Below are 59285 nucleotides of genomic sequence, written 5' to 3'. Positions count from 1 at the left end.
CCTAAAATAAACTATCAAAAGCCATTTAGGATATACTTTTCATTAACTATTAGGAGACCAAACGAGGAACATGAAATATATTACACCTCAAGGCTCGAGTCACACTATGACTTTTTTTAGGGGGGGGGGGGCGGTAATTACTCACTCCCCCCCCAAAAAAAAATTTTCAGTAAAATTTTTTTTAAGAACATTCAATTTGGGGGGGGGTAAATACCCCCCCCAAAAAATTTTTTTTTAAAGAACATTTATTTTGGGGGGGTAATTACCCCCTCCAAAATGGTTTGGGGGGGGGGTAAATACCCCCCCCCAAAATCGTTGGGGGTGCCTACGGCACCCCCAAGGTAGGGGTAATTTTTTTTTGGGGGGGGTATTGTTCACAAAATTTTGGGGGTGCCTACGGCACCCCCAAAATCGTTTGGGGGTGCCAAATGGCCCATTACCCCCCCCCTTGGACGTTCATACAATTGAAAATAAGGATAAAAACTGATAATCTATTGGTTTAAAAGTTTGGAAACTGATTATTGGTATCCAATGTCCCTAAAGTACATTCAGACACCCTTTTTAAACAAACAAACTATTAAAAGTTCGACCCTTCATTTCCAATTATAGTTTTAAAAAGGAAAAGTTTTATTTTAAAGCGGAGGGGCTACTTTATTCAGGGGCTATTTCTATTTTGTATAAACCTTCCCTAGTCCTAAGCTTAACTGAAAAGGAGAACCATATATGTCCAGCGGTTAGTGAGATCTTAAGGTACACACATACATAACAAACAGATGAACATTCTTACTTTTATAAAATGATTATATTAACAAGAAGTTTTGGGCTTATATGGCCACTATCAACTCATTTTTGTTTATATTCATATTAAGACGACATTTATGTTCGTTTCAATTTACTAATTCCTCAAGTATCTCTGAAAATAGGTTTAATATTTTTAGATGTATTTTAAAGTGTTTAAAAACTATACAATCGTATATATCTTCAACTTTCGATAATAGTTAATTTTTTCTCAATAAAATGCTTCTAAATTTGAAGTGTTTATTACATTTTTTCTTCAGAATTATGACGTTAAATTTTTATATTTAAACAATAAGACTTTTAATCTTTAGAGTTTATCTTAAATATTTTATACACATTTAACAAATTTGTAACCCTATTAGTTATTTGTTATCTACAATGGGTTATTTTCATGTATTTATAAAAATATCAACTACATTATTAATTGTACATAAAATTACAGAATATAACATTGAGACTCAATATTCTTAGCAAATATAATCTGTTATTGTTAGTTTATTTTTATTAATTTTAGCTTTCTTGTAATAACAAAAAAAAAGATAACAAATTAAAAGAAATTTCTTTAAATTCAATAACAAGTTTTTCTTTGTTTTTCCTAATTGCACATACTCCAAAATTTATATCCAAGTATATCAAAACAATAATTAACTAAAAATAATCTTTCTACCAATAAATATACATTTAAAATCATAAAATTTCGCAATTTTTATATTATTAGCCAATATCTATCAGCATTCTGTTAAGTTCTTGCTTTAGATCTAAATGTTTTTCCTTCTGTACTTGTAATAAATCCATCAAAACATCAATCTTGGATTTCAGGGTAAAGTTGCTCTTTCTCATTAACTAAAACATGAAATAGATATGTCAGGGAGGGAGGGGGACATTGGGCTATTTATTACACTAGTTCTCAAAGTTTTACCATGACGTTTTCTTGTTTGTTGGCTTAACGACTTAGGGGAATTTTATTGAATTTTGATTGTTGGTTCATTAAGTTGATTGTCTTAAAGTTTTCACCACTAATCTACAGAAGGGGTAATTTTGTGAATACTCGTTGGGATGTACATCAATTTATTAGCCATTGTCTTATCCCATTAAATGCCTGTCATTATTTATTCTTTGTAATAATCTTATTTGTATACAAAAGGTGCGACAGTAGTATGTATGTAATTCTTTATAGAAAGATTATCGTCTGGAACGATAAATCCATAATTTTTAGAAAATATAGTATTGATAATGAAAATTAGTTAACCAAAGAATCAACCCCGATGAAAAAGAAATCTAACTCTCAACGAAAATGTTCTGTATACTTTGCAATAAAAGAATTTTTTAAATGGAATATTTTGTATTGGTATGTAGAGGCCCCCTTACAATCGATTGGAAACACTTTTAATTTATAAGGAAGTAGCTATACCTGAATATTTTCAGTATGTGCTTCCAGCCTCTTGTTAAGCTCCTCCTTATGGCCCTCGTAATCCTCCGCAAACTTGGCGGCTATTTCCGCCTCGTCAGCAGCTGTGTCTGTGTTGACAAAGAAGAGAGTGATGCCCGTGTCCTCCTCACACATCTCCATCATTTCTTCGGCATTTCTAGAATAAAGTATTAGTATTATGTTAACTTGATTATCCTTATAATAAAGGTAAAGGATGTCTGCCAGTACCGTAAGATCTCGATAACCACCAAACTGATATGGTTTTACTTTACAATGTACTGTAGCTCCGTATAGGTTCTTGGAAGGTTATTGGCTATTTTTGGGGTGGGTACCACTACCCTCCCAAGAGAAATCGCATAAAAAAATACTCTTTGGTAAACAGCTGATCTTAACATAGATTGAAAAGAAAACATTTTACATGCCTCTAGTTCAATATAAAAATAATGAGATGTCAGTTTTTATGTCTTTGTTTAGCGAAGGTTCTAATATGCTTGACTGGTTTGGAATCGATCTCCTCTAGAAAAGAAGCCGATTAAGATAAAACAAATTTATGTAAGCTTGAATTTGACAAAACATTTGACATTACAATTTGAACAATATAAGCAATACTAATAGTATGCAATGCAAAAATATGAAATTTTAAACAAAATATTTATATTGCGGCCTGATACTACAAGAGAAAATATCATAATAATACTATTGACCAATCAGTAACTATCCGTCTGGATGAGAATTAAGATGACAAATAATATAGAAATATTTACCTTAAAACATCATCCAGAGTCAGATTTTCATCTTCTTCATCCACTTCTTCTTCCTCCGGAGTTTCCTCTCCATCAACAGAACCATCCTTGGGAATATTAGAGACGTTTTTATTCAGACTTTCTTCAACATTAAAGACGGCTCTGCGAATAAATAAAATTCGTGGTCTTACTTTCAAAGGAGATAATTACTTCTTGCTTGATTTGTAAATCTTTAATTAAGTTCCTAAGCATTAAAAGGCTATGCAGGTAGAGATATCTTATTTTTGTTTCAATATTTAAATTTACCCTGCAGCAATAAAAGTAAGGGTGAATATGAACCCATCCTTTAACATCAAAATTTATGTTCGGGGTTTTTAAAAAACTGCCAACATCTTAACTTTTATATTCATTTTGATGGGGTTGAACCCCCCACATCACCACTATGAAATTAAATTCAATGTGGTGGGGGTGAACCATCCATTATCCTCTCCGCTCTCTCTATATCTAAGTCTTCTAAATGATTTAATTAATCATATAGTTCTAAAAAAATAGAAAACTGTTCTACCTTATATTTATTATCTACTAAATCTTCTCCCTCCTCCATATACACATCATCTAAATGTAAAAGTAAAATTTCAGGAAAAGTTGGGGAACATAGGCTGTTTAGAATATGCTATGAAATATAATAACAATTTTCTTAATAAAAGGACAGATTTAGGTTGTTCTGGATTTAGAAAACTAGGACTTGGCAATCGCAATAAGCTGAAGATTTTTACATAACTGCATTCAAAACTGGCCGCACTGAAAGCCTGAAGACGCAGCTAACTTTAGATTACAATTAGATTCAAATCACAATATAAGATTTAAATACATAATTAAAAACACAAAATTATAAGATGCATGATAACATAAACTTATCTCAAATTATTTGTATGTAAAAGTTCACCTAAGTCTGCATCTAATTTTTCAAGCTCCTCTAATTCTGCCATTTCTTTTCTGAATGCCGCGTTCATCTCTCTCACTTCTTTTCGTAGACGTTTCCTATAAATAAAACCAATACAATTATTAATCTTTTTTCTTGCCCTTGCATAAAGTTAACAGGATGTTTGTCTGTGTGTGTGTGTGTGTGTGTAGCTATAGATCCCGCTGAACCATTATGGTCCTCCTTTTCAGTAAAGCTTGTAATATGTCTAGGGAAGTTTCATAGGTGCTTTTGGGGAGAGTAACACAACCCTTTCACGATAAATCGCCCCTAGAAACAAATGTACCCCAAAAATATTTGTTATATTTTTTTCCAAAACTTCACTCGATACATGCAATTACTATAGTGTACTGCTCAATTTAATCCTAGACTTTTACGGTCTAATTAACGTTTAATAGTTTTTTACTTTTGTTTTGGGGTCATAAGGATTTGTACATCTTGAATATCATGATAAATCAGGCAGTTTGGAATATTAAGTCATCACAATTTCTTTGATATTTATTCTTTTCTTATTCCTTTCGTGAGCTGCATGTAAGATACGTGCCTTTAAAAGATGAAGAAAGACCTTTAAATTATGCAGCATTCAACTTTGTTTTCTTAACATATATGATTTTACTTTCCCCTTTCATATTAGTTAGGAAATATTACAGCAAAAGGTTGATGGTCAAGAAAGAAAAAAAGCAATGTATTATTATTATCTTGATTGTTATAATTTACTGTATAGTGCAAAAATTGTTTTGATTCATTAGCAAAAAAATAATATATTTGCTATATGTTTCAGTTTTATCCCTTCTAATACTGCATACAGACATAAACAATTATAGAGTAGTTTTTTAATAGTTTTTAAAGAGTAGAGTATTTGATATTTTCCTTGTTGCCATAAATATTTTTGCTGCGATTATCCCTCGCTTGTGTGAAAACATAAATATATATCTTTCTTCATTCACACCATGAATACATTCAATTCAAAATACAGACACACAAAAGTAAACTTTAAATTCACATTTTTATGAATTAGCAAAAAATTAATTTAAAAATAGACTATTTTAGAATATATCTCTTAAATTTCAGACGGAGATAAATTACTACTACTTCTATTGAATCATATAACTTAAAAATATTTGAAAATACATTACATTTTACTTCGGGAAAAATGTTTGATAAAACTCATTAAGGTTTTACTAAAGCTGCTTACTTAGTTTTTGAATAAACTTAGCGATTCTTTACAATTTCATTAGACTAGCTTCTTACAAAAAGCTTTACTATAAAGAAGAACCATATGGGTTCAGGGATTATAGAGGTCTTAAGGTACACATATAGACGGACAGCCTGTTACTTTTATATTTTTCTGTCTGTATAATTAAAGACTATTCTAGTATAGCATCTGTAGAAAGAAAAACAAAGGAATCTAAAACAGAATAAATTTATAGAGTATAGAAAAGAATTTTAGAATTGAGAAATGAATTTTCTATAAACCAACTCTATGTTTACAACTTACAGATTTATTGCTATTTGAAAACTCTAAGATTTATTAAATTTTGTGTGTTTGTTTGTAAGTAAGTATGATGGGAATTCTGTGTGATTGATTGAGTGTGTGGTGATTTTGTGTGTTTGTTTGTGTGTGTGGATTTCATTTTATTGCTTTCAACTTGGAAAGGAATAAAAATAAGAAAAGACAAGTACATAACTGTCAGTAAGTAGCGCAGCAAGCAGATACATAGAAACAACTAAATAACAACACTTTCTTTTTCCCAAAATTTTCTAGCTAGCAAAGATAATTTCACACTTATGAATTAGGGGAAATAGTAATTTATATTGCATTGTCTTTTTCCTAAATTCCTGATAATCTGCAATTTATCTTAGGTTGGTTAATATGAGAAATACATTTTCAAATATTACATGAATTGCTTTCTAATATTTCTGATATTAATGAATAGATATAAGATGCCTTTGTTCCAGCCTGTTCATACCTTGGTATTTTAGAGGAAGTTATACCAACCCCAAGAAGAGAAATAGCTCTTTTAAATATTATATCCCATACAAAAGGAAAATGTCGACTAAACCTCTAAGAGTAAAACCAAATATTGCATTCTCAAAAACAATCCTTCAATTTATGAACGAAAAAATTATATATGAATATAATGCAAAACTGTAGTTTATCTGCCATCCAATTTCAGTTCTTTGGGGTATTTTTTCTTTACGCCTTATGCATTTCCCATTCCTATAGTTTTGTAGGGGCACTACTTTATTATGTTATATAAATCAAAGTTAAAATAAACAGAAAATGTCAAATACACATTGTTTGCAAGAGAAAAGATAGGGAAAGCTGTAAACAAAATCTTTATATCTTTATTTTATAATCTTAAAAGTTTAAGCCACAAGCAGAAGTTAATATCAATATGATATTATAAAAAGGTTACATGTTTTTTTTCTTCTCTTTCTCTTGTGTAACTTCGTGATGAATATAAAGCAATTTAACACAAATAAAGTTTCATAACATAATATGCTATCAAGGCAAAAAAAACCTTAAAAATTTTATGGAAATGTAATACTTACATATTAAAAAGAATCAACAATTGGTTGATATGAAAGCGAACCATATGTCTTTACGATATATCATTGATTATAGTACCTAGCTTCTATCTCTTGTGCTATTGATTCTTTTAAATTTTCCAGGCGCTCGTTCAAGAATTTTCGCTCCCTCTCAATAAATTCTTTCTTGTCTTTGGTGTGACGAATTTTTGTCTAAATGAAAAAAAATTAGATAGAAACTATTTTTTTCCAATTTTAAAATTTTTAAAAAAATTATTGTAAAGATATTTCTAGTCTCTTCAAAAAAGCTGGAAAATAAAGCACTGTCTGTTGGACTTGTCAAATAAGATTAACATGTTTAATTGAACTGTGTTGATCACTCTATGTTAATAGTTTTATTAGGAGAAATGTCTGGGCTAAAATCATTACCATGCAAACCAAAGAATTCCAGACAAAGGTCGAAAAATCAAAGAGTTGATTTTCTGTTGAGTTTTACTTATAGTAATACCCCGACTGTTTGGACCGTAAAGGAGATATTAACCATCGGGGTTGTTGGACCTAACGAGGAGGTAAGGTGAAATGAAATTTAAAATGAATTTTATTTGAAATAAAAAAAGGAAGTAGAAATATTTAAGATTAACTGACTAAATAAGGTATAGGATCAGTTTTTTATTTACCTGGAGCTGATTAATTTCTCTGTTTTTAAGCCAATCTTCTTCACTTTCATTCTGTTTAGTAGCACTAGAATCATCAACACCATTCAACTCTGGAGCATGCTTCTTCAACTCATCAATATCTTCTAGTTGTCGTTGCATCTCCTAAGTTAAAGAAGCATATTATAGTTGTTGGGGCATTTAGGGTTGGGCCGGATATCCGGCGTGGCCGGATATCCGGCCATTTTCAATATCCGGCCGGATACCGGATATTGAAACTATCTGGCCGGATATCCGGCAATATAATCTTTTATATTTTACAACAAAAATCTCTGTTTTTTTTAATCTTAAATGGCTGTAATTTTCTTATTATTGAAGATAGAAGAACAATTTTTTCTGAATATGTTTATCTTTATGGAAATTTTATATTAGAAATCTCAAAACATAAATTTTTGCGGTGGCAGCAGTACTTGGAAGCTGCCAGCCGCAACCCGACGGTTTGCAGGTAAACGGCAACGGATTTTATGAAATTGTAATATGTCATGAAGATATATAAAAAAGCCTAAGTTTAAAATTTGAAATCTTCAAGTAAAAATTTACGGTCACAGGAACGGTTTAGAGATTTCTGGAGACCTGGAGGTTCAGGACTTGCAGGATTATACCTGGAGCCTGAAATCAACTTGAACACCTATATTACATATGAGGATGTACGACTATAGGATATTTTAGTATTAGATAACATGAAATGCTTTGTTTAAGTAAAAAAATATTTTTACTTTTTACCTGAATGACCTTACCAGATTTGCTGGCATCCTGTTCCCGCCAGGAAGGAGGTATTAAAAAAATTTCAACTCTCAGTTATGTGTCATACCCATATTTCGAAAGTCACTTAGTTATATCCCTCTACCTTTTATACACAGAAAATGGGATAGAAAAAAACAGAGGGGGGGGGGCAGGCATTCAACGCCACATCCCCGCCCATCCTCCAACCGTTAGGGGTTGATATTACAGATTGAGGGAAGTAATAGTTCATTAGATTTATTTGCTAAGAAGAAAGATCATTAAATACTTACTTAATTTTTAAGTTTTAATCTTAATTTTATCCTATTATACAAAGTAGTAAGCTTTTTTGTCTGTAGCGAAGGATCTCGCTAACCGCTGAACTGATATGTTCTCCTTTAGAGTGAAGCTTCTTATAGGTCCCAGCGTGGTTTTAGGCTGTTTCATTTTTATAAAAAAAAGTCGTTGTAAGGATTTAAATTATTTTTCTGCACTTTCATGTCCCTTCTAATATCCCTAGATACTAGGGACGCAGCCGCTAGTATAATATAGAACACTAGTTTATGAAGAATTTTTTTTTGCGGGTATAGTCCTCTTTGTGGCAACGACCCTTAAGGAGCGATTGTTCGTATTTTCACAGTAGCTTTCCTCCTATTTCTAGCCCCTTGCGGGGGACTCTAACCTTGCGGGGCCAATTGCCTAACCCTGCGGGGCAATCACCTAACCAAATATAACCTAACCTAACCTAAAATAACCTATTAAAAGCAATTTTTAAAATACAACGAATCGCCCCTTAAGGTGCGTTGCCACAAAAGGGACTATATCCTTTTTTGATACTTTAATATGTAGTAATTTGGCCGGTTATCCGGCCGGATATCCGGTAATTTGGCCGATTAACCGACGTTGGCCGGATATCCGGCATTTGAAATCAGCCGGATATCCGGTATCCGGTATCCGGCCAAAAAATATCCGGCCCAACCCTAATTTAAACCCAGCTTGTAACAACAAAGAAATTAATTTAGAAACAAATCACAAAACCTACTCGTATTTTCAGCTGCCGTTGGGAGGCAATACATAGTGGAATTGACGGCCTCTCCATTTGCCCCCAAAATAATATTATAGCTTTACTTCGCATGTTGGTTATACCTTATTACTGATTTAAACCAAATAATAAATGGTAATTATAACAACTATATTCTTGTATACGAAAAAACAAGACAAAATTTGAAGAGACTTGATTCAGTGAATTAAACTGGAAGCTTTTCTATAATTAGGGTCGGTCCGTCCGTACGTCCGTCCGTCCGTAACGGATATCTTTTTTCGTTAATTTAGGCATGTTAGAATTGTCCTATCGATTTCAAACTTTGCATGGTGATTCCTTTAGTAGTTAGGTATGATTTAGAAAGCGTAGCAACTCTATAATCATTACCAGAATGTCCATACATCCATTTTAAACATGTCGATTTTTTTTACTTTTTTAACAACAAATTTTCATGTGATCTAATCATCCGATTGATCTAATTTTTAATATATTAATTCCTGGGACAACAAAGTATAATGTTATAAGCGAAGCAACTCCATAATCAAGTCCTAAAAATGTAAGTATGTTCGTAAACATTATCCTGTATCCAGCAGTTTTTCAACAAATTTACTTACACTTTTGGTTCGACTCTTATACATTTATATTTTGATTATTCAGTTCTGACACTATACAAATGTTAATGTCCGTTTGTCCTACCGTTCAGTGCTTCTCTTTTATGGATGTTGTCAACCTTGTTTAAAATAAACTTAAATAACTACGGAACTTGGTCATTGTTAAAACAAAATTAAAGACATTATGCCATTGTCCAGTTGAAATTTACTAATTACGAATTAACTGGACTAATGAAAATCTCATTATTCATCATACTTCTCTATCTGAAAAATATCAAAACATATCATCTGTTTAAGATCATTTTCTGAGAAATGTAATACAATATTATTTATTTAGATGACCAAAAGACTAGATACTAATTCCAAAGTTCATTATGTACTGTCTAATTTAAAAATTCATAAGCACGATTCTTAGATAAAAAAGTATATTGCAGAATGTACAATAAAAATTAAAAGTAATAAATACCTTATTGTTATTTATTCTTTAACAAATCAGACAATATGTACAATTAAGCTAATATAGAATTAAATTCAATAGGCAAAGAGAACAAAGCGTTTTTCTGGCAAGTATTATATATTTTAGGTATTTGAAGGCTTGTCCTAAAGTTTTCTATCTAAATGGTACTTATCAACTTAGTTCGCAAGGGCATGTGTGATTATAAAAGTTAAACCTAGGTGTGCCTTCGCAAAATTGTATGTAGTGTTCTTTGTTTTGGAAGAAATAAAAGTAAATAATATTATCTAATATCTTTTTTTTTCGAAATATGATAAACTGTTTTCAAAATTTTTAGGTAATACTAAGGTGGTTTAAGTTTACAAGTTGGGTTTTTATCTGTATTTTTTTATTTGATACTTTTTTCTGTTTTATTCTATATCAAAATATAACACACGCTTTTATAAAAAAAAAATGTGATAGCAAAGTAGAAAGTGGAACAAATTGATTGAATTGAGAATAAAATAATAAGCATTAATTATAATTTTAAAGTGGACATCCGTGGAAAGGTGTAGTCTAAGTTTAAAGTACCCTCCTACCCCTACTCATATGAAGAAACGGCATTGGTCCCAAATTACACATTTATACAAAGTATTGTTTGGATATTATCCCTTATGTGAATTTGAATCAGTAGATAAATTTTCTTCAAGTAATTTGATATTTTGTGTAAGTTTGACTTTAGCAAAACGTTCAACAAAATTTTACAATATTAGTTTTGTCATTGTAAAGTTTTATTGTATATAAAAACCTTAACTACAATGTAAAATAATTAATACTATTTGTTGAGAGAGTAAATCAAGCACCCTCTACCTCATTTAAAATTAATAGCATTAGGCAAATAGCATAGAATTGCGACAAATAGTTAGTTAGGTATGATAAAAAATCTGAGGTTACAAAAAGAATCTTTGACAAACCCTTTTTCTGATGTAGAGATGCAAGAAACTGCATTCTATAGGTAAACTTTCAAGATTTGAAGGGTCCGGTGAACAAGTAGCCAACCAATTCTTGTAACACAGATCAATATTCATAATTAGTTTAATCTGGTTTTGAAAAAAAACCAAATATTTGCCACCTAATCGTATCTAAAAAACTGTAAACATTCCTCTTGAGATTTTGGGAAACTATTTGGGGACATAGTAATCTACCTGGCCTATCATCTATAGTTAGATATCAATGCAGTAAAGTTACTTTATTATGCGAGTGTGTCAAGGGGGTTTCTAACTATTTTATAAAGTTATATGTTTAAGGGTTATCAAATCTCTGAGGATAAAGCAAGAAACGATTTTGATATATCTTCAATTTTTTTGTAAATCTGACCTCTTTATTTATGATTTTACCTATATTTAACTAAATTTTATAATTATTCAGCTTTCCTTCTATCCTCGTATATGCACTATTTAATAATTATTATCTATCTATGTTTAAAAGTAACAGGATTCCATTTGTCTGTGTGTCTGTCTTTCTCGTAGCCGCTAGTCTACTACAGAAAATTAGATGTATAAAACAAACCTTATATTTATTTTCCCATTCCTCGGCTATCCTTCTGGCCTCTTCTGCTTCTTCTTTTAATTCTTCTATCTCATTTATCTAAAAACAAAATAATATGCTAAATTGAACAGACGAGGTAAAATTGCGATAAAAAAAAAATATTTTTGTTTGGAGAAAAAAAGTTGTCTTTTTGTCAACATCGATCAAGTAAAATTAAAGATAGGTTATCTTTATTTTCTGGTGGCGACTAATATTCAAGCAAGCCAATAACAATAATTCTACCAAATAATGCCTAGATTAACGTTAAGAGCTACAGAAGGAGGGACCAGAAAAGTAAAAAAAAGTATTCCTACCGCTTCTTCTGGTAGTTCTGGAGGTATAGGTGTCTCTGAGAGTCCATTTGTCTCCGCTGCTCCCTCAGACGCAGATTCGGAGATGGTTCGGATCACACTTCGTCTCTTCTCTTTCACAGAATTTTTCCTAAAAATGTGAAATTGTTCAATTTTAAATATATTTGCTTTGTTTTTGTAAAATTCGATAAGGCAAATTTACTAAATAGATGATCCAATTTGGTCCAGTGGATAACTAGAAATTAAGCATAATTTGGACAGATGGCAGACCAGACGTAGATACTTTTTATCATTATCTTATGTTATTAATCATTAATGGTTTTTTTTCAAATTGTAATTTTTTCTTTGTACATTCAAATATTTTTTTGCAACCTTTAAACAACTGTCCCTCCCGCCCCCCCCCCCCCCCCCTCCTATAAATTGATAATACTAATAGTCATTACCTCTCAGTGATACCCTCCGAACTAGAAATGCCATTAGTGTGTTGATATTTTGATAATTCAGATCTCAGCTGTTCGATTTCTGATTGCAACTTCTTGTTATTTTTGTCTAACAGCTGTTTGGATCTTACTTCCAGTTCTAACAGCTGTTTGGTTGATTCTAAATAAATATTACATCTTGTTAAATAAATGATTATATTATGACGCTAACATTGTTCAAATAAAGATAAATTACATTATTTCTAGAGGTTGGAAAAGTTACAGAATCAAATAAGATAGTTATAATATACCATAATTTGGGTTTGTTTGAATTTAACAAAGCGTTTGATAATAATTAGTTGACCAGAAATATATTTTAAAAATAAGGGAACTTTTATATGTCTAACTAACCCAGGGAAGAAGAAGACGTTGGATTGTTTATTACACTAGTCCCTATACAATAACGTTTTCTTATTGTTTTTCTTAAATCTTTTTTATTGGCAACACAGTATAATTCGTAAAAATACATGGACACAGTGGTCCTCAAGGCATAAGAAGTTTGACAAAAACCACCAGAAAAACGGACTAAATGGCCATCAAATATACCCATTGGGGGGCCAGGAACTGTTTTTTATAAAATTATAGCTGTTCCTTCTTGGGATTTATTCCATTTTAAAGATAAGGGACCGAAATTAAGGTTGTGGTCACTATTATTGTTGCTTTGGTTTCAAACCCTTATAAATTTGGCTGTATGAAAGACTCATAAAAGCTAAACCTACCATTGGAAAGCTTATTTTAGGACAATTTCAGACATAGCTTTACATTTACAGACATTGTAGCTATCATACTTTTTGTTCTACATGGAAAATTGTAACCAAAGGTAGAATTTTTTTGGACAAATTTAGTCTCAGAAAGGCTTTCACTAGGGTATTTTGAGAAAAATTTTCAGGATTTTACATAGGTTTAGTGATTCTTATGATAATAAATGCTAAAACCACACTATCATACAATTAATTTGGCATATTTGCATTATCTTCTGCCCAAGAATTTTTATGATAATTTGAAGTTAGTGTATTTTTTTGTTTGTGTAGAAGACTCACAAATACTAAACCTACCATTGTAAAGCTTATTAAACACTCTAGTTGGATATAGCCTTGACTTTTTAAAAGAATTGTTTTAAAGAGGCGTGCATAGGATTTATACTCAGGGTAATAAACTTGAACAATACTGTTTTCATACCTACCAAATTTTTGGGACAAGGTAGGTTACAAAGTAGTAATAGTTTTGACATGTCCCATTCTTTTTTCAGCATTACAATAGAGGGGGGAAGTGGTTCTCTACTCCCCCAAAAAATGGAGGAAGGGTGGAGGTGACCTACTAAGGGAAAGGGTACCATTTTGTTGGCTGAAAATTTGCAAAATTTTAAGGCTAAATTTTTGGAGCTTACTTAATACTCCTCCCTCTTTCCACTCTAGGTGTTTTGAAGGTGTTATATAACCTCTCCCCCATTTTAACAGGGAATTTTCACATTTGGGGGGGGGGGGCCCGGGGGGCAGGAGAAAAAAGTGTATGAAGCATGCTGAATTTATTTTATTTCCCTTAGGGGTAAAACTTTTTAGGAGTAACATCTGATATATTTTAAACAAAATATACCAGAAAGGTCAAGGACATCCAAGCTTTTTTATTTTGGTGGGGGGGAGGAAATTTTTAAGACAGGGATAATTTCAATGGGGGGGGAGGGTAAAATGACATGCTAAGCCCCTAAAAAAATTTTACCCTTAGGGTAAAATTTGCTTGGGAGGGTAAATACCACCCCCAAAATCTATTACAAAGGGGTATTTACTCCCTGCCATTATCTTTTTGGGGGGTAAATACCCTCCCCAAAAAATTACCCCAGGGTTAAATATTTTGGGGGGTTAATTTAATTATTTAAAAAATTACCAACCTAATAATGAAGTTTTGATATATTTTAACTGGTGAATATGACTCTCCTTTATCTATTTCATGGAAGCTTCACAATTAGTTTTATTTTTTCTTACTAATTAAGACAATATTACTTCTTTTTTTTTGAGGGGGAAGGGGGTAAACAAGAATATTGAATTATATGAGGCCCTGGAGACCTGGAGGATCAGGACCTGCAGGATCATAACTGGAATCTAAAATTGACTTGAACACCTATATTTAATATATTTAATCCAAATCTCAATTATGTGTCATACCCATATTTAAAAATTCACTCAGTTACCTATAATTCTCTATCTTTCACACAGAAAATGAGGTAGAAAAAAACTGGAGGAGGGATGTGACCCCCCCTCCAACCATTAAGGGTTTTTTTCTTCCTTGACATTGACTGGATCATGAAAACCTGTGAAAGATAGGATAGCAAGGAAACAATATATTTGGGAGATCTGGACTTTGCTGAAGACATTGCTTTGATAACAAGCAATAGAAGTCAAATGCAAAAAAGACTAACATGATAGAAAGATAAAACTGAAGGTCCTGATTTTTAAATCTTAGCTGAACTGTAGAAACTATAAGATGTGGTTTTTTCTCAGGGATGCCCAGTGGGGGAGGGGAGGGGTGATTACCCCCTTGCCACCTCCCCCCCAAAAAAATGAGAATATAAAATATGAAGTAATGTTGTCTTAAATAGTAAGAAAAAATAAAGCTTCCATAAAATAGATCAAACATTTCAGAAAAATTCAAAGCCTCTTTTTCTAGACCCTCCCCAAAACTAGTTAAAACCCTTACTAGGACCTATGAGAGGCTACACTTTAAAGGATAATCATATTGGTTCACCAGTTAGCAAGATTATTAAAAATACAGTAAGACCCACGAAAAAGTACCTTTAGGGTTTACAGCCTTTATTTCTAAATGTATCATCAAAAGTAGCATATGTCCTTGTTCTCTATACATTTTCACACAAGAATATACAAAAATTTTAATTTTACTTACATTATCAACAGAGAATTTTAGAGCTAAAGTTTTAAAAAAGTGACTGAGCAAAAAGTAACTTTCTACATGAAATTACTTTTTTAGCAAAATTAAGGTAGAAATACTGTTATTTATTACTAGCAGGAACTTCATACAAAAGTGTAATATAGAATTTAGGTTTTAAGTTTAAAGCTTTTTTTTACACATATTATTGGAGACTTTTTAGGTGAATGATATATAGCAAGAAAATTGTTTTTGTTTCATAATTCTAACTTCAATAACAAAAGGGATATAAAGGAAAGAAAATTTCAACAAAAGGATTTTTATTCCAAAAAACATAATTAACTAGTCTATAAATGATTGACATGTCAAAAAGTGGGCGGAGTAGCTGTCATAATTAATTCTTTTGATTGATAAGGGTAAGTACATAGCCTGAAATTTGAAAATAATCATTTCATTGAGCAGTATTTTTTTATATTAAATATTGATATTTTTTATGAAATAAAAAATAAATAAGAAGTAAACTTGTTATTCTTTGTATATTATTCTTTAGTTAGCAGAAATACATTATACATCCATCAAAAAATTATGAAAAACAAAAAACTTTTTTTTCAAGAGCTTTTTAGAAACATTGGCCTTATAAATACATGGTTGAAATTAAATATTTTTGTTTAACTGGTGTAAAATTGTATAGATAATAAGAACATATGTTAATTTTGATGATACATAAAGAAATAAAGGATATAAACCCCAAAAGATACTTTTTCGTGGGTCTTACTGTATAGTAAAACTTCATTATTAGGTTGGTACTTTCTTACATAATTAATTTAAGCCCCCAAAATAGTTAACCACTGGGTTAATTTTTAGGGGAGGGTATTTACCCCCAATTCAGATTATTGTAGGGGGTAGGGAGTAACCCACATTGAAATTATCCCTCTCTTAAAAAATCCCCCCCACCTTCCCAAATAAAAAAGCTTGGATTATACCCCTAAAAAGTTTTACCCCTGGGGGAAATGAAATAAAATTAAGCACGATTCATACACTTTTCCCCCCTCCACCTCTCAAATGTGAAAAATTCCTTGTTAAAATGGGGGAGGAGGTTATATAACACCTTTAAAACACCTAGAGTGGAAAGAGGGAGGAGTATCAAATAAGTACCAAAATTTAGCATTAAAATTTTGCAAAATTTTCATCTAACAAAATGGTACCCCCTTTCTTAGGAGGTCACCTCCACCTTCCTCCAATTTTTTGGGGAGTCGGGACCTACCCCCCTCTCTTGTGTAATGCTGAGATAGAATAGGACATGTCAAAACTATTACTACTTTGTAACCTACTTTGTCCCAAAAATTTTTTGGGTAGGGTATTTACCCCCCAAACAGATAATGGTAGGGGGTAGGGAGTAAATACCCCTTTTGAATAGATTTTATGGGTGGTATTTACCCTCCCTAGCAAATTTTACCCTAAGGGTAGGGGCTTAGCATGTCATTTTACCCTTCCCCCTCCCCCATTGAAATTATCCCTCTCTTAGGTTTCGAACCCGATACAACCTTGCATTAAAAATATCGACCCTTACCTCACACTTAATAAATGTGATATCACTTGAAAAGTTTTTAGGGGGTTTTACTTAAAAGATGTCGCATTAGGAGGTTTGTCGTTTAGGAGGTTTGTCGCTTAGGACATTTGTTGTTTAGGAGGTTTGTCGGATTAGGATGTTTGTCGCATTAGGACGTTTGTCGTAGTAGGACGTTTGTCGGTGTACCAAAAATTCAACCCCACCCCAAATAAAAAAAACTTGGATATCCTTGACCTTTCTGGTTTGTTTTGTTTGAAATATGTCAGATGTTACCCCTAAAAAGTTTTACCCCTAGGGGAAATGAAATAAATTCAGCATGCTTCATACACTTTTTTCTCCTGCCCCCCCCCCCCCCACCAAATGTGAAAATTCCCTGTTAAAATGGGGGAGAGGTTATATAACACCTTCAAAACACCTAGAGTGGAAAGAGGGAGGAGTTTTAAGTAAGCACCGAAAATTTAGCTTTAAAATTTTGCAAATTTTCAGCTAACAAAATGGTACCCTTTCCCTTAGTAGGTCACCTCCACCCTTCCTCCATTTTTTGGGGGGAGTAGGGAACCCCCCCCCCCCCCACTAGTGTAATGCTGAAAAAAGAATGGGACATGTCAAAACTATTACTACTTTGTAACCTACCTTGTCCCAAAAATTTGGTAGGTATGAAAACAGTATTGTTCAAGTTTATTACCCTGAGTATAAATCCTATGCACGCCTCTTTAAAACAATTCTTCAAATTATCATAAAAATTCTTGGGCAGAAGATAGAAAAAATTCAAATATGCCAAATTAATTGTATGATAGTGTAGTTTTAGCATTTATTATCATAAGAATCACTATACCTATGTAAAATCCTGAAATTTTTTCTCAAAAGCCTTTCTGAGTTAAATTTGTCCAAAAAAAATTCTACCTTTGGTTACAATTTTCCATGTAGAACAAAAAGTATGATAGCTACAAAAAATGTAAAGCTAAACCTACAGAGCTACATTGTAACCAATATAACCCCCAAACACAAACTTTCCTCACCGCCGCAATTTCTTATTATTTCTAAGCGAAGCTTTTCAATAATTAGGGTAGGTCCGTCCCACCGTTTGTACGCCCGAAACATTTTAACATGTTAGAATTTTTCTATCGATTTCAAACTTTGCATGGTGATTCCTGTAACGTTAAGTACAATCTAGGAGGTGTAGCAATACTATAATCGTTACTAGAATGTTCATACGACCGTTTAAAACATGTTGATTTTTACTTTTTGAACAACTATTTTTTATGTGATATAGTTATTCTGTAAATCTGATTTTTGGAATACTGATTATCAGAGCAACAAAGTATAATACTATAAGCAAAGCATCTCTATAATCATGTCCTTAAAATGAAGGTATGACCTTAAACAGTATCCTGTATTAAGCAGTTTTTCAACATTTATTTTATGATTTGTTAGTTCTAAGAATCTGCAAGTGTTAATGTTCGTTTGTAGTTTGTACTACCGTTTCAGAGCTTCGCTTTATGGAAGTTGTCATCATAGACGTCCAAGGGTGGGGGTAATGGGGCGATTACCCCCCCCCAAACGATTTTGGGGGTGCCATAGACACCCCCAAAATTTTTTTCATTTTACCCCCCCCCCCCCATTTAAAATTTACCCCTACCCTGGGGGTGCCGTAGGCACCCCCAACCATTTAGGAGGGGGTATTTACCCCCCCAAACAATTTTGGGGGGGTAAATACCCCCCCCCAAAATAAAAAATCTCTAATAAAAAAAAAATTTGCGCACTTCGCGCGCATTTTTAATACTATATATTTAATAAAATTTAAATTATCCCCCCCAAAAATTTTACCCCGGGGGTAAATTTTGGGGGGGGTAAACTAAATTTACCCCTGCCAACAGATTTCAGGGGGGGTAATTACCTCCCCCAAAGCAAATTTTACCCCCGGGGTAAAAATTTTTGGGGGGGGGTAAAAAAAATTTGCGGCGCGCTTCCCGCGCCATTTTACCCCCCCCAAAAACGAATTACCCCCTCTTCAAAAATTTTTAACCCCCCAAAATATAAAGCTTGGACGCCCCTGGTTGTCATCTTTATTTTTTACTTTCAATTAACTTTTGTGTTTAAATGTCAGATCTAATAAAATATATTTAAACATTTCTTACATGACACATTATAAATAAATTATTTTAGGTCAAATTTTGAATAAATTTATAGTACTTTTAAGTAGCGCAGCAACTCTATAATGTTAGTCCGAATATAATAAAGACAAATAAACCTTTTCCCCAGGGATCTAGGGGGATAAGACAATGTCTGACTAATTGATGTACATCCGCAATGTAAATACACAAAATTCTGTAGATTACAATTAGTGGTTGAAACGTATGGACACTCAATTTAATAAACAAACCAATCAAAATTCATTAAGTGTCCCAAAAGTTGTTAAGCCAACGAATAAGAAAACTTTATTATAAAACTTTTGGGCTTGTGTATTAAAAAGTCCATTGTCCCCTCTCTTTCTCTGCCTTTTTCCCCAGTACATCAAAAAATATATATCAATAAACCTATTTTATGTACATAGTTAATTACTATTTTTTATGACGTTTTACTATAATTGAATTTAATTAAATGTGTTATTACCAGTTTATAGTTTCCATCATTTTAACTATTCCAAAAGTAAAACATATGTTTAGAGTGTTATTGCCGCGCTACTAATTAATATAGTTGTTCTTTATGGTGTATATTTTAAATACACTTGATTTGATTCCAGTATATTTTATTTAAGCACACACTTAAGTAAATGAAAAAAAAAGATAAAAAGATAATTCTAAGTGAAAATTTCCCCTCAACCAACTTCCCCTTTTTCTTCCCTTCTTATCCACTTCCCTTTCAGTTACACAAAAAAAAACAAGTTTTACTCCAACTTTACTCCAACGAAATATTTATTTTTTGGCAATTTCAAATGGAATTGATTGGCTAAGATTTTCCATACACTTATCTTTAATAGAAAAGTTTTCATTGTTCTATAACTTAGCTTACTTGTTTCAACTCTAAAAGCTTACTTGAATGAACTCTAAAAGCTTCGCGGCAAAAAATATTAAATGTTTTTGTATTTTAATTTCTAGAGAATATAAAATAATTAAAACTTTATATATAATATATGTATAAAAAGCATGAAGCTTTTAATACATAGTGCATATAAAAAATGACGTCATTGACCTACCATTAATCAATTGCAATTCATACTGGCCTGCCATTGGTAATTTAGTCTGTGTATTGGCCTATCATTGGTCATTTGTATTGTGTGACGTCATTTTTTTGATAGGTATTATTTGCGGCTTCAAAAATGTTTTTATTGACAGCTTTAAAAGCAGAACAGTACAGACAATCACATAAGAACAAGTATGACATCATCCATAAGGTGAAGCTCCGAAATGATGGGACAAACTAACATTAACATTTTATAAGTCTTTCATACAACCAAATTTATAAGGGTTTGAAACCAAAGCAATAATAATAGTGACCACGACCTTAATTTTTAAAGAAATTCGGTCTATTATCTTTAAAATGGAATAAATCCCAAGAAGAAACAGCTATAATTTTATAAAAAAAAAAAACAGTTCCTGGCCCCCCAATGGGTGGGTATATTTGATGGCCATTTAGTCCCTTTTTTCTGGTGGTTTTTGTCAAACTTCTTTTGCCTTGAGGACCACTGTGTGGAATAGACATAGTTTTTTTTTTGTAAATCTTTAATTCGATTGTTGTTGTTTAACTTAATGGATGTTAAAGGTCTAAAAATCATTTGCTAATGATTTAATAATCCTTTCGTGAAAGCAAACTAAAATGATTCTTTACCTAAATCATCTTTAAGCTTGATAACATCCTCATTATCTTCATTATCATCCAAAATATTCTCATCAAATGAAAACACTCCTTCCTTTTTCTCCTCCTTTGTTAGTTGGCGTTTGAAGCTTCTGATACCTAAAAACAAACTGCCTAAAATAGTAAAATTAGTAACATTTATGAAAATAAGATTGCCCAACTTGTAGGATAATAAAAAAAATTTAAAAAAATTAAAAATCTAAATAAAAGAAAAAAATAATGATATATCATTGAAATCAAACATTTCAATTTTGAAAGTTATCTCTAAAAATCAAACATAATACCCATGGTTCAGCTATCTCTTTTAAAATTTTATTTATACATTAAAATAATTGCAATTTACATAGTATTCATATCAATATCACACGATGGGTACATTATAGAACGAACCTATGTTTACTATCTTTTAAAAATTACATTTACTGAACAAACATTTTACCTCTCAGATTAGGTTTACTACGATCATTACACTTGACGTGTCTTAGCTTTGCTCCTCGTTGAATCTCTTTCAATATGTCCGCATTTTTACTATCCTTCTCACTCTCATACACAAACTAAAATGTTAAATTTAAATACCATCCATTTTATAAAACGGTATTGATAAGTAACTTGTAAATGAAAGAGTCATTCTCTTGATTTCAAACTTCAGAAAAAAGAGTTATAGTAAAACCTTTAGTTTCAAAAAGAAATATTAAATCAAATGGGTTTGTCAAAGGCGCAGCTACTCTGTAATACAACATTTTGTGCAGCCTTTTGTTTATGCCTTGACGAAGGTATTTTTTGTTATCATCAAACAACGTTTTGTATAAGAAATTTAGACTTTATCATTATTAAATATGTCTTTCTTTAAAGGTTACATTTATCTTTAAAGGTCCAATTCTTGAATTTAATACAGCCTTGAAAGAAAAAAAAACTTGAAATCACTAAATAATAATTTAGCGTATATATTTGAAACGAAAAGTACGAAAGTCTACCTATGTCTTTTATTTAAATTTTCTGTTTTTATAAAATGAAGAAAACTCATTAGTAAAATGTTGTTTAAAAATTGACGTTTGACATTTAAAATTCATTCAACTGCTCATTTAACATTTTGACGTCACAAATCTACACACTCTTCCCCCTATTTTGCCTTCCCAAAATGTTTATCTTTTTCTCTTTTCCCTTTTTTCTACCTTTCTCTACTTATGATATGGCGACAACGGGGAATTCCTTCACGGCTTGTTGAAGGAAAAACAGATATTGTTTTTATGCAATTTTTAGCAATTTTTTTGCCAAAGGCTCATTAGCAATTTTTCCTGAATCTTTTTACGGGAGATTGTTTTCAAAAATGTTTGTAAATGAATATCCTATTAGTGGCTTGTTTTGCATATCTGAAGTATGCATTTTAGCAGATAAAAAAAGACAGTTTAAGTATCTTGAAATTTCCACTTGCAAAAAGTACAAATCTAACTTGAAATAAAAATATGAATTTTACACATTATTTTCAGCATTTAATTTGACCATGGCTAACCTGAATTTGGTTTGCAATAATGGCCTCTTAAACAACTTTAATGACCCATTGCATTGGGTTTACTGACAAAAAATATTTGTTTTGTGGCTTGGCCACTATTCCCCAAAAGGAAAATTGTTGAATGTACACTTATCTTTTACCCATTTTAGATAAACTACTAGCAAATTATACTTACCACTCCTTTCACTTTAGTTTTTGTTAAGATAGGTTTAGATCTGTCATTTGTTTGGGTTTTGTTCAACTTTCCAGTAAATCCATATCTGAACGCCTCTACTTCCTGAAAAATAATTCATGTTTTAATTAGTAGCAGTATTTCTTACATAGAGAAATAGAAAATTCGCATTTTTTAAATTTTTAATATAGAATATTTTCTTACAATTAATTTAAGGAACTGGTTCTAAAAATAATATTATCAATATGTCATGCTTTTGGATAGAAGAATTTTAAAATATTATCAACTTGATGTATTTTGGCTATGAAATGTTCGGATCATGGAAAGAAAACGAAATAGAGGGTTTCGTCGTATTTTCATAGTAGCTTTTAGGTTAGGTTAGGCAAATTTTAATGATTGCCCCGCAGGGGTAGGAAATATACCCCGCCAGCAGGGTTCTAGCCCCCCACAGGGGCTAGAATTTGTAGAAAATACGACGAAACCCGTTTCTTCGTTTTCTTTTTTGATCCAAATGTTCTGTTGTATAGAAAATCAAATATCCACATTTATACATTTTCTATTGTAAAAAATTGAAAGATTACATTGTAAAAATAGAATATGTTCAACAAGGCACAATGTGCTAAAAGACAAAATAGGTTGAAGTTAAAACTATCGCTTAAAGAATGGTACTTTTAACATATAAATTAGAAGTTATTAAAAGAAAAACTTTATAAAATTCCATCGACTTTTTTATTTTGAATCATATTGTGATGGAATGGTGTATTCCTTGACATTATCCAATGTTGTTTCTGTAATATATGTCAGGATAAGACAGCTAGATGAAAACATATCCGCTTACAGTTTAATACCAATTTCCATTTTAAACAGTGTACAAAAAATGTTTTGTCATTCCAGTTATGCCTAAGAAAATCTTAGAAACTTAATAATAATAATCATGAACTTGGTTGCATAACAGTCACCATAAAATGACATTAAAATCATTATGAAATAGAAAATCAAAGGCTGTTTGCAGAAGGGACAAAACGGTTTTTAAATCCTTTAATCCATCTGCCTTTAATTTTCACTAACCCACTAAATGTTTGAAACCCAAAAATGAATTTATCGTTCATTATCATTAAAAAAGGTTCTTATAAACGTCACGCGTTCTTATTTCAAAATTATCTTTTAGATTTAGAATTGTACTTTGATGAAAACTAAAACCTTAAAACCCCACTTTTGATTGATGTCTAGAAAATCTTATCTTTTTTCTTTTCAATTAAGAAGTGATGTAATTGATCTGAGCGTGCTTTTTCCGTATCCAGGATATCAAATAAACACAACTTGTGTCATAATACTCGCCCAAACGTGTCTTTAAAAACGTCTAAAGTCTGGACTTACATGTCTAAAAGTATTTAAATCAAACACTTAGTGACGTTTTATATCAAGGAAAAAATGGCATTTTGATTTTACTGATTTTTAATCAATTCTGTTCAAATTGGCCACTTTTTGCATGTAGAGGTGATAAAAGAATATATGTGACTATGATAATCACTGAACCTCTCTTAGATTATGCATTCTTTTTTAGTCTTTTTATGAAATACATAAATATCAAAAAGAAAAATAGAAAAGAGGTTTTTAATTATAGAAGACTAAAATAAAACTACATAGCGACACTAAAACTGATTCATAGGCATTGCAGTTTCAAAAATAAACTGACATTTACCAACAGAAAAAGATTGTTTAGCTTTTTTAAAGTTCACAAAAATTTCAACACTAATGAAAGTTTATTTTTATCATTCTTTTCTAGACATTACTTCAAACTTTTTCTGAAGGCTACAAACAAATAGCAATGTGAATGAGATCATACATTCGAAGCATAATAATTAATTTAGAAAACAGGCACTAATTATAAAATAGTTTTTCATCATTTTAACAAAAGAAATTGGAAAATGTATTAAAACCAATAATTTTTTAACACTTGTCCACATATGTTGGGCTACTCTATAACTAAATTTCATCGCTAGTCCTGTTATACATGTACTAGGTTATACAATACATAGATAGAAGACTGTTCTTTTTTACAATTTTGTTGATTAACTACCCAACATCTGTCCATCCGTCAATTCTTGATAATTTAATGCTTTTATTTCTGTATTTCTTTTATTAGTGAATATTGCAATCCTTGTCTTGTAAGTGATTTTTTTTGCTTTGAAAATTTGTTTTTATTGTTTCGAGAGAAAATATAAAAATGATTTAATAACAATACCTGCATCAACTCATTCCAGTCTGGTCGTTTTGTTGGCCGCTTTTTCAACTGTTCTAGCCTATCAGATTTACTCTTGTTTAAACCACCTGATGAAAAAATTATTAGGAACAGTTTACGCATTCAAATCAAATTTTGGCTATACTCAAAAAACGCCTATCTCAGAAAACGCCTATCTCAAAAAACGCCCATCTCAGAAAACGCCTATCTCAAAAAACGCCCATCTCAGAAAACGCCTATCTCAAAAAACGCCTTTTTCATAAAATGCCTACTACATTTTTAAAAATCATCTTGTAGTGAAACATATCAGTCTAAGAAGGTATTGTGAATATTGTACAATATGTACATTATAAATCTTCTTATTGAAATATCTATCCCTGAAGTATAATGTTACTCTAGTACATTCCTTAGGCACTTTTTATTTTTTCAAGCATTTTGAGCAACAACATACTAAAGGTTTGCTTTATGAAAGTTGGTCATAACTGAATAACAAAAACTTTTATATAGTTAATTCATATTTTAAGTTTCTTTAATTCACATATCTACTGGAAACAACCCAGTTTACTTCTCAGTAATTACATTAAGATGAACAACTATGAGCTCTATTAAAACATACTTCTTATTTATTTTCTTTATTGTTTGACCTAAAATCTTGAATTAACAGAATATCAGGTTGAAATGTTGTAAATATGACTAAACCTAGTAAATTTGTTAAGAGATATTCATATAAAGATGTTGTCGAATTTTGGATGGGTGAATTTCAAAATAGGGTTGTGAAATTTGGGTAGGGTGTAAGAAATGGATAAATAGTTTGGAAACCAAAAGATTTTGTTCTAGTTTTTATTATGCTTAAAAGAAATTTTAGATTCATGTTATATAACTATTAACATACACAAATAATATACAAAATATTTATTGAGTATGATATGCTTTAAACTTATCAGAATTATATAGCTGTTCCTTAAAATAAAAGATTTGTTTAGAATAATTATTATAAATTATAATGCAATTTAACATTTTTTTATTTAACAATTTAACTTTCCATATTTAGGGGAAAAATAGGGTGAGGTTATTTTAATGTCTTATCCCTATATTCCTTCATATTTTTAACAGATTAAAAAATTATGTACTTTTGAATGAGCTTCCATAATTAAACCCTTAGTTTACCATTTTATCCATCTTTGTACATAGTTTATTTACTGGTTGATTTGGTAACTGTTTATTTGTGCTTTAAGTATGAGATCATGAATGACAAGTATTGTATTATTCTATTGAATACTTTTTATAGATTAGGCTTTATTTTTTGAAAATGTAGTGGGCATTTAATGAAAAAGGCGTTTTTTGAGATAGGCGTTTTCTGAGATGGGCGTTTTTTGAGATAGGCGTTTTCTGAGATGGGCGTTTTTTGAGATAGGCGTTTTTGAGATAGGCGTTTTCTGAGATAGGCGTTTTTTGAGATGACCCCAAATTTTCTTTTATAAATGTAAAGAGTGATTTGAAAACTTAAAATAAATCATCAATTTATGGATTTAAAAAATCTAGCCATAATACTATTTGATGGCAATGAAAGTAAAGAAAATTTGGCATCCTTAACCTTGAAGGCATTTTCCTTAATTTTCTGCTGATATGCAATATTATGCATACTAGTAGTGCAATTTTGTTTGTGTGGCGTGGGTTGGGGTGTGGGGGCGTGACTGTTTTTGTGTGTGGGCGTGTGTGTGTGTGTTGGCGTGTGTGTGCTGCTAAAAATATTCAATGCATCCTAATAAATTATATTGATATACATATTTTGAGTAGAAGGAAAGCCACTCTATAACAGATCTTTTAAAATAAAAAAGTTTGTCTCAAGATAATATTTTCATTTTTTTAGTTCCCAACAGGCCAACCCAACAAGGTTTTTTTAGGTTTTGGAACTTTTTTGTTCTACTTTATGATTAAACAGAATATCTAAATGAATCTATAGTTTTATATTGATTAATTGAGATATAAACATAAAATAAGATATTTTAAAGTGAAAATTAAAAGTAGCTCTTAACTTTTTGTACATCACAAAACTTGATAGCTGCTATTAATTTTGTTGATCTTGTTTGAATAAGATTAGGAATTTGGTAAAGAGAGATAGAGAGAATTAGAGGGTAAATGTTTGGACAATTTATTTTAACAGAGTAAAATGACATTTGAAAGAATTAAATTTATTTTTAGCGTACAGAACGTACATTCATAGTGTTCTCTGAGTTTTTAGCATAAATATTATATTCGAATTCCAATGTGTTTGTGCCTATACAAAGCGGACATTAGATTGACTGACAGGGTACACAGTGCACATGATTGAACACTTAGCAACGACAATTTCAACATTTAGGTAAGAAAATAAATACCCTTAAATGTGTAATGTGTCTCACGGAGCGTATTCACGAGATTTTATGAGTTAAGGGCATTGACGTCAGTACTTAGCCTTATATCTCCCCCCCCCCCCTACCTTCTCCAACTTATCCTTTTACTGTTAGTAATAGGGCATTTTAGTTTACTACTATACCATATAACTCAAATTGTTAATTTTTACAGGGTGGACACTAGTGTAGTAGAAAGGAATTGTGTCCCGTACAAAATAATTACACATATTCTTTTAAAAACAGTACAAATAACAAATGTATTATGTTGTTACAGGGATCTAATGGAAATTAATGTAAATCCCCAATGATGATACACAAAATTACCCCTTATATAGCTTGCAATTAGCAGTTGAAACGTTTGGACACTCAACAAATGAACCAACCAATCAAAATTCAATAAAAGTCCCCAAGGGTAAAAACCAACGAATTAGAAAACGTTTTGATATAACTTTGGGGACCAGTGTAATAAATAGATCAATGTCCCCTCCCTCCCTGATGATGTTAACAGTTTAAGATCTTGCAAAATATAATACCTGGGGGTAGAGGTGGTGGGGGAGGAGCCACTGGTGGGGGCGGGGGTGGAGGAGGGGCAGGAACAGCTGATGGCTTTTCGTCTTCCTCCTCCTCCTCATCTGAAGACCAGTCAACCTACCCAGCACAATAATTCATATTATTTCAGTGAAATATTTTTAAAACCTTTTTTAAATAAAAAGCATTTGAAATTTTAAGAGTCTATAAAATTTGTTTAACTATTTCCATTTTGAAATACCTAGCGGAGGTATAAAAGGAATAGTTTATAACGGTTATTGGAATCTATCCAATGATTATTTGATAAATTAGTAAAGTATTAAAATGTTGGAATTATTAAGTTTAAGATAACAGTAATTTGTAGGTTTTTTGTTTATAATTGGAGACATTAAACTAATTTTGATAATAACTGTTTCGACTATACCTAATCTTTGGTTTTTAATTCTTTTCATTACAGTTATGACATTGATTATTTTTTTAAAAATTCAAGTCATTAGCATCTAGAGTAGGGAAAGCAGTAAATTATCTGAAACCTATTTGAAAACTCATATATAAAAATAAGATAGACTAATCCTATCCTAGATAATAAGTAAAGCATTTCTAAAACGGAAATCTCAATCAGTTTAGTGGTTAGTGAGATCTTAACAGACAAACCAAAAACTTACTGCTTTATATAATAGGGTTTTATTAATACGACAGAGACTATAAATTTAGTAGCAAGGTTATAACATGAAGTTTTGAATTTAAAATTGTAAAAGCTGTGTTGAAAATCATATTTCTGAACTTTAATTAAAAATACATTCATGTTCATTATACATCTAAACATACACATACATGTATGAGTATAAATTTCTAATATACTAATTAATTTGCTAAAAGTTGTTGCCTACTATGTATAGTGGTTTATGCTCTGAAAACTATGTTGGTGTGTGTGTGTGTGTGTGTGTGTGTACATACTAATATACATACACAACTACTTACATCAAAGGTGAAAAGTTTGTATAAAAATAATTTGATAATGTGATGTAGTGAACTAGTGTGGAGGTTAATGAAAGTTTGACTTGGCTCTCACTGTGCTCCGGCTAATACAATTGAATGTATGCACCATGCAATAGTTAAAAATTTCAATTACAAAATTTAATTCATATCAATGCAGCATATACCAACAACGAAATTAATTCGGAAAAAAAATCACAGAACCTCTACATAATTTCAGCTGTCATTTGGGGTCAATACATTGTAGAATTGACGACCTCGACATCTGCCCCCCAAAATATTTTTTTGTTTTATTTTGCTTGTTGGTTATTCCTTATTCCTGATATCAATGCTTAAAACTCATTTTTCTTTAAAGATTAGACATTGCAAAAGTAAAATCAATTAATGCAAAAAAATATTTGCAAACTTATAAAAAAAAACATTTTTAAGTACATATTTATGTTGTCATTTATTCTTAGTTGCAATACGAAATATTTAATTTATTCTTGGTTACAATACGAAATATTTCATTCATTCTTGGTTACAATACGAAATATTAAAGGCAATTTTATTCAAATTTCAACAACAAAAAAACAGTTGTGTATTTTACATAGCAGCATTAGGTACAACTTTTAACGTCTTAAATTATGACGCGGTTTAAGTCGAGATCCGATCCTAGCACCACCAAAACTTTTGATAAATCATTACACACCATTTAAAGTTGTTTTATTCATGTTAAATATCTTTTTATATAAACCTAAAAATGATAAACAATCGGCTTAAATCTCATCAATATCATTAAGCGCAAAATAATAATTTTAAAAATTATGAATAAAATACAACATTATTTTTTTTATGTTATTTACACATTATTAATAGATGATAATATGATTCATGCTAATACGATTCTGTACAATGAAAAATACTAAATAAGCAAAGAATTTTACAATTTTTATTCTTTCGAACAAACATAGTGCAAAATTTCTTGCTCTTATGCATCTAAAAATACTACTATCGCTACAATACAATATTTGGCAAAAATATAGGGTTTTAAAAATTTAGGATCTACTTATACGAGATTGTTTCTGTATGATATAGTATATGTACATACCGCGCCTTTAGGTGCATGCGTATAATACGTCCCCTGCTCATAACAAAATATATTAAATTCTTCAAATAAATATTGTCAAGGAAATTAATTTTCAATTTTAGTTAAATCACGAAACCTTTCAAGTGCTTAGCTTTGCCGAAATCACTTTTTTTTGTAGTAACTATGACTGAAGAATGAAGATGTACATGGTTATTAGACTTAAACCATCCCAATTCTTATCATAACCTTCTCTAAAAAGTGAAATGTATACAATCCATTAATTTCTTAGATCCTTTACTTCAATCAAACAAACTACTTCATAGAATAAATTTATTTATATTAAGGCATTCTTATAGTTAATTATAGAGAGGCTAAGCTTATAAAAACTAATTTTACCTTGCTTCTGTCAATCTTAATTAGGTTTCCAGAGATTGTGATTTCTGCCTTGCCTTCTGTCTCCTAAGATATATTAATTGCTTTTAATTCAATTCTATCCACTTAAGATTGCAGGTAAATAAAATTAAATTGGATAAAAATGGATTGATTTTTGTACAAAAAAAAGGAAGGCAGGATGTAAATGAATATACATAAACCTCGGCTGCCAAGAGACTGTAAAATAGTATGAATGTATGGATCAGGCCCGTGCATATCATTTTGAAGTGAAGGGGAGCAAACCGAAAAAATCCCCTAATAATAGGTGATTATAAAAGGTTACATAGATTGTTTAATTACATGGATCCTTAATCAAACTGCTAGTGCGTGACAACACCCCATTAAAGCATCTCCAGCACGTCCTCGGTATGGATAATCACAAGCATAAAAGTAAATGTAAACTTGTTTGAAAAGACTCAATGTACTAGAAACGCCTACTTCTAGTAGATACATGTAAAGAATCATATAAAATTGTATACACCGTCACACACACACACCCATACACTGAAACAGACAGGATACAAAAATCTTGCAGATATCAGAAATCATAATTCATATTAATTATATTATGTTCTATTATAATATACATAGATTTTTATCCTCATAAATTGCTGTCGGTTTTTGAGTGTCTAATCTATTTTTTTTTATACTATAATTTAAAGACCTTGATTCAGCAGTTAAGTTTAACCTGAATATTTGAATAATTTGTTGTAAACTCGAAATATAAGGGAAGTGGGTAAAAAGAAAGGAAGCGGATTAGAATAAATTTTTCGCTTGTTTTCTAATATCTTGGACCACTGGTACCAAGTGTGATCAAAAATGATTCTAAAATCTATTGACAATTAAGTATACCTCATTATAGATTAAATAATATGTAAAATTGTATCATTGTTATAATTATTCTTTACCCAAAGTTTCTAGAAAACCTGAAACCCACGGGGTTAAACTTATCATTCTTTCTGTTTGTATATCATAATAATAACAACTTTTTAGACATAAATAATACATGTTTTGTAGACAGCAGGCGAGTCCAGTTTTTTTTTTTTTTTGGAAGGTGTGCTTCGGGATTTTAAAAATCGGATATATTGAAAAACTAAAAATGTATTAAAATTATATTTCAAGACTTTTTTTCTTTTCCTAGCCTGACTTAACTTATAGATCTAATGTTTTTTAACTAATTAAAATTATGCTTTCTAATGAATAAATTGAATCATAGTAGTGCTTCATGTTTAAAATTTGACAACTATGTTGCATTTTGAAGCTGAATTCCTTTGTGGTGAGCCATTTTTTAGGGGGTTCTTTCGGGCCTAGGGGACATTACACCCTATAAATTTACGACGGTTGGAGGGGAGTTACCCTTCTATATATGCCCCTGCATGAAAGCTAAAACTTGATGTATGTTTGTTTAGAGAAAAGTGTAACCAAAGTCTGTAGAGTTAAGAAAGAGAGTAATCAGTGGCGTGCGAAGCACTTTGTCTAGGGGGGGGCATTTTGAAGATTTTGTAAAATTTTGCCCCCCCCTAAATCAAAGTGCCCCGGGGGGGCACTTTGCTTTAGGGGGGGGCATTTTGATTATTTATACTAATTTTAAATAAGGGCGTTTTAAGGGGTGGGATTATTTGATTATGGGCCTTCTAGTCCTTATCCCTTCTTCCCCATCCTTTCCCCCATCCCTATTTCCCATTTATATCCCCCATCTCTCCCCCCCCCCATCTCTTCTCCCCCATCCCTTCTCCCCACCCTGCAATGACCGAAGGGAAGGGAGCTAGAAAGCATCTTCGAAAAAAAAGTACAGAAGATAATTTAACCTCCCCCCCCCCCCACCACAAAACATTTTTTATGGGTGGAAGGGGATGTTATAAAATTTCAGCAGGAAGGATGAATAACCCCATTAAAAAATTTTGGTGGGGGGGGAGATAAAAACACTCATTTTGGAAATAATTTACCAAAAATTAACCTAATATGTAAAACTGATTTTAAATATTTCTTTATTGTATGGCAACAAGGATGACAACATCTTTAAATAGCAAAGCACAAAAAATCATTAATACAGACAAGTAGATTTAAAAAGCACCTGTTGAAATAAATATATATTTTAGATAGAAAAAGTCACAAATCCTTTTTGCTGTATGTTGTGTGATGACAGTCAAAGTAAATTACATACTGGATGCTCGAAACAGCAAGAAATTTATTTTTTTTTAATCTTATAATCAACAAACAAATTTATCGTACCATAAAAACCAAAGATATAAAGAACTATGTAAAAAATAAAAAAATTTACTTGTCCTTTCATCTACAGATATAAAAATCTCTTAGAAATATGGAAAACTTTGGGGTATAGTCTCTTTTGTGGCAACGCCTCTTAAGGGGCATTTCGTCATATTTTCATAGTAGCTTTTAAAATGTTATTCTAGGTTAAGTTAGGTCAGGTGATTTCCCCGCAGGGTTAGGCAATTGGCCCCGCAGGAGCCATAAATAGGTGAAAAGCTACTGTGAAATAATGACGAAATGCACCTTAAGAGGCAATGTCACAAAAGGGACTATACCTGAAATTTAAAAGATAAAAAATAGCCTAAAACGTCCTGAAAAGCAGTCCGACCTCCATGAATTTTTAATAGTTAATTATACTCCATAATGATGGGAATGTTAACATTAAGTTTTAGCCTTCTATCTTTAATTGCAGTTGAAAAAATCACATTTCCCCCTTAGCATTATGTACTGACAGCCATAGTGAATTATAGAGAAGCTAAAAAGTTATATCAACATATCCTACTCTCTTTAAATGGCACTTTAAAAAACTGCTAATTTTTGATTAAGTGGTGTTTCCAATGATTTAAAGGGTGTGCAAAAAAAAATGCGGACATTTATAAAATTTAGATTGTGCGGCTTGTGTTAATAGTAGAAAAACGTTATGCATACCATTAGAACCACTATGAAGTCTATTTTTTGGAAATATAAAAACGATTCCTGTGCTACGTATGGTTTAGGAGCTATGTGGTAAAATGTCCCAACTGGCTTAAAACTTGACTTGCGAGTAAATCATTAAAGATTAAATTAAAGGGTATGCAAATAAAAATACGTACATTTTTAAAATTCTAATTGCTCAGCTTGTGTTAATAGTAGAAAAACGTTATGCATACCATTAGAACCGCTATGAAGTCTATTTTTTGGAAATATAAAAACGATTCCTGTGCTACATATAATTTATGAGCTATGTGGTAGAATGTCCCAACTGACTTAAAACTTGACTTGCGAGTAAATCATTAAAGATTAAATTTTTCCACTTTTCTCATATTTATCAATACAGCTCCTAAACTAAAAATAGCACAAAAATCGTAATTATATTTCCAAAAAATAGAGCTTATGACGGTTCTAACGATATACATAGCATTTTTCTCCTATTCACACAAGCTGAGCAGTTTGAATTTTAAAAATGTCCGCATTTTTGCACACACTTTTTTTAACTTTAATGATTTACTCGCAAGTCAAGTTTTAAGCCAGTTGGGACATTTTACTAAGTAGCTCCTAAACTATAAGTAGGACAGTAATGGTTCTTATATTTCAATAAAATAGACTTCATAGTGGTTCTAATGGTATGCATAACGTTATTCTACTATTAACACAAGCCGCGCAATTAAAATTTTAAAAAGGTACATATTTTTTATATACTTTAATCTTTAATGATTTACTCGCAAGTCAAGTTTTAAGGCAGTTGTGACATTTTACCACATCGCTCCTAAACTATACGTAGCACAGGAATCGTTTTTATATTTCCAAAAAATAGACTTCATAGCAGTTCTAATGGTATGCATAACGTTTTTCTACTATTAACACAAGCCGCGCAATCTAAATTTTAAAAATGTCCGCATTTTTTTTTGCACACCCTTTATAAGGGCGGTGCGTGGAGCGCACCTAAAAATATTTACTTCCGCTTTGAACTAAAATTAATTAAAGACAACAAGAGTGGCGTATTTTATCAAGTTAGGAATATAGAGTGTAGTTAGTTTTAAGGGTTTTCATTTAGACACACATACAGTGTTGAGAAAAAGCCTTAGATAAATATCAACGCTGTTTCTTTTTTATATAAAATAACTTTTTGATTAAATATTTGTTGTTAACACATATTTTTATAGAAATAAAAACAAAATATACAATGTGTTAAAAAGCAGAAACCATTTGGAAGGGCGCGAAGCGCAAATTTTTTTCTTCAAATATGCAGGGAGGGAAGGGTTTTTGGGCTATTTATTACACTAGTCCCCAATATTTCATATAAAATTTTCTTATTCATTGGCTCAACAACTTTGGGGACTTTAATGGAATTTTGATTGGTTAATTAATTAAGTCGAGTTTCCATACCTTTCATCCACTAATTGTAATCTATATAAGGGGTAATTTTGTGTAACATCATTGGGGATGTAGAAAATTTGTTTGGTAAAAAGTTTATATTATACAAAATAAAATACTTTCTATTACCTGGTTTGTTATGTTCAGTGAGAAAAGATTATAACCTAATTTCTACACTAATTAAAAAATTTGGTAATGTTAAATGAATAGTAACTGTCTGTTTGGCGTGAAGCGCCAAAAATTTTTTTTTTGAGTATTTCTTGCTCTTTTTTTTTGGAAACTGGGATAGTTTTGCTTTTTGTAGGGTAGGGGGCAAAAAGGGGCATTTTTGTTGACCAGGGGGGGGCAAAATGGGGCATTTTTCAACATTTAGGGGGGGGGCAGGGGGGGCGGTGGCTAGGGGGGGGCAGGGGGGGGGCGTTTTGGTCGATAGGGGGGGGGCGATTGCCCCAAATGCCCCCTTCGGTTCGCACGCCACTGAGAGAGTTACATGTTACAGACAGAAAAAATGTTGTTTTACAACTTCCAACTTGCTTCTTTACACAATAACACATGAAGAATACAACTTACTTACTCATACATGAAAACATAAAAAGTTTTAAGATTTATATAAGCTGAGAAAAATACATTTATTAGAAGATGGGGTCTGGGCGGAAATGAAAAGGGAATAAAAGCGAAAGTAATTGAGAGAAAGAGGAAATTATCTATACAAAAAGATATATTTAAAGTGGCATACACGGACTGACAGACAGATCTGGTCAGTTATAATTAAGCTTTGCTAATGAAGAAGGGGAATACAAAAAAAGCTGTGGTACACAAAGGAATAAAGAAGAAAAAAAAGCCATTTTCACAGACTTTAATTTCTTAATATATATTTCTAGTTGCTTTTCCGTAGCCTAAAGGTTTGGGAGGCAAGGAGGTCAGAAAAATTGCCTAAAAGCACCTAATATTTACAAAGCTTCCCTACAAAGTATAAAAACAAGTTTTTATCGAGATCTTTAGCTTCATACTAAAATAGACCTTACTACTTTATTTAAGCACATTATGTAGGCCACTGTATTTATTTTACAAAATATGAAAAAAAATTATTTATCGCATAGTATTATAAACAGCTTTCCGCGGATATAAAATGTACAATTGTAAGATTAAAACCAGTTTGGTTAGCCCCGAGATGCCGAAGGTTTTTATATTATGATTGTACATTTTTATATTCGTAGAAAATTGGATATAATACGCTACGATTCATGATTTTTCAGTGTGGCTTAGAACCGGTTCTAATCCACTGGATATCAATCTGCTTCGAAACCATCCTGGAAAAAATATTTAATAACCTTTTCTGGTTCTTCCTCGTCTTCATCTTCATATTCCCATTCATCTTCTAAAAATAAATATTTTTTTTGTGAAATATTAATAAATCTATAAATATAGATGTACATATAACCAGACAACTACCTGGATTCACCTATTAGGGATCCTTTTCATCTGGAAGCAAATTGCTTTCTACACTTTTGTATCTCCTTGGCTGTGATAATATTCCCTACGCTATTGGTTGATTTTAAAAGACCCACTTTAACGTCGGTTCAGGGTCCTCGGGATGGGAAAACAATTATCTGACCCCTTGAGTTTGAAGACAATAATTATTCTATGTCAATTAGTGGTATATATTTTTAAACCTTAGTAGTTGGTCACTATTCCGCACCTTTATTTAAACTTGTATTTTGCGGAAGTTGTAGCTAAAGGTAGACGCCGTTGTCGGCAGACGGTGAGAAAACAGCTGTGGATTTTTATTGAATATATATTATATGTAAATTTCAAAGAAAAAAATGGTCAAAAAAGAAGACATTCCAGGTTTGCTGGAAACTTGGAGGATCAGGACCATAATGATTATTTTTTTCTAATTTAGCACTAGCATAGTATGTTTAAATATTTTGGGGTTTTTCAATGCTTTGTTGAAGTCAAAAAATATTTTTACTCTCTACCTGGATTAGCTTAAAACATACCTTCCCCACTCATATCTGCTCCTGGTGTACAGCTGCTTGGCAGATGAATCTTGATTCAGTTGTGATCACTCAACTTTTTATACATACACACACACACATACACAGCGGTACAGCTATGTTGTATGGTAATCTTTGTACGTCTGAAAAGTAAAGTTTTTTTTCATGATTGAGTACCTACTTATATTTTGTTACATTCAACAACAAGGATAGTTATTTTTTTAATCATTTCTTTGTATAGAATTAGCTTTTTCATTAATCGAAACTTAAACCCTTTTCTAAGAAGCCTCCACTTTTTCATTTTCTAAAACAAGCCTTACATGATTTGAATTGATGAAATATCTCAATACATATACCTTGCTACTTTTATATTTGCATACATTTGACATAAAAGTTAATATGGTCTATAAAGATGTATCTCTTCATCAAGTATAAAAATACTATATATTGTTCATATTAAGCTTCCTAATTATTTAAGCAATTTTGAAATAATTTTTTTCTCCAATAAAAGGAGAATCTTAAAACATTATATCTAAGATTCAGTAAAACAAAATCTTATATTTTCTTTGTATAGAATTAGCTTTTTCATTAATCGAAACTTAAACCCTTTTCTAAGAAGCCTCCAATTTTTCATTTTCTAAAACAAGCCTTACATGATTTGAATTGATGAAATATCTCAATACATATACCTTGCTACTTTTATATTTGCATACATTTGACATAAAAGTTAATATGTTTACAATTTGTACTTTATAAAATTACATTATAAGATATAGAATTATATATTTGTGCATGTTTGACTTTAGAAAAATGTTTGATAAGAAATATTTTTTCTAAGGCGAGCTTTTCTACAATTAAAATGTGTCAGTCCGTCTTTTATTTAAACCTCCGGACATCAACCCTCGTAAAAGGTACAATTTCATAGCATAATTTGATTAGTAAAAATGCTATAAAGATGTATCTCTTCATCAAGTATAAAAATACTATATATTGTTCATATTAAGCTTCCTAATTATTTAAGCAATTTTGAAATAATTTTTTTCTCCAATAAAAGGAGAATCTTAAAACACTATATCTAAGATTCAGTAAAACAAAATCTTATATTTACACCATTGTAGAATTAAAGCTAAAAGAAAGTAAAATGGGGAATACAGTTATATTTTAAACTGTAAAAAAAACAAGGAACAAAATTTACATTGATATCGCAACCGCCTGTGATTATCCCATAAACGGCAAAACATATACCCAAAGAAGAAAAAACCTCAGCTTTCCCAAAAAATCTTTGTTTTTTAATTAAAATTTAAAGTGTGAGAAGAAAACATTAGTATCCAAAAAAGAATATCAGTACTTGTAAAGATGCAACGCATTTAAAAAGTAGGCGACACAATCATAGGCGTCCAAGGGGGGGGGTAATGGGCCATTTGGCACCCCCAAACGATTTTGGGGGTGCCGTAGGCACCCCCAAAATTTTGTGAACAATACCCCCCCCAAAAAAAAATTACCCCTACCTTGGGGGTGCCGTAGGCACCCCCAACGATTTTGGGGGGGGTATTTACCCCCCCCAAACCATTTTGGGGGGGGTAATTACCCCCCCCAAAATAAATGTTCTTTAAAAAAATTTTTTTTGGGGGGGTATTTACCCCCCCCAAATTGAATGTTCTTAAAAAAAATTTTACTGTCCAACCAGTTAAAACAGTTCTTAACAATGATAACAAAAAATTTAATAGTTTGATCATGTTTTATTTGCTTGGGCCTTTATAATGGCTAAAACCATCCCGGGGATCTATGATGTAATTGTAAAGCACTGAAGATTCCATAAAATAGATACCTAACTAAATTAAATATTTCATTAAATAATGAAAAAGAATTTCTATAGGCGATTTCTTTTGGGAGGATGTCAGGGTGTCTCAAAACTAGTTATAAAACTTACCAGGACCTATAAGACGCTTCACTTTAAAGTAAAATCATATTGGTTCATTGGTTAGTGAGTTAATTATTGTATTTTTATGTTCTAAAGAATGAGATACTACTATATATTTGAATAGTAGTGGCGCCCTTAGCATCTAAGAACTCGTGTTTTCTAAAGGGTAAAAAGGGAGGAGAAAAATAGCCTAAAACCACTCAAAGGATTGACCTATAATAGTGTGGAACCATCATGGGATCTATGTGAAGCTTTCCTAAAAAGGAGAACTCAGTATTAAAAGTAATGAAATCTGAAGCTATAGTCAAATAAACCTTACTTACTACTTTATGTTATAAGATAGTACTTATTATTAACTTAATAGATTAGGTAGGTGCTTTTTTTACATAATTAAATTACCCCCCCCAAAAATTTTACCCCCGGGGTAAATTAGTTTGGGGGGGGTAATTACCCCCCCCCCAACAGATTTGGGGGGAGTATTTACCCCCCCCAACAGACTTTAGGGGGGGTAATTACACCCCCCAATCAAATTTTACCCCCGGGGTAAAAATTTTGGGGGGGGTAAAAAAAAATTTCGGCGCGCTTCGCGCGGCATTTTACCCCCCCAAACACGAATTACCCCCCCCCTAAAATTTTTTACCCCCCCCAAAAAAAAAGCTTGGACGCCCCTGGACACAATTTTCACGGTTTCCTGGGATTGCACTTTGTACCTTGCCGTAAAAGTATATTTAGTACTAATACAAATACATTTTTACAGGCATTTTCATACAAAGTAAAGAAATTATTGTCAGCATAGCAAAGTTATTATATAATTAACTTTATTTGTTTCTCCGCCTGTCCTGAAGGGCAAATGAGATTTACTCAGATAAGAGCCAGTATATTAATCCTATTGAACAAATCAAAATGAATGTTTTTAATAGTATACCTCATTTTGTGCTAAACTTAATAGCACAAATAGATAAAAGCCACAAAATTGTCCTAATAACGTGCAATGCCCCAAGATATCATGTTAAACTATTAAACTAGTTTTCCCCTTGCCCTACTAATACCCAACATCCACTAGACCGTCAAATTAGTTACTGATTATTAAGCTAATACATTTCCCTAAACAATATTAGAAAGAGTATTACCTATTTAAAATTTGTTAATGGCATGTTGATTAATATTTTCGGATCATAGAAAACGATGTAGCTGGTTTTGTCGTATTTCCAAAGTAGCTTTTGATAGGTTGTTTTAGGTTAGGTTAGATAAATGTTCATGATTGCCCCGCAGGGTTAGTGCTACCCAAAGTGACTTGAAATAAGAGAAGCCCGCTAGATTTTCGTTTTTTTTATGATAATTATTTTCTACATACCAACATTGCTAAAATAAAATGAATTTTTATTGGGATGGGGGAGGATCTATAATGAGGCTATTTACTAATTTAGGGAAGCTAATATACATAAAAAAACGTCACATAGATCTATATTAAGCCCCCCTTTTAAGTAAAACTTAATTAGTCCACAGTTAGCGAAATATTTGGTAAAAACAAATAAACAGACAAAAATTCTATCTCTTTTGGGTTTGGATTAATTCAAACTTTCTAAATTTGATCTAAATATACCTAATATACCTATAGAATAAAAATGACAAAATATTTGCTAAATGCGCGCATTAGATAAAATATTTTGAGTTGTTGAGTCATTGATATTTGTTTATGAGAGTGTTAAAAGTGCATACGACGTATTTTCCCAGTATGTCCTCTACAGTATACACAAAACATAAACTTATAAAGGATACGTATTCGAAAAATTTTAAGATTATCAAAAGTTTAATCAAAAGAACAAACTCAAAATAATAATCAATCTAGACCTAACAAAATCAAAAACCAACCAAATTAGCACTAAAAATATGTTTTTTATAAAAATTCTATTGCGATACACTTTTGATTGAAGTGAAATTGCCACAAAATTTTTTTAAAATATCATTTTCCTTTCCTTGATAAAGGAAACTATTTATTTTTAAAAATGCATTAAATTTTGAGAAAATTTAAAAGTTTGTGTACAAAGTTAGATTAAGTAAATATTAAATCTGATGATTCAAAATTCAGTTATATAATGTCAATTATATTTCAATTATCAACATTGTATATTTTTTTTTAATTTAGGAAGAACATTATAATAAACATTAATTAACCCTGTTTATTGTTTAAATTTTTATCTGCACTCAAAATTTCTTTATTTTATGAATAATTATTCCTGTCAATGATTATATTTTAATGTTTTCAGTAGACATGATTGTTTATAAGGAAGTATATAAACATGGAATTTATAAACATTAAGGTCCAACACAGAAATAAATGCATGTGACTAACAAGTGAAAATTAAATTATTCTTAGGCGGTCATAGAAATCTTCACCAAAAATTTCAGCTTAATATCTTAAATAGAAGCCGAGAAAATGATGTACTCATTGACGGACAGGCAATTATAAAGAAGCATCGCTAAAGAAAATAGAAGAAACATCAATCGATCAATAAAAAATAAGATCAGTAAATAGTTAAAGTGTTAAAGGAATGAACAGAAAAAAAATCTTTTTCAAAGAAACATTTCCCATTAGCATAACTAGCATTGTACACTGTAAATTTTTATCAGGTGTATAGTATACAAATGAATCATTCATTTATCTGTAAAATAATCACAATTACATCATAATGTAAACATAAAAATAAACATTTTATATGTTTCTGTGATTGTAAAAAGTATGAATGTTTGTTTTGTAAATTTTCGGCTCTCTAAAGCGAAATACGTTTTTGAATAAAAATAATCATTATAACCAGATCACTGTCGGGAATAAGACATTATTAAATGATTATTTTCCCCGCATATATTTCATGTTTAATTTTCACACTAAAGTGTTGTCATATTGATTTCCAACTTGGTTCCTGTAACAGTTGGGAATGATTGAAAAACTGTAGCAACACTTTAATTATTACCAGGAATTCCATATATCGATATGAAACATTATTTTTAAAGCAACATTTAATACAATCATCTTATCTACTTGTTTTGGTATATGGATTCCTAAGATCATTAGGCATAGCGAAGCATCTCTATAATTAATTTCAAGTAATTTGACGACTTTAAATTTTCCATTGTTTAGTTTTAAAAACATATTTTCAATTTTTGTGTACATTTTAAAATTTAAAAAATTTGATAGATTAAAATAAATTCTTAGATGTTTAAAAATGTAATCTTAAAGAGTAAATTATCTCGCTAGACACATTAACTTTTCTTTACCTCAATATTCTTAACTGCATCACAAATTCCAGACAAAAGTTTTAAATTCAGGTTATCGTAGCCAGAACAAATGATAGTATTATGTGGCCTTCCAAATAATTTAATTATTTTCTTCTAATTGATTTAAATTCCTAAAAAGTTATCTCTTTTGTAGTTTGTATATTAATGATACATGTGAAAATACCACCTGGCTAATCTTTAGCTGATATTTGTTTAATTTTCTAGCATTTAAGCAATTTTAATTTCAAAGAGACTAAAGTGTCGTTTTTTACTTAATAAATTAAATCTATTGTAGCAAATAAGCAATCAATTATTAAAATTGATAAAGAAGACAGGGGAAAGGTTTTCTACAGTGACGTAGTTTTATATCACGTTGTACTAGAACAGATATAAAAAGGCTGATAAGTTTTAGAGAAGATTCCCCTTAGAAATTTGGAATCAATAATTTTGCTAGATTTACAGGAGTTAGAAGCTAAGCTGATTTATCAACATTCCTTTACAAATAATGACTATAAATGTAGCTAAATGTACTTAAATACATTAATTAGTTGAAAGTTTGTTTTAAAGTATTAGCTATGTGACCCCTATAACTTTCCAAGGTTATTCTGTATTGTATATGTATGCATTAAATTTGCACTTCAAGTTAATTTAAGTTTAGTTTTTATTAATGACTATTTTTAAATAATGTAGGTACATATATAAATCAAATGAAAAATTTACTTTTAATTGGAAAAATATTAAGTTATATAAAAGCTGCCAGTCATTAAATATATATATAAATTGAATGTTTTAAAAGAAAAAATGTAAAGCTAGAAATGTTTGTTGACTTTCGTCAACTGGTGATTGCAACAAGTATTTAAAAATTGAATATCCTAATTGATTATTACTTTAGAAGTACACATTCAATTTAACACCTATGATTTATCTTTTCAAGTTATTGTTTCTATATGTCCTCGTCCCTTTGAAAAAATGCAGTCCCTGGAGATATTTTGTGTTGACAACCGTCTAAGGTCATTGTATCTAAAGGTATTTTTAATGCAGTTTCAGTCTTTCCTGGGTTACAATGTTCTGTCCATTGTATTAAATAGATTAGATCGGACAAGATTTAGAAGAATTGTTTCAACTTTTATTAGTACAGTAGCTTCTCTATAACTAACTTCTGTCTGTGATAATGAATGCAACAAATGTTATTTTTGATGTACCTAGTTTATGCTTAATCAAGTGCATAATATTCATCAATACATACATGATTTAGATTGCACTACTTTTGACTGGAAGTTCTTACTTTTAATTTTGTGACGCGGGTTGGACCAAGATCATAACCAATCACTTTTAAGGCCACGGGCGGATGCGGTATAATTAACGCTACAGTTGAGGGTATCCATTGCAATATTAGTATGATGGGGGTTGATTCAAAATTGATTTGCCAAAAAATGTAAAAAAGAAAAAGATTTTTAGCACAAATATAATTAAACTTTTAAAGTCACTATTTTAGTGGTTATTTGTTGCCCTTGTACCCATAAAACTTCCCTCACATTCCCGGTCTACTGGGTATCATCGCTAGTATTTAAATAAACGGTAATATTTGATTTTTTATCATTATCAAAAACCAAAAATTTGACTATAACGTTAACTAATATACTTTAACAAAATATGATTAAAAATTTAGGATTGGATGCAAAATATCCTAATATTTTCAATTTATGCACTTTTTATGTTGCAAGGGTTACACAACATCTTATAAACAAGATTTAAAAATGCATAATAAATATAAAAATACATAGGGAAAAGAAAGCTTAGTAAATTCTAAATTGCATATTTAGATTTCTTGTAGTTTTGACCAATATAAAAAAATATAAAATAAAAATAAAGCTACGGAAGCATAATCTTACCTCATAAAGTAAAAGGATCTCTGGTTTTTTTTGTGTGTAAAAGTATCTCGCTGACAACTGAACCAATATGGTTCTTCATTACAGGGTTGCATTTCATAGGTCCTTGGAAGATTTATAATTATTTTTGGAAGGGTACAACCACCCTCCAAAGAGAAATCGCCCCCCGAAAAAAAATACTCTCCCTCCCACCCAAATAAGAAAGTTTAATTTTTTATTTAAATTTAACTTAGATTTATTAAATAAAAAAAAAATTGGGTTTTTGAATTCAACTCCTCCCTCCCCAAGTGCCTCTAGAGACCTCTAATAAATAAGAAAAGTAAGACACGAACAAAATAACTACAGATGAAAGGGAAGCTAGTACAACAAAATGCGTTCAAAATGTCGAGTAAACTCGCTACTAATAAAATTTGGAATGCATAAATAACAGAAAAATAACGTCTCGCAATATTTGTCAAGAATATGAAAATAACATAATTCCCTCTGTAGATTATTATTTAAAGGAAACAGTTAAAACTCAAATTTGACATTTTTAGCATATAAATATAAATTTCCCACCCCAACTCTATCATAACAACACAGTAAAATAACAAGAAAGAAATCACCCGAGCATTGAAACCCTTTCACACATCTTTAAAAAAAATTGAGTCACTTACCATAAGGAAAAGCCATATTGCCTAAAATATTTCTTTGGCATTTGCCATTTTCTTTTTCTTTAAGTTTTATGCGTGTATTTCAATATTTTTAGTCATTTTAAATTATTTCAAATATCATTGAAACTTCCACTGTATTTCTATTGACTATTTACAATTCAATCCAAGTTTGTTTTACCCGGCAGAAAAGTTGTAAAAACCAAGTAATTTCCCCCGCAGCAGACTAATTAATGAATCTTTTACTCCCCAAAGAGAAAATGTTTTCAAATAGATTTCACACATCTCTGATTTGCTACCCTTTCTATCTATTATTTTTAGCATCGCAGCTACTCTACAAGTCGTTTAGTCTGCGATTTTTTATTGAATGTAAAAACAATTAAATAAAAAAACAGGAAATGTTCAATTGAATTAAACGAAAAGCGAGATTCATGACAAATACCTTTCATAAAAGGTTAGCTGCAATTCTATGAAAGCTGTTATGCTAAACATTCTGTTTTAAAAGCTAATTTTATTCCATAATCATATTTTCAGTTTGGTAGCTTACCTAGAACCAATATACATATATCTGGCCTATTTAACCCCGTTTAAGATATACCCTTGAACATATTTTTGAGAGAGGCTCTGTTTTTGAGTGGGTGTGTGTCTATTTGCCTTGCTATCTATGAAGATGATTGTTCTTGTTATTCAAATGTTCCCTTTCAAATTCATTACGTTGTAAACTTTTTCTTAATGATGGAAATATTAGGGGTAAAACAAAAATGTTGAAAATAACTTTTAAATTTACTTGATATAAACTATCCTATTTTATGATTGTGTTTGGGAATATTTTCTCTTTTGATATGTAAGGTAGTTGCTCAATTTTCATATTCAATTTAGATAACAAAAATTACATTATTATACTTTAATATCTATTTATGATGTTTAACTTGTTTTGAAATTGTACGTTTCAAAATTAAGCATAAGCAGATATGATTTCAAAGGGTTAAAAATATACGTCCTAATCTTGGATAGTGCCTCCCAAGTCAATTATATGTCAAAATGATTGTCATAATGTCAAACAGGAATGTGTTAAGAGAGACTCAATCATAGACTCTACATGTGACCTTCACCTTATAATCTTAGGTAGGACAGGCGTTTAATTAAACTATCAAAGTGTTGGTATTGAAAAAAAGATAATTTTAGAAATGTACATCTAGTAACAAAAATGAATTTCTAAAACTACTCACATATGTACACTTATTTACAGAGGAGTACAAGGGGAAATTCCCAAAAGAGCAACATATACAATTTATACATACATCCACACATTATTTATATGTTAATCCTACAATTTCTGTTTTAAATAAAAATTGATAAAATAAATGAATTTTCACTAGCTAAATGGTTAAAATGTACCTAATAAAAATGTTTTTTTTATCACTATATTGTTTTATTTTACTATGAAATTAATTGTAACAGATTTAAGTAAAATTCGTGGCCTCCAGGTGAACTCCTGGCAAACATATGGCCAGCGCGCTGCACTGTCTAGCTTATACTAAGAGGCTGACCTACACATACTAACACACACACACACACACACACACACACACACACACATACACACACATATATACACAAATATACACATTACTTATTACTCACAGACATATACACAGTTCTAGAAACAAACTAAACGATAGAAAGAATGCTGGACAATATTTTGTAATCAAATCTTAGTGATCAAAAACACAATTGAAATAACTTTTATAAATACAAATATCAATTTAAAATTTCAATTTGCACTTTCATCTGCTTTATTTGTATATTTATACTTTAAAACTCACTTTGTCTATGTGCCCTAAGGGAGAATTATATAATATAATACAGCTAAAATGAAAGATGTATGCCTGATTTTTAAAGAAATTCTTTTTTAAATGACTCTATAACTCTCTTTCCTATTTGTTTCTTCTGTAATCTAATGGGGGATTCAGATAGGTAGATGCTTCACTTGGCTGCTATCAGAGATGTCATATTTCTTCTTGAACAATGAAATTTATTTATTTATATATATGTTTGTAATTCACTATGGGTGTTTCAATCCTTGTTCAAACTAAATTCAGGTATTTTACCTGTGAAATCATGAATTTACAAAATATTAGTAAAGCATGTCTGCACTAAGAAATCTAACACTAAATGTTCAACTACGGCCTTGGAGCTGTAAGTCAAGATTCTAAAATGTAACATTTATTTACCTTTTGCTTATAATTTTTATGTTTTAAATTATACTTTATTTAACAAATATAAATTTTATGGCCTTTATTATTTCTAAAATAAAAAAATGATGTTTTTTTTAAACTTTCACTAAAAGAAAACCTGACCTTGGCTTATAGGTGTATAAATTCAAAAGTTCCTGGCAGTCTAGCCACTCGTAGAATTTCTATCATTATCAACAACTATTGTGAAATCAAATAAAAGCATGAGGGCATTACTCTATTGTACGGGTGTACCTATCTTAGAATTAGGCTGGCATAGACGTCCAAGGGGGGGGTGGGTTAAAGGGGTGATTACCCCCCCCCCCCTCCAAATGAATTTGGGGGTGCCGTAGGCACCCCCAAAATTTGGATTTTCAATTTTTACCCCCGTAGGCACCCCTAAAATTTTTATTTTCAAAATTTTACCCCCCGCCCCCAAATAAAAAAGCTTGGACACTGTAGGCTGGGTTATCAAACATGTTTTATTTTTACTGTGTTTAAAGAAAAATATGACGTGATTGCAAATCTGAGATAAATATTATCAACCAATAAATTAATTGAATCTTTAATATATTTTAGAACAAGCATTTCTTTTTCTCCCTAATCAAACATGATTAAAGGGTTTTCATAAAATCTTCTTTATTCTCGTATCCATAGACAATAATACTAAAACCATTAAGCAATATGTTTTAAATCATTTAAAACATAATTTGATCAATTAAAGGGATTATCTTTTGACGGTTGTGAAATTAGCTTGGACCTGTTAGAAAAATTGTAAGAGAGTGGAATTGGGGCAAAGGATATGAAATTAGAATGCATGGAATGTCAAATTTTCGCTCCACGCCTCCCAGTTCCCATCAGCTCCACGCCTCCGTTATTTATCCCTTTCATTCCAATTTGAGGACAATCATTTTAATTTGCTTTTGTTTTTCTTTTCTAGCACTTTCACAAACGAAAATTTTCTACATTTATGGCATTTCTGAACGTGCGTTCGTCTACTATCAAGACTTTCAATAAGAATCATGTATAGATAAGGTATAATTTAAGCATTACAACTCAATAATCGATACCAAATGTATTGGTTTAAACAAATTTACAACCTCTTCTTATATAATCAAAAAATAGCAATGATGAATCCCAGAACGATCTAACATTTCCTTGCGTCTCAAACCTAATTATTTTGTTCAATTCAGATTTCTATACAACTTTTTGTTTCTTGTAAAAGTGAGAGTTGTGTTTATCATATTTTTATCGTGTAATTTATCATGCAGTGGGTTTATTGATGCTATTGTTCTTTTCAGTTTAGCCTTGTTATTTTTTAACTATCCTTAATTATTTCAAATCAAAATATTCAAAATTTAAAGTTAAATTGAGCACTTAAGTTGTAAAAATGTATTTTTGATCCACAACACATTTGTTTTGTATAAGCAAGGATGCATACGCCCTTAAACACTAGACGAAATTTCAAATTAGAATAATATTATAATCTATAATAAAGTTACTAATGTTTGCCAAATATGTTTACCAAATTAAAAAGAACTAGTTAAAACTTCAGTCTATGTGTAAAAAAAGAAATGAGTTGACACCCTCCATGAAAAAAGGGAAATATTCACAGAAAATATTTCTACTTTACGCCTTCAAAATTTTGAGCGTTTCGCTCTTACCACACTCCCCTCCTTGCTCTTAAAAAATACCTGTTCAGAATTTCAGACAGAGTAAGGGAATCAAAGCTTGACAGGATACGTTTTGTTATGACAAATGAGACAAATTTTAGAATATATAAAACACCAATGTAAATAATGTGCAACTGTAATATTTCTAACGCATATTATACAATTTTATTTTGGCTTAGCTTCCCTCATTCATTATGTCTGTCTGTATGTACCCCGTGGTGCCGAAGGCACCGGCTGAAAAAAACTAGTTTTAATCTTATGATTGTACATTTCTATATTCGTAGAAAACTGGATATAATACGATGCTAGACATAGTTTTTTCGTATTCATGAGAACCGGTTCCTATCCACCGGATTCAAATGAATACGAGAAAACAATTACATGCTGTTCACAGCTTTTGGTGCATTTCCGTAAAGTGCCATAAAGCGAAGCCTATATGACTCAAAGTAATAATTAAACAAACGAAAAACTCAAACTCCCCCTCGCTTTCAATTCATTTAAAGATAAATGTTGGAAGGGGGGAGGGGGTTCTGTGTACAAAAAATCTAAATGTGCCGAAATAATGAAAATAAATTCAAATATAAATAATAATAATAATATGTGAGGTTGGAACTTAGCAGACACATGAACAAAATAAAATATTACAATTTTTGGTCTCCAACTTCCAAACAAAGTTTTGCACATCCTCATATTTATATTTTATTTTCCCACTTCATACAAATATACTACAACGGCACTAAAAAGAATTATTATCCCTGTAAAAATATCAGAATGTCTGTTCAAAAGATCTTGTAAGTTTCTCCTTTACAAAGCTGTAGGTAAGTGATATATTTTGGGGGGAGGATACCTCCACGTCACCAAAAGAAATTGCTCCTTTAAAAATTCTTTTACTTTTCATTTTAAAAATAAAAGCTTAAAGTGGAGGGTCGAATTTTCTTTCCTTCGCCCTTCCTTAAAATACACAACGAGGCTTTGGGGACATGTAATGAATATACATATATTGAAAATTATTTTTAAAAGGGCAAGATTAAGATCTTTAAAAAGGAATGAAAGAGAAATAACTAAACAATAGTCCTTGAATAAAAGATGAGAATATATTATGACTAGCCAAGAGCGCGCTATGAGCGCGCTATTGGCTGCGCGTTTCTTTACTATCTTCTGATATATTATTTGTAGGATCAAAAAATTATTTTGTATTTCAATTATTATATATTACAAATATTAATTCAAATTAATACATCCTTGAATACAATGTTATTTACATAATCATCAATTAATGCAATTTTCAAATGTTCTGGTGATCTTACTCTTAAAATTTTTCAAGAAAAATCGTGGTACAGGCACCACCTAAAAAATTCAATTCTTTTATTGTCTTATCCCCAACTAATAGCTCTATTATCCCTGACTATTAACCCTTTACTTTCATTGTCCTATACCTGACTATTAACTCTTTTCTTCCAATGTCTTATCACTGCCTTTAAACTCTTTTCTTTCATTGTATTATCCCTGAATATTAAACTTTTTCTTCCATTGTCTTATCTCTGACTAAGAAAGTAAGAAAAAAATCAAACTACAAATATTCATATTTTTTAAAGATTTAATGTCCTTCTCTATCATCCCTTTTCTTCCGTCTCTTTATTAGTTTCATTATTTTATTTAAAAACATATTTATAATTTTGCCTCTCTTTTTAAAAAATATTAAATATGGGATCCTACTATATTTTTAAAATTTTTTTTTTAGAAAAAGGAAACATGTTATAAAACTCAAAATGTTGTGTTTCGATAATCACGCAACTCCCAAAATGTTAAATGTAAAATCACGCAACCCCCCTGATTTTATTTACCCTTCAAGGAAGATTTCTATATTTTTTTAGTGTACGAAGCATTCAAAATTAATTAATGGGATTTTAAGTTTATATTATAATGTCTCATCCCTCCCTGATAAAACTTTTCTTTTCAAAACACAAATCTATAACAATTTCAGTATTCTAAAAGATTCCTTCTTCTATTGCATTGGCTGAGTGATTTTGAGGGCTAAGGCGTCTGCTTATATAACTATTAGAGGCCGCGTTCTAAAATTATCACGCGATTGGCTAGATTTATTCAATGTTTTATTTACTTTCTTTTGGTTTTACAATATATAAGATTTTACACAAAAAAATTCATTGTAATAATATCCTTGTTTATTATTTCCATTATGCAAAAATTATGCCCACCAAACCTCCGTGATTACCACAGCATGAGAGAGAGAGAGAGAGAGAGAGAGATAGAGAGAGAGAGAGAGAGAGAGAGAGAGAAAGAGAGGGAGAGAGAGGGGGTATTGTAGAAATTCCTATTTCTCTGTTAAATAGATTGTTATATTATAATTAGTTAATTTGAATAAGTTCCTGAATTTCTCTTCACCTTTAGTCTAGGGGCTAGTGCGACAGTCTTGTATTGGAAAGGTTCGAGGTTCAATCCCACTAAGATTTAAATGTCAGTAGGTTTTTATTCTGCAATGGACAATGGACTATAATGTAGTGTTTCCTCTCATTTATAAGTAATATTTCTTTCAAGAAAAAAAAGATATAAAATAAAGGTTGAATAATAATATAAGGTGTAAAAAAGTTAGAGGAGATTTGCTCTAGCAAAACTTACTATATTTTTATTATTATCACCTAAATTTTTATCTAACATATCTTTATACCTACTGTCTAGGGCTTAGTGCGGCAGTCTCATATTAGAAAGGTTTTTGGTTCTATTCCTCCAAGTATTGAAAACGAATATTTTTTAAACCTTGTAGTAAGTATGAAGGGTTATTTTGATTGTAGATTAAGAATTCGATAACAACTGAACTGATTTAATTCTTCTTTTAAATCCAAATTTTTGAATTTTTTTAAAAAAACTAAAATTATAACTGGTGGTTGCTTGACCTCCCCTCTCTTTTCCCACCAAAAAATAACTAAAATCACCCTACCCCCAAAAAACAATTCGGGGATTAGAACCTGGATGATAGATGGTTCTCTGCAGTCACTGTACCAAAGAACTATTAGAACTAAATTGTTTTAATAGAAAAAACTGTCCTATTCTTACATCAGTAAGTAAAATATGATGTCCATTTGTTTGTCTATCTGTTGGTACCAAAAGAATCTTGCTAACCACTAAACCGATATGGTGCTCTTATACAGGGTAGTTTCTTATGGGCCCTGGGAAGGTTTATAACTATTTTGGGGGAGGGTATTATCACACTGCCAAAAAAATCACGTTAGAAAAAAATTACAATCCACCCCAAAATTAAAAACTTAAATTAAAAATGGAGGTTAATTGGCCTTTCCCCCCCCCCCCCTCCACCCCGCCCAATAAAATCACAACTCCCCCAAAAATTTGATGAAAGATAGGGGGGTTGAACCGGTACTCTAGATCTTACGTTACTGGTGTTTAACCACAGGGCTATTGGCACCACCAAATTTTATTTTGAAAATTGGTCTATATGTAAACAATGACTATATAAATAAAATATTGTCTACTATGTTTTAATATTAATTTAATTGAGTTCTTCTTTTTCTAGTATCGCTTCTGGTGGATAAGAAGCGGATATCAGTCATACTGATAAATTATTTAGGATCATATTCTATTCAGTTTTTGTTCACATCGGTGCAAAAAATATCATTTTTAATCTTACTTCTGTACATTTTTATATCCGTGGAAATCTTCAAAAAATTTGTGTTTCTTGGGATTAAATATGTATTAATATAAATTCCGAGAGCCGGCTCATTGGGACAATTTTTGAGAGCCATTGTTGAATCTTATATGTAAAAGATTTTAGCTAAGATAAGCACCAAGTCATAAATACCTTGATCTAGAGATAAGCATTGGAATCTAATATGTGGTGGCTCTAAATATTTTTTTAGAGACAGTTTAAGAGTTTTTACATATCAAGACCCAAATATATATTGTTTAAATCACACAACCTTTCCAAAGTTTTGATAAAATTGATTAAAAGGATGAAATTATTAAAAATTAGCACAGCAGGATAAGTAATAATAATATTTTTATTTTATTTTTCAGTATTCAGAATGAAATGAAACAATATGAAATAATTTTCATTTTAGTATTTTTTTTTACAAAACCGAAGTTTTTCTACATATAAGTTAAGTCCGTCCGCCTGTCCGTACGAGACAGTTATGTCCTTTTTGACGAGCATTGTCAAATATAGAGTGGCTGTACATAAAAATTGCGGAAAATTATATCTATCTATCTATCTATCTATCTATCTATCTATCTATCTATCTATCTATCTATCTATCTATCTATCTATCTATCTATCTATCTATCTATCTATCTATCTATCTATCTATCTATCTATCTATCTATCTATCTATCTATCTATCTATCTATCTATCTATCTATCTATCTATCTATCTATCTATCTATCTATCTATCTATCTATCTATCTATCTATCTATCTATCTATCTATCTATCTATCTATCTATCTATCTATCTATCTATCTATCTATCTATCTATCTATCTATCTATCTATATATCTATCTATCTATCTATCTATCTATCTATCTATCTATCTATCTATCTATCTATCTATCTATCTATCTATCTATCTATCTATCTATCTATCTATCTTTCTATCTAGCATAATTCCTATCTATCTATCTGTATATCTATCTATCTTTCTATATCTAGCCTAATTCCTATCTATCTATCTATCTGTATATCTATCTATCTTTCTATCTAGCATAATTCCTATCTATCTATCTGTATATCTATCTATCTGTATATCTAGCATAATTCCTATCTATCTATCTATCTATCTGTATATCTATCTTTCTTTCTATCTAGCATAATTCCTAAATAGCCTAACAATGACATTTGTAAAATTTGCTTGGAAATTTGTATTGATCCTACTTAGTTGACATACATACACACATACATACATACAGAACAATAAATTAATAAATAGGACAGGTTGTCTAATTAGAAAAAAAATATGTTAGCTAGTGTCGCATTCCCCAATTAAAATAACATAAAACCTATGATTTACCTTTAAAACCGCTCGGAAAATTTTGCAATAATCGTTAACAAATAAAGTTATACAATAAAAATATTAAAACAAGGATGATAATATCTGTAAGTAGCGAAGCTCTTAAAAAACAAATTAACCTTTTATCTTAATTAGCAAAAGTGGAAAAACGCATTTCCCTATAAAAATTTATTTCCTCTAGAGCATCCTCATATAATGGATGCTCAATTGTATAGGACCTATTAAAAGTTACATTGTAAAGGAGAATCACATTGATTTTGCGTTTAGTACAGACAGACAGACACAGATCCTGATACTTTATTTTAGGTATTAGCGGCTAGGCTTTTATTTTTATTAGAAGAAAAAGGCACATATCAGACGAATATTGATTTAATCTTACAACCAATCATTATTACAAATTTTTGTGGTTCAGAGAAACAACAGAACAATTCTTTTATACATAAACTCTATATTCGTCACTAAAAAGTACGTACGTCCATTTAAAGCATGAAAGGACAACAAGTTAAATATTATAAGCTAGGCATCTCTATGGTAAAATCCTAAAAATGAAAGTTTGTCCTGTATTTAATTTATTTTGCAACAAATTTATCTTGTCTGATTTTGTCATCCTTGTTTTGGTAAATTTATTTGCTGTATAAAATAATTTTTCATTTTTTTAAAATTATCCAAAATAATCCTTATATTAAAGAAACAGGATGTGTGTGTGTTTGTCTGTCTTTGTGTATCGAAGGATCTTGCTAACCACCGAACGGAGATGGTTCTCCTTTACAATGTAGCTGTTTATAGGTCCTGGTAAGGTTCATAACTATTTCGGGGGAGGGTACCACCACCCTCTGTTACAATACTTATAAACTTTTGATATTAATTCTATGTAAAATCGTACATGAAAACTTTTTACATATTTAAGGAGTTAGGAAACATAGAACAATCTTATAAGTTAACCCTTACAGATCGGGGGGGGGGGGGGGGGGGGGCTCAAGGACCCCCTTCCCTCTAGTTTTTTCAATCTCATTTTTTTTGTGGGTAAGATGGAGAGCTGTGACTTTTTAAGTTTAGTAATTATACGTCGGCAAGAGTTGATTTTATTAGGATATCTGTTCTGTGTCGGTCGTGGTGTCCGGTCAAAGTCGGTTGGGTAGCACCAAAATTAGAAAAAAACCTAAATAAATCTTAAAATAAATAAATTCTACATTATGACTTTTGTGTATAAGGTACAAACCTAAATTTTTTTGATGAATACTTAGATATCAATGACCTTCTGAGAAAAGTGGTGTTATGACCGTTTGACCGCTCCCTGGCCGACTTTATGACCGATTTTTGTCCGGCTTTTACTACAGATATATATCATGAATATCGTTGCTTCTATTACAGCTAGAGACCTATATTTTTTTTGGTAAATCCTTGAGCAACAATAAACAGATAAAAATGTTAATTGGCGCCGCCAACCGCTGTTTTACCGCCGTAACCGCCGAAAATGGCGGTTTCCGTTATTTGCCGTTTTTCGGCGCTGATCAGAAAAAGAAATTTTTTTTTGTTATGAAAAATAAAACTTCGTCCTAAAATTTTGCCATCCTAGCTACAAAATTGGCCGCGCTACAGCTGTTTTAAAATTTAGCGGCTGGCCGCTAAAAAGTGGCTAAGGAGCGGTCTGACCGCTATGACTAGAAAAAGTAATTTTCTCTAAAAATACACATGAACCACCAGAAAAAAATTTTACGTGTTAAAATAGTCCTATAATGACGTCATTAGATCCATCTCTTTTTAAGGGGTTTCCTTTCCCACTTCTCCTCTCACCTCTCCCTGACGTCATGTCATAAGGAAAATTTTCTAGGACACTATCAACATGTTCTTAAATAATAAAGTTCAATTAATTCAATTTCTTTAATAGCAGCGAAGCTTCTCTTAATTTACTTTGTCTATTCATCAGTCCGCCAGTCTGTAACGCTATGGGGACATGCAATTTTCTCGGCTGCCACCGAAGATAGACAGCGAATATTCCATATCAGTGAGCATTAAGTGTTTTCTTCTACTGTAAAAGAAAACAAGGATGATAACATCCACAAAAGCGAAGCTCTATAAACAAAGAACAAAAGAACATTAACCCTTGTAGAGTGTCAAAACTGGATAATCAGAATTTAAATGTACATAATTCGAAACAAAATTGTAGGTAAATTTGACTGACAGACAGACAGATTGAGTTATACAGTAGCTTCGCTATTAAGATCTATCTATTCATTTTTATTAGTGGATGACAATGGATATATAGTGGATACTTGGCTATTATGGCAGTTCGTTAATCCAGTAGAGGGGTAGTCGATTGGGTAAAGGGGGTGGATGAGGGGGATCGTTATTTTAGTCAGCTACAAGTCTTTAATAGAGAAAATTTTTGATGTTGTATTGAGTTAAGTTTTTTTTTATAAAATGAAAAAGGGACATTTAAAAATAAGACTTAATTTAAAATGTTAATATATATTTGTCCATCCTTTACAGACAAACAAATCAACAAACTAAAAAAGAAGTATAAGATAGAGAAAGATAGTATGGTGCGTTTTAGAAGAGGGATTTAAAGGGGTAAGACCAGGGATAAGGGATGGGAAACCTGACCGAAAATTAGGTCTCAGCCTCCTTTTTAAAGTGATGGGGCAACTTTTCTTTTTTGCCTATAAAATCAACTCATTTTCGCCAGTTCATTATTGGCTGTAGGCTAATATCCAATAGCCTGAAACTTGCTTTTAGCATTAACCAATTAATTAATAACCAACACTTCCCCCAGTTCCTAATTGGCTAAATTAATTCAAGCAAACATAAAATTCAGCTATTAGAATGACAACAATGGAAATTTTCTGCTATCAGAATGACAACAATATATATGATGTTCAATCACATCAACTTATTATTAAATCTACACATTAATAAATGTCCATATAGCAAAACATAAACAGAGAGATCGTTTTTTGAAGACTGCGTAGGATTCAACATTTTATACTTCAGAACAATGTGAAAAACTCATGTCTTTAGACAATTTAAAAGTTATATTTCATGTGGAATTGATAACCCACCTAAATGATTACAAATACAAAACTAGTTCAATATGTAAATAAAAAGTGTACTGTGTTTTGTTAAAAAAAATTTTCATTAATTTTGGTAAAAATTATTGCACACTTAATTAAACTTTTCTGTTAATTTTTAACGTAAAATTTTTTTTTTTAATTCTTAATTTATATGTATGCTATGGAACAATTAGTTGATAGAATGTTACCCATGTACTTATTCAATTCTACTTAATTTATTTATTAAAGCTGGGGGGCTAAAGCGGTGTTTATTTCTATATACAAATTTTGGGGTGAAGTAGATCCCCCCTTAAAATGTTTGAAAATAAATCAGATTTAACCATCTCAAAAAAAACTTTTTTTTAAATGGGGGGGGGGGGGTGGCGAAGTAATGACAATCTTAACGGGATTCTACTTAAACCCACTAACATATTGGTTCTTTGAAAAGTTTCTATTATATTTTATGCTAGGTGGAATCAACTACCTGAATTCTATTCTATACTTTTTTTCTTTGCATTCATATAATAGCTATTTCATCATTGTTCATAGTTTTCAAATCTAACTACTGCGTCATCCCAAAACTAGTTTTTTAGGCCTAGTTGGAAAATAGGCCTGGAATAATTTTTTCTTACGTTTCCCATCCCTTATCCCTGGGTAAGACAATGGCCGATAAATTCATGTACATCCCCAAAGTTAATTCACAAAATTACCCCTTCTGTAGATTACAATAAGTGGTTAAAACATTTGGATACTTAACTTAATAAACCAACCATTAAAAATTTGGAAAAGCCAAAAAACAAGAAAACGTTATTATAAAACTTTGGGGACTAGAGTAAGTAACAGCCCATTTTACCCTCAATGTCGGGGTTTAGAAATAGTTTTAAAATAAACAATGTATACTGCCTAACCATTGAATTCAAAATTATAGCGAGTATTAGTATGGATATACCCACCTAAGAAATGTAAGTTAGATATACTAACCTATCCTGTGTATAAGAGAGTTCACTGTAATGGTTTGGTATCAAGGGCGTGCAGGAGGAAAACCCCATTTTCAACTTCCTAAATCTCAAGTTTTCTATCCTCTGAAACCCTGAGAGGGAGAGGCTTAACAACTTTGTTGACTTTTATAGGACTTTGATTGGTTGGTTTAGCAAGTGTCCAAACGTTTCAACCACTATTTACAATCTAAAAAAGGGATAATTTTAAAGAAGGGATCATTAACCGTTACTAAGATATAACCAACCGTTGTCTACTTATAAGCCTTCTATACTACGATAAAGGAGCTCTATCTACCAGCTTATACCAATAATGAAATTAATTCGGGAAAAAATCACGAAACTTATACGTCTTTTTCAGCTGTCGTTGGGGGGCAACACATCGTAAAATTGACGACCTCTCCATTTGCCCCCCAAATATTATTTTAGATTATTTTTGCTTGTTGGTTATACCTTATTCCTGTCTATCTACCCTTTAAAGGGCACATTTACCACGTAGACTAGCTTAGTAGGCACTTTTGTGTTGCCATTTGACACTAAAACCTCCACCAAGTCCATATAGGGTCATAGTGGACTTTCGGAGATAGACGCACATCATAGTTCCCCTAAAAAATACACTATACTTTGAAATTTCACTTTTAAATGTTTAAAAACATTAAATACCAAATTGATAAAATCCATGTTTCTTCGATAACTAGCGAACGGATTGAGCTAGAATCGATGTTAGGGTGTCTAAATGACCGTCTCAACCCCAGGAACTTACACAAAAAATTTGAAGACTCTGGAACAATTTTAAGATAGGCGGACCAAACGATTTGTGTTTTTGACTTACAGATTTTGGCTCAAATTTAAGCTCAAAAATTGAAAAAAACAGTTTCTCCTAGGAAAACTTTTTTGTCTTTTTAGCTACAGTCGATGTTAATACGGCAAAATATTCGTCTCAACAAGCCACATTTAAGTTTTAAATATGGGGTCAAGATTCCAACTCCTTCCTTGTCGGGCCACAACTTGAAAGTTTGATTTTTTACTCCTCGACTTGTATCGATGGACACAAATCATGTGGTCCGCCTACCTAAAAGTTGTCCCAGAGTCTTCAAATTTTTTGTATGTGTTCTACTCATTGAGACGGTCATTTTGCTGTGTTTAGATCTTCTGTAGCTTAATCCGTTATTCGCTAGTTATCTAAGAAACTTGATTTTTGCTGAAAGGCCGAAATTTTTAAGCCTCGACTCGTATCGATGGAACATAAATCGTTTGGTCCGCCTATTTTAAAATTGTCCTAGCTCCTTTAATTTTTTTGTGTGAATCCAGCATAGTGAGACGCTCATTTTGCCGTGTTTAGATCCACTCTAACCCAATCCGTTCGCTAGTTATCCAAGAAACTTGATTTTTGCCGCGGGTAAATCTTATTTTCTCTCTCAGAGTTGCTATGCTTTTAAAATTTTACTTAATTATTATTGGAATCATCATGCAAAGTTTGAAAACAATAGGACAATTCTAACACGTCCAAATTACAAACTGATGACCGTGCAGACAGACCCTAATTAGAGTTTTGTTTAAAAAAGGTTTTCTAGTAAAAAAAAGTCAAACTGTATAATGTCAGGGATCTAAAGGTATAAGACAAAAGGTGATAAATTTATTAACATCCAAATAATTTTACACGAAATTACCCCACTTGTAGATGAAAAAATGGGGTTGAAACGTTTTGACACTCAACTTATTGAACCAACCAAAGTCTCCAAAGTTGTAAGACTAACAAAAAAGAAAATGTTATCATAAAACTTTGGGGACTAGTGTAATAAACAGCCCAATGTCATCTCCCTCCCTGGTATAATGTAATTATTGGAAGATGTATAGCCAGGATGTGCATGGGTCTTACAAGTTTTCAACAAAAATTTCAGCTTTCTACGTTAAATAGAAGTCAAGAAATACACGTTTCCCATTAGTTATAAAGATGGACGCATGGACAGACGCACCAAGTTATTTATAGAGTAGCTTTGCTGCTAAAAAAGATAACATAAGAAGCAATTTAAAGATAAAGATAAATAAGATATTGTTATAATATAACAAGGGATCTAAAGGGATAAGACAATGGCCGATATATTGATGTACAACCCCAAAGATGATACACAAAATAACCTCTTCTGTAGATTACAATTAGTGGTTGAAACGTTTAGTCACTCAACTTTATGGAC

General features: G+C 31.2%; 1 protein-coding gene across 3 annotated transcripts; it reads right to left on the bottom strand.

Annotated features, from left to right (window-relative positions):
* Nucleotides 1-1096: 1096 nt before the first annotated feature.
* On the bottom strand, nt 1097-36517 carry LOC145313660 (uncharacterized). 3 transcript variants are annotated; one of them, XM_080153167.1, is made up of 19 exons: nt 36369-36510; nt 35700-35746; nt 29989-30051; nt 29614-29646; nt 27533-27647; nt 24610-24695; nt 22368-22469; nt 21122-21236; nt 20656-20796; nt 12345-12501; nt 11905-12031; nt 11573-11650; nt 7162-7302; nt 6585-6697; nt 3917-4011; nt 3536-3585; nt 2992-3077; nt 2210-2384; nt 1097-1641 (listed from the first exon to the last, which is right to left on the bottom strand). In XM_080153167.1, exons 1-19 carry the CDS (start codon nt 36379-36381, stop codon nt 1513-1515), a joined length of 1866 nt encoding a protein of 621 aa, XP_080009293.1. In that variant the 5' UTR covers nt 36382-36510; the 3' UTR covers nt 1097-1512. The 3 variants fall into 3 exon arrangements, with proteins under 3 accessions (XP_080009293.1, XP_080009294.1, XP_080009295.1); XM_080153168.1 differs by having other exon boundaries at nt 20656-20781; XM_080153169.1 differs by lacking the exon at nt 29614-29646 and having other exon boundaries at nt 36369-36517.
* Between the last annotated feature and the right edge of the window lie 22768 nt (nt 36518-59285).

Source organism: Acartia tonsa, chromosome 3 (assembly GCF_053477335.1).
Source record: "Acartia tonsa isolate MP-2025a chromosome 3, ASM5347733v1, whole genome shotgun sequence".
Classification (NCBI taxonomy): domain Eukaryota; kingdom Metazoa; phylum Arthropoda; class Copepoda; order Calanoida; family Acartiidae; genus Acartia; species Acartia tonsa.
The sequence above is the reverse complement of the archived record's forward strand: the minus strand, read 5'-3'. Positions and strand labels throughout refer to the sequence as shown.

Bases quoted from the DNA above. Each gene is read 5' to 3' on its own strand.
- LOC145313660 (XM_080153167.1), bottom strand. The intron at 11,651-11,904 runs GTAGGAATACTT...TTTTGTTTTTAG, and splicing joins CAGAACTACCAGAAGAAGCG to ATAAATGAGATAGAAGAATT. The intron at 2,385-2,991 runs GTAAATATTTCT...ACTTTATTCTAG, and splicing joins ACTCTGGATGATGTTTTAAG to AAATGCCGAAGAAATGATGG.